The following is a 72,089-nucleotide window of genomic DNA, read 5'->3' as shown; positions in this document are numbered from 1 at the left end:
GGCGGATTCCTGAGAGACTTTTTTAACGCCATATAGATGTTGGCACTCACCGATAGGCCTATGGTCTTTATCAAAATGCAAAATTTGAAAACGATTGATTAAGCCGTCTAGGAGGAGTTTGCGTATTACGAAACGCATAAGAGACGGCGTATAAGAGCTTCGCTCAATAAATAATAGACAAATTTAAATACCCCCGCCGCAGCATACCTGCAGACTAAGCGAATTTCAACTTGTCTGATTACTTTTTTACTCAAATATTTCCATAAATAAGACATATTTATTCCCTATTTAAATAACATTAGATTTAACGAGTGCTTAGGTTTGCTGCTACGGGGAAGGTAAAAAATGTTTTTTGACCATACGTGAATAGTATGGGATGAAATAAATAAATTTGCCAAATTTTATCAATATATATCCATAAACAAGTAAACTACAACAATTTTTATTTTCTCCATCAGAAAACATGAGAATTTTAAATTAAACTATTTTTGAATTTTCTCCGTGACCGTTAGGCATACAAGCGCTTCAATATACTAAATTATTTCTTTTTTTAAGCTCTACAAAACGGTTTTGAAAGAAATTGAAAAATTTTTTGTTTTTAGGTTAAAAAATGGGAAAAACACATTTTTACCCCATAAAACCCCCCATAAACCCCTGTTCCCATGGTCCGATTATGCTAGATCGCGAACTCGTTAGAATAAACGTAGGTTTACACGTTTGTACCAAATTTCATCAAAATCTGATCATTTTTGCTCGAGTTATTGCGCTAACGGACACATATATATATATATATAAATATATATATATATGAATTTGAACGGATGGTGTTTTTGGCCTCTAGGGACCTCAAAATGAAAAAAAAAATCGGTCCCGCGTCCAGGTCTTACCATGAGTTCTACTGTAATAGCTTATTCCCTATATGGGAAATTCGCTAAAAATCACTTTCTTAAAAAAATTCATTATTTCCCTGCCATATCCCCTTAAAGTACCTCCCAGATAGGGAGGAATGATGATGGAACAGTGGCTCAGTGATGTGAACTACGTTCACCTTGTGCATTGTCCTCACCAAGAACGACGTCAGAGGAGTGACTGTCGTGTAATTCATGCATGTTGAGTCTCGATATTGTGCGAATTATAAATGAAAATGACAAAGGTAGGCCTAGAAATGTGGCGAATTGTCAGAAATGTGGACAGGAAATGTTTTATCAATTGCAAAACATTAACTTGGCCTAACTTATCTCCGGGACAACTGTGTAACCGTCATCTGAAGAATCAGAAGCTTAAAACCTTACTAGCTTACGAGGTAGTTAGGCCTATTGAGTATAAGTAACTTAGCCTATCTTTGTGCAAATGATTTATTTTGGAAAATTAAAATTTGCCTAGAGGTCTGTAGGCCTACACATCCACACACACACTAGACATCACTTTGAAAACCAACAAATCACTAATTTTGACAAAAACAATACTTCTTTTATGTCCTACTTTACCTACACACTCAGATAACTTAACACCTAAATTAGTTTGTATTATGCATTGCGTTATAGACCACAGAAACTTCTAAAAATAAAAATGGTGACCATATTTTATCTAGTAGAAAACCGGAAGTTTTGGACAAATTTGCCCTCCCCTCTGAAATCTTACCTAACCATAAAACACCAAATTAGTAATCTAGAAACAGAAGCATATTGCCAAATAATTTTGCCTTTAAATCATTTTTGCTAAATGCATTACCAGATTGTGTGGCCAATGTTAGCTATCATATGCATATACAGGGTGTCCCGTAACTCTCTGGACACATGTATATAGCGTTATTGCTTAGGTCAAGACAAACACATTTCGCCATAGGAACATGGGTCTGTGGTGCCTAGTTTACCAACTGTCGGTATTTATGTGTTTTTTACAAAAATATTAATAACTCCTAAACAGTTTGGAATACAGCGTTGAGATTTTGCAAAACTGTTTATCGTATTAAGACTTATCTTTGTTTAAAATTATACTAAAAAATCATTAACTGTTTCAAAATGGCAGCAATTTAAAATATTTGATGCAAAATTTCACAAAAACCATTAACTTAACGAAAAAGTTGCAAGTAACCAAAAATTTTGTAAATTTCATGTAGTTTTTAATGATACCTTATTTGTTAAGAACGGATAAATAGTAACAAAGAAATGCCTTCTTTTCCAAATGCATGACCACTTTTCTCCATTTAAACAATGCTAAACATCGTAATAGGAGTATTAGCATTGTTTAAATGGAGAAAAGTGGTCATGCATTTGGAAAAGAAGGCATTTCTTTGTTATTATATATCCGTTCTTAACAAATAAGGTATCATTGAAAACTACATAAAATTTACTAAATTTTTTGTCTCTTGCAATTTTTTTGTTAAGTAAACGGTTTTTGTGAAATTTGGCATAAAATATTTTAAAGTGCTGCCATTTTGAAACGGCATTGTACGTACTGCGCTTGTGATTAACTAAAAATAATGGTGAAAGAACAACGAAACCAAGGTCTTCTGGTTAAAGACGTTATTATAGTGTTTGCGAAAAAACGTCGTACAGTAGACTCTCTCTTATCCAGATACCTTTTAACCGGACATCGGATTAACCGGACTACACCCGGTGGAAATGACATCTGTTTAACCGGACAATTTTTATCAGCACATTGGTTTAACCGGACTAGATCGGCAGGAAGTGGGCAGTACTGAAACAACTGTTTTCGTGGGAAAGATTTGAGACCAGTGACAACGTGTCTAAATACAATGCTCTCCTAAATTTAAGTCAAATATCACAGTAAACAGTCCGTTTTAAAGAGTTTTTGGGGACGTCGGTTTAACCGGAAAACCCGTTATCTGGACTGGCCTCGGTCCCGAGGAGTACGGATAAGAGGAAGTCTACTGTATGGAAAAATTTTCACCTTTAACATATCAAAAGTAAGATGTAAATGTTAACTGTCCTGTCGGGCAGTATTGTGTACTCTGTTAAAACCTTTACAGTATTAAGTATTGACTTTTGATTTATTTTGTGGTGACAATGTAAAATTGTATTTAAATTATTAAAATGACATTGAAATGTAGTTAATATTATTAACTGGAAACATCTAGTTACTACTGATTAGACATTGACATACTTTATTTGCACAAAACATTCCATATAGGTATGCCATAACATTTAGAATAGGTGCATTGTCAAAATTAAATCCATACATAAAATTGTTCATCTGCTCAGAAATTAAACAATTTTCAGTAGGCTATAATCTTTGTAATGGTTTTGGCTATACCACATCTTCCAGCTTCTAGGCAAAGAATAAGAACTATACTGTATTGTAAATAAGATCTCTCTTTTATTAAGGTGATCTAACTCCGTATTGTGTTTCCAGATAAAGGAGAAGGCCTACCAGATGTAAAAGAGGAAGTTGATAGTTTACAAATGAATAGTAAAAATGCAGCATCAGGAAAAAATAAGTTGTCAGAGGTGAACGAACTTAAAGAAATTGAAGACGAGTTATCAGAAGAGCTAAAAGAAATGGAAGAAGAAATGGAACTTCTAGAACTAAGTGCAAGTAATTTTCAAGATGAGGCAACATTTATTGAAAGCAATGATAAAAAAACCAATAGAAGATATAGTTTGCGCCCTCAGAGGAAGTTACAATCAACTCATTGTGATAAGTTTTCATCAAATGCAAAAAAAAGGGCAACCCCTACACTGCCAAAAAATGGTACTTTGGAAACAATTTTTGAAAATCCAGTGTTTACTCGAAAAAATGGATCATTATCGTTGATGGGAAAAACTAGGTTGAAACGGTACTTGTCATTTGATGATTTTGTAAATAAAACTAAACAAAGACACAGAAAATTAAAAGTGAAAAGATTAAGAAGAGGAAAAAAGCAATCCAAATGTTTGAAAGTATCAGTTGAAGATGTTAAATTGAAATTACAATCTCTTGATGAAGAGGTTGCTTGGATGTCTGATGATGGTACGAAGTGATGTAGGTAACATACTAATGAGCTGACTTTTAATTTTACTGGTACGCCGAAAGTGGGAATCTCCTTTAAGCCTACTTAAAGATGGTAAAATTTACACATTATTTAAAAGACTGATTTTTGTACACCTTTAATATCGTATTTTTAACTTTTATATTTGCTTAAGCATTCTGACTGTGTATTTACCTTTGCAATAAAATAACAATATCAAATTTTGTATGCATTTATCTTCCTTTTGGGATTTGATTTGAAACAGTAGGCTACAGTGCATATTAATTCACATTTTAACAAGTCTGACCTGTAGCTATGATGTAAGATTACCTAAAAATATTGTTGTTGGGAAGTAGTAGGACATTGTGTAACGGTACGTATTCCTCTTGGAATACCCACTGTTACTTTGGGTGACATAGCTCAGGAATGAAACTCAGCACTCGCTTACAAAACCCAACTTTATTAATTACTGTACAATACAATATTTGACCCTCCTATTACAATTGAGACTAACAGACTAGTATGATTTTTCTTTAACTCAAAGAGTTTAATTGAAAAATGTTCATAAATAAAGATTTTTGTTGTTGAATGGCAACTTCACTGGTAACTTTAAACATGAACAATTGAACAAACATACATAAAACAAGGTGACATTTAATTGTGGATGTAGCCTCCGGATTGCCAAATAATATTAAAAAGGTTTAAATACCTGCTATCAAGCAATCCAATTTAATTGCAGTTGCAACTAGTTTCGACTCCTATGTGGAGTCATCATCAGGCGGTACAAGGACTTCTTCTTTCTCCATATGAAGAGTGTCATATTTAACACGTAAAAATAAATAAACATTTACACACGACACAAAACACGTTACGGACACGAAACATTTACTGATCAGTTAGCGTCGTCTGTTGTCGTAACTGATCAGTAAATGTTTTGTGTCCGTAACGTGTTTTGTGTCGAGTGTAAATGTTTATTTATTTTTACGTGTTAAATATGACGCTCTTCATATGAAGAAAGAAGAAGTCCTTGTACCGCCTGATGATGGCTTGATAGCAGGTATTTAAACCTTTTTAATAGGTGACATCTATATATTTAACTAGCTGTACCCGCGGGCTTTGCCCCTTTTTACTTCATAAGTGAGCTCGTTCGCATGGCTCAATCACGTCCTGGTTGAAGTTCGTTCGCTACGCTCACTCACCTTTTGGTTGCAAATTGGCTGTTGTCATAAATTTAAAAAAATAATAGCGCTGCACCCTGTTGGTAATCCTTGTAACTTTAATGCTATTGCATATCATAGAACAGAACCAACTTGTTTAATTGAAACAGCAAACATCTGTTTGCCTAAATCTGGATTCATTAATTCCATTTAAATATGAGTACTCATAAGGTTAACATGGGAAACTCCAGAGCCACTGGGGTGAAGCCAGAGGGTCCGATCAGAATAAAAACAACTTAGTTTATCTATTTAATGCCTAAATAATCAGTGTACCAAATTTCAGCCTCCTAGGTAAATGGGAAGTGGGAAAATTAGTGATGAGTGAGTGAGTCAGTCAGTGAGGGCTTTGCCTTTTATATATATAGATACGCTAGGCATATTTTTGTCATAATTGTTTTAAAGCTGCTATGCATCCGATCACCAAGTTTGAGGTGTCGTTGGATAGGGTGTGGCACGTAGATTTGCCATCTATCAAAAAATCTTCTAAATTCTATCAGGGCTCTGCCCCAGTGGCCTTTAAAGTTCCCATGTTATCCTTATGGAGAAAATGTTTGTTTAAATTTGAACAGATGAATACTTTGAAATTTACACTAATATTTGAAACAGCTGGTTATACTCAAATTGAAATTAATGGAAACATGACAAAGATTTTGAGGAGATAAAAATGTACACTGTTTTCTTTTTTTTGTTTTTCACTGCAAAACACTTTATTAGGGTTCAGTGAATTTTAAAGTGAACTGACAGTACAGCAGTTACACGTATAATTTTTAAGATCTTTGTTTTACTGAAACTAAATAAAAGGTTATATTTAATGAGTGAAGAATATCAATATTCTAGGAACAATATATTTTATGTATCAAATCAAATCAATCTTTATTCATAATGTGTACATGAGTAATCATACAGCGGAATAGTGTCATTTCCTTATAGCTAACAGGGCTTATAGCGTATAATACATATTTACAACTGGTTATACTCCTCAATTGAATAAATAGGATTTGATGTAATATAATTTTTTAACTTAATTTTAAATTTATTAACATTATTTTCTTTTTTTATTTCTTTAGGTAACGTTCTAAAAAACTTTGCTCCTGCATATGATGGTTTTTTTGTATAGAGTTGCAATCTATGATGAGTGGGTATGATTTCCGATTTATTTCTGGTATTGTATGGGTGAGTTGGATGGTTTATTAATAGCTTACTTGAATTCAAAGTTTTGTAAATCATAATTGTATCAAAAATATATTGTCCATAAACTGTAATAATTTGAAGATTTTTGAAATGCTCTCTACAGGATACTTCTTAATGAAGATTTTTAATGATCCAAATTGCTTTTTTTTGTAATTTTTGAATTTTATCAAGATTTACTTGTTTGGTGGAGCCATAAAGACAGATGCCAAATGATATATGGGAATGTATATAGGAATGGTATATTAGTTTGAGTGTTGATTGACTACATCAATCTGCCATTTTTCTCAAGGCACATAAACCGAGAAATTTTGTGCTAAGAATTTGTTCAATCGGTTCGGAATCAATCATAACAACTGGTTCTGCTGTGGTTTTTGACTGAGCTGTTTTAAATGATATATAATTTGTTTTTTCAACATTTAGCTGTAAATTATGATTTTTGAAAAATTGAACAATATTTCCTAATTCTAGGAAAGACAAAATTTATATTTGTTCTATTGTTTTATCTGAGATTTTTAGGTTAGTATCATCGGCGTATAAACATATACTGCTTTTCTCAGGGTTTGATAGTGAAGTTGATATATTTTTTAGATAGCATATGTAATTGTAGGCTATCTATTGTAAGAGATGGCATATTCATTCTTCTGTATTTATGATAGAATAAATGTAGGCCTACTAGAATAATAATATGAAGTTATTGATATTATTGTCAGGACCACATAAGTTTGCAGTTGAGGGAGGAGCCTATTTACCATATGGTTTTGAATGAACCAATGAGAACCATGTGGTGTTGCCAAATCTAATAATACCAGCTGATTTGAAAATATTGCTTAGTGTTTTAATAAGTGTTGTCAATGGGCAATGTGGCAACGAAGCACTAGCCTTGTCTTGTGATTGGCTGCCACCAACTGCAAACTTACGTGGCCCCGACAATAGTTACAAACATGTTTTTCACCTCCAAAAAGAATATTTTGTTACATCAGAAGTTAGGAAGGGTGGGTCCCAAAGATTCTGGAAAACACCATTATTGTGTTAAACAGGATCTTGATAAGTCGCCGGCTTGATTAAGGATGGTAAAAATATAAATTTTAAAAACATGTGGAGGAAATGTATAAAAAAATGAAAGGAGTCTTCATGAAATTATCAGGACATGCCAGAGAAAATAGAAGCATGACTGGGAAGCATTTTTTGATGACGTTGTACAAAGCTAGCAATGCTTTACGGATGTAAGTTTTAGGGCAAGGATGTTAGGACTGAAAGATTTTAAAGTAAACATTTGAGTACGGTATGCAAAGAAGAGTTTTCACGCCAAATAAGTCCCAGACATCAGCCAGGGGTGGTGGTGGGAACGAGAGGGTTTGGTTTATCATTTAGGCCTAGGTTATAATCTATTAATCAATAGAGAATCTTTTACTGACTTTCACAAAATAAACTGCAAAAACGGCAGGTAAACTGTGAACTCAATTAGGCCTTTTACCATCACCAGCCTTAGCAATAAAACTAAGAAAAGAGAAAATGCCAAAAAAAAAAATCAATACAAATCCTTCTTCTCCTTTGTCTAAATTGCGCACGATTTTGTGCGCCAGGTTCTCTAGTTTAAATTGTATTTTATATCTGTTATAAGTAAAAAAAAAAACAACTTTCATTAGGGGAAGCCGGGGTAATAAGACCAAAAAATAAACAAAATATATATAGGTAAAATATATATATATATATATATATATATACATGTATAACCACTCATCCTACACTCATCTCCATTCATACTTGGCTTAAAATACCTACTATGTATGGTCGCCATTTCATTCAACAATATTAACAGTATAAAAAAAGTGTAATAAAAACGTATGAAAAAAGTTTTAGTAGTTTGAAAGATGACTTTTAAATAAAGCAGAAATTTTTTTACTCCAATGTTTATGTTTAGTCATCAACATATAAGGTAAAAAAAAGCTTACGTCTGATTTAGTATTTTGAGTTGGGTAAGCCTCTTAAATATATATACAGAGTGGAACGCAGTTAGTGTTAACAAATTTCATGTGTTAAACTATTAAGTAGTATTGGAGTGAAAATTTAAAAACGTACGTTTTCAGGAAGAGCACTTTTAAATTTTTTTTCCGTTTTTTGAAACTTTTTTTATTTTTTTTATTTTATTGACATTTGAAGTTTCATAAAATGTCCATGGTAACGCAATATCTTTGGTGATTTTTTATAAATAGAGCATCTTTGATGGAAAAACACAAAATTTTGTCACGACCATCACAGGCATAAAACTGAATATTAAAAATAGTTAATATTATTTTTATAACTATGTTTTGCTATAAATGAATTTACTTTTATGGCCATTATACAATAAGCAGCTCACTAAGCTTTTGGTATATTTAATCTTTCAAAAAAAATATAAAAAAATAAAAAAGAAGAAAAAAAGCCAATAAAATCTTTTAAGTTTGTATAACTCCGAAAACACTTACCTGAGACCTGAAAAATCTTTATGTTTTTATAGAGGTGTGCTTCTTTTGTGTATAAATCATTGAAATATGTTGATATTTTAGTTTTTTACATTTTTATGATAGAAATCGTCAACGTGATGGTCAGGGACAAGCGGTATGGTCGTGAATTGTCTGGAATAATCTAAATCTTTCTAAACAATCCTTCAATTATACTGTTAGTTATAATAAAAATATGTGTTTCAATTGAACTAAACTGTTCAATTTACAATGATATTTAAGTTATTGTCACGACCAAATACAGTATATAATCCATAAGGCTGGATTGGTCGTGAAAAAACCCGCGATGGTCGTGAATCTTCGGACGTGACATTACGTGTTATTTGGCTCTGTTCTGGCGGTAGCCCTGCACCTCATGTTCGAGGATACAAAGTGGACTTCTAGGTTAATGTAGCAATTGAAATATCATATCAACAAAAATTAAAACCACGTCTACTTCATCAAATGACTACGTACGGTCATGGACACACCAAAATTACAAAAAAACACAAACTTACCTTTATTAATCTTGTAACTACTTCTTTCAACACAAAACGACCGGCACAACAAACTTGACGTACACCCCGAACTAGTCTCTAAAACGAACTGACGCAATCGACGCCAACCTTGCCACTGTCGTGCTCCAAAGTTGCAAATTTTTCCCAAATGGTCGTGACGCCAAATCGAGGGACAGACTTATTTTGTCATGGTAGTCAGTTTGCAATGACAATAAAATTATAATATGCTCCTTTTTTGTAAGTTTAATAATTATTGATGACATACAAATAGGTTTATGGCTTTATATATTTCGGCATGAATAATTAGTCTAAAAACAGCGTGAAAGTTGGAAAATGTACCCTAGGGACACGTCATGGTCGTGAATTTCGAGACTTTAAAAATGCGACAAAAATACCTAGAACCTATTTAAAACCAAATAAATGTGTGTAACATGTTGCCCCCGTCCCAAAAAATATTAAAACTCATAATAATAAACTACAAATCCAGTATCTACGAAGTAAAAGGCCAGGGACATAAAAAAGGAACGTTTTTAAATTTTCACTCATCGACAAAATGGCACCAATGTAGGTTTCCATACCCTCACAGGTAGGTTATGGTTTATGCCTTATTAAAAGGCAAATTAAGATTTTTTCCAAAACATTTGTATTTGCTTAGATGAAATGACCATAAGTGCTCTAAATAGTTATTTGTATAACTAGTGGGCAAAGTGGCACTTTGCTGCACACGAGAACAATGTTTACGATCGAGCTGCAGGCGAGTGCGGAATGATCTCGAGTGCAGCAAAGGCCTTTTGCACTCGTGTTACACATTATATTTTTCCTACAGTCACTATAAAGCATATAAATAATTAGTCTTTCAAACACCACACTACACGTTTTTAGGTTCAGCTGGCAACACAAATAGGTGCCCTAGAGAATGTAGTACCCGGTCCGTATCACTCCGCTATTTTTCCTCAGCAAGAAATGTGCTCCGCGTTTTGAGAATATAGTTCCGTATGTTTTTGTAATTTGAAGTGGTTTCCGCGCCTAAAAAAAATGCTTTAAATGTATTTTCTTGTTTATTAAGATCGTAGGAATGTTTTAAAAACGTTTAAAAGAAAAGTTCAGAAATACCGAAACTATAAACACGAAATGACAGGTTAAATGTAGTTATAATAGTCAATCAGCTGCTCATAGTATTATTATCTTTAAGTGTTGCCAACCTATTTCCAAGCGTACACGGATTACGTGCATAATAGAACCAAGCTGTTTTGTGTTGTTTTGTTGGAATCCTGATGTGCGGCAAAGTATAAACCGTACGACAAAGTATAAACCGTACGGCAAAGTATAAATATGCAGCAATTAGCAGCTTTCTGTACTATAAACAGTACAAGGAAGCCAACTTTGTCGGGTGACTGTAGGAAAAATTAGTTTTAGCGAATTTCCCATATAGGGAATAAGCTATTACCGTAGTACTCATGGTAAGACCTGGACCCGGGACCGATTTATTTTTTCATTATGAGGTCCCTAGAGGCCAAAAACACCATCCGTTCAAATTCATATATATATATATATATATATATTTATATATTTATATATATATATATATATATATGTGTGTCCGTCAGCACGATAACTCAAGCAAAAATGATCCGATTTTGATGAAATTTGGTACAAACGTGTAAACCTACATTTATTCGAACGAGTTCGCGAACCAGCATGATCGGACTATGGGAACGGGGGTTTATGGGGGGTTTTATGGGGTAAAAATAGGTTTTTCCCATTTTTGACCCTAAAAACACAAAATTTGACACTTTATTTCCAAACCATTTTGAAGAGCTTAAAAAAACAAATAATTTAGTATATTGAAGCGTTATTGTGCGCCTAATAGTTACAGAGAAAATTCCAAAAAATTGTCAATTTAAAATCCCTATGTTATTCTTATGGAGAATAAGTCAACTGTTGTAGTTTACTTGTTTATGAACATATTTTGATCGAATTTGGAAAATACATTCATTTCTTACTAAACTATTAACATAAAAAAACACCTTTTTACCCTCCTTGTTGCAGCAAACCTAAGTACTCGTTAAACTAATTCTATTTAAATAGGGAATAAATATGATATTTTTAAGGAGGCATTTTAATGTGAAATCCTATCAGGCTAATGGAAATTCGCTTAGTCTGCAGGTTTGCTGCGGCGGGGGTATTTTGTCATACTGCAGCTAAAACAGCCGTTTTTAATGCATGCGTTGTGGATCCAAATAAGCATTTTAAAATCATTTTTAGTCTCTAGGGAGTAAAAATCAGCCGTTGTAAACTTCGATTGTGGCAATCGTATCGATCAAAATTATTTATCGATTGATTTATAAGGTAAGGTTTCTATTGTTGTTGATCGCTCGACATATCGATGCCATGGTATGTCAATATTATTATACACTGTAACAATTGTAATAGACAAAATGATTGAAATACTAAACAGCTGCTTATCAAAATTAAAAGCAAGCTAGAAGTCGTTTTGAGAGGCTATCTTTACATAAACATAATTTTGTTTTCTAGCTTTGTTAATTAATAATGCAAGATGAAGAAAAATATAGTTCATCACATGGGTAAAAAGTTACTTTAACCCTCGCACATTTTCCACCCTTGGGTTAGAAAGAGTCTCTTTAGGCCCTAGTGATGAAATATATACTATTTTATACAATCCATTGCCATTTCCAGATTCCTCATTAAATTTCTAATAAAAATGGTACACATTCATTGGGATAAAGTATATGTATAATTTCTTACTCAAAGTTTAAATTTGTGATTTTTTTTATTTCAATAACTTTTACTTTACTCGATATTTTCTGTGCTGAACTGGACTGTAAAGAGTGTCAAATATCATTAAAAATTTCTTTAGTTTAAATAACCATTGAAATGATTTTCTGTGCTGAACTGGACTGTAAAGAGTGTCAAATATCATTAAAAATTTCTTTAGCTAATAACCATTGAAATGATGTATAAAAACTTACTATTCCTTTGATTTTTCAATCTACAATTATTCAAGACTAGCTGGCCCGACAACGTCGCCCTGTCCTAATGTGGTTTTATGTCAAATGTTCGTTCATTTTCAAGATGAGCTTGTTCGCATCGCTCAATCACATCCTGGTTGAAGTTTGTTTGTTACGCTTACTCACCTTTAGGTTGGAGCTCGTTTGCTGCGCTCTCTTGCCTTTAGGTTCAGCTTGTTCGCTACGCTAACTCGCCTCTAGTTGAAGTTCGTTTGCTACGCTCACTCACCTTATGGTTGCAGATTAGTTGTTGTCATAAAAAAAAATAATAATAGTGCTGTACCCTGTTGGTAAACTTATTAACTTTTTAATGCTATTGAACATCACAGAATCAAATTGTTTAGTTGAACCATAGACAAAAAGAATTAAATACCTATAGACCGTCAGCTGTGCTGCGGTTACCATAGGTTCTGGCGCACACCGCTTGGAGCACCACGGTAGTTACGGCGTACGCGCTACGTAAACTACAGCGGTGTGCGCCGGAACCTATGGTAACCATGGCAACCGCAGCACGGCAGTCTATATTTCATTCTTTTTGTATATGGTTGAACCAGCTGTTAAGATTCTTTAATTCCATTTAAATATAAGTACTCATAAGATTAACATGGGAAACTCCAGAGCCACTGGGGCGGAGCCTTTTTGACAGATCTGCACCAAAATTCACACAAACCTTCCCTGGGGTGTATATAACAACATCCCAAATTTGCATCATGATCGGATGGTCGGTTTGGTAACGCATAAAGGACAAACAAACAGACAAGCATACATTGGATTTTATATAGATTTACTGTTGAAAAACACGCAACGGCTGAAATTGCATTTATTGTAAAATAATATGTGTTTCCTTAAAAATATGACAATTGCTGCATTGAAAACAATGTTGGTATGGGTTTTACTGTAATCTTTGGGATCCTTGTGAAAACCCAAATTAGAATATTAAGGAAATATTTGTAAAAATTAAATGAATATCGTTCACTATGTTCAATACTCATGATATGTAGCAAGTTTGGGCTCCAGAAAATCCAAGAGCAAGGAGAGAATCGTCCTTCCAACTTCAATTCAGTATTCATGTTTGGGCAGGAATAATTGGAGATAAATTCATAGGACCACACATCTTTGAGGGAAGTTTGAATGGCCCCATGTACTAGGCCTAGAATGCTTCTGGAAGCAGTAATAGATAGAAGGGGAATTATTTTTTTACATAATGGAGCCCCTCTTCACTTTTCAAATGATGTGTGAGATGGCTCAATGCTAATTACACAACTTGGATAGGTCGTAATGGTGTAATGCGTTGGCCCGCCAGGTTGCCGGACCTTAGTCCACTGGACTTTTTTTGTGGCAATATATGAAGAGCTTGGTCTACTCATCTCCAGAGGACAGTGAGAAGGAACTTCACAACCGGACTGTGTATAAGGGAAAATGGAGGGTATTTTGAAAAGATTTTTTTAAGTTAAGGTTTTGAATTGTGTGTACCAACTGTTATTTTTTAGCGGTAGATAATTAAAACTAAGGATTACTAGGATGGTGATGATTTTTTTTAGATGATTTGGCTGAGTAATTTTTCATCAGCATGGGTTTAACCCCAAGAAAAATTGGTAAACTTTAGTTTAATAAATTTTGGGGTTCTGGTCAAGAATTTGGCAGCATTTAAAGTGTTGTATCTTATAATTTTAAAGATAATTCTATTTGAAGTATTTATATATAATTTAAATGTCATAGAACTAACTCCGTAAACGATATATGAGTGAAAATTTAAAAACGTACGTTTTCATGTCCCTGGCCTTTTACTTCGTAGATACTGGATTTGTAGTTTATTATTATGTGTTTTAATATTTTTTGGGACGGGGGCAACATGTTACACACATTTATTTGGTTTTAAATAGGTTCTAGGTATTTTTTTCGTATTTTTAAAGTCTCGAAATTCACGACCATGACGTGTCCTTAGGGTACATTTTCCAACTTTCACGCTGTTTTTAGACTAATTATTCATGCCGAAATATATAAAGCCATATTTTTATGTCATCAATGGTTATTAAATTTACATAAAAGGAGCATATTATAATTTTATTGTCATTTCAAACTGACTACCATGACAAAATAAGTCTGTCCCTCGATTTGGCGTCACAACCATTTGGGAAAAATTTTCAACTTTGGAGCACGACAGTGGCAAGCCTGGCGTCGATGGAGTCAGTTGGTTTTAGAGACTAGTTCGGGGTGTATGTCAAGATTGTAGTGCCGGTCGTTTCGAGTTGAAAGGAGGAATAACAAGATTAATAAAGGAAAGATTGTGTTTTTTGTAATTTTGGTGTGTCCATGACCGTACGTAGCCATTCGATGAAGTAGACATGGTGTTAATTTTTGTTTATTAGATATTTCAATTGCTAGATTAACCTAGAAGTCCACTTTGTATCCTCGAACATGATGTGCAGGGCTACCGCCAGAACAGAGCCAAATAACACGTAATTTCACGACCAAAGTTTCACGACCATCGCAGGTTTTTTCACGACCAATCCAGCCTTATGGATTATAGTGTGTTTGGTCGTGACAATAACTTTAATATAATTGTAAATTGAACAGTTTAGTTCAATTGAAACACATATTTTTATTATAACTAACAGTATAATTTAAGATTGTTTAGAAAGATTTAGATTATTCCAGACAATTCACGACCGTACCGCTTGTCCCTGACCGTCACGTTTATGATTTCTATCATAAAAATTTCAAAAATTAAAATATCGTAATTTTTTAATGTTTTATACACAAAAGAAGCACACCTCTATACAAACATAACGATTTTTCGGGTCTCAGGTAAGTTTTTTCGGAGTTATACAAACTTAAAAAGATTTTATTGGCTTATTTTCAATTCTTTGAGTTTTTTAATTTTTTTGTAGAAAGACCAAATATACCAAAAGCTCAGGGACCTTTTTATTGTATAATGATCATAAAAGTAAATTAGTTTATAGCAAAACATAGTTATAAAAATAATATTAACCATTTTTAATATTTATTTAAACGCCCGTTATGGTCGTGACAGGATTTTGTGTTTTTCCACTAAAGATGCTCTTTAAAAAAAAAACTACCAAAGATATTGCGTTACCATGGACATTTTATGAAACTTCAAATGTTAATAAAATAAAAAAAATAATAAAAGTTTTGAAAAAAGGGAAAAAAAATTGCAAAGTGCTTTTCCTGAAAACGTACGTTTTTAAATTTTCACTCATATAAGTTTTTACAAAACTAAATATAAACAATAATTTAATTTTTATCTCAAAACATACTTCATAAGGTTGTCAATCCCAATATTTCCTTAATATTCCCATTCAGTTTTTCACAAAGATTCCAAAAATAACAATAAAACCCATTCCAACATTGTTTAGTCCAGCATAGGGGGTTTAGTATGCACAGAAAGTGTAGGGTGTACAGGGGTAATTGAAATCTCGGGGTAATTGGGATCAGGGGATGTAAAAATTTAATTTTTTTTAAAAACAATTAAAACCAAGTGATTTTAGAAAGCTTAAAACTTTCTCTTTCTATATATATAATTGTTTGAAATGTAAAAAATGTATTAATATTTTTCATGAATTTTTGAAATTTGGCCTGTAAATCAACTTTTTTATCAAATTGATGGGTAATTATACTTTCCCCCCCCCCTATACCATAGTATATGGAGAAAGTATTGTTTTCGTCAAAATTTTCGAGTTTGAGTTTTGAGAGGATAAATTCGTTTTGGGTCCCCCTGGACCCAAATAAGTGGTTTTCGAAGTGATGTCTGTGTGTGTGTGTGCATGTGTGTGTCTGTGTGTCTGGATGTGTACAGAGTTAGGGACTACACCTGTGGTTAGATTTCGATGAAATTTGGTATGTAGGTTCTAATCCATGGTATCTCCAGGAGTTTTTTAATTTTTTTGAAATTTTGATTTTTATTAAGGATTTCCCCATAAAAACCCATAAAAAACCGGAAAAATCAGATTTTCTCAAAAATGGCCCGAACGATTTTGATAAAATTTAGTATGTTGTAGCCCTTTAAATTCTAAACAAAATGGTACAAACCCTATTTCTGTAAAAATTATGGTTCAAAAGTTATTGTAAATTATGTTATTTTCCCATAAAACCCCATAATATAACAAAAAATAGGATTTTAGAAAAAAATCTGGTTTTGATTTAACATCGTATGTTATGGTCCTTACAATTTTGATAGTTTTTTTCATTTTTTTGAAATTTTGATTTTTAATGGAGATTTTCCCATAAAACCCCATAAAATAACGGAAAAATGGGATTTTCCCCAAAATGGCCCAAACCATTTTGATAAAAATTTTGTATGTTATAGTCCTTTATATTCTGAACAAAATGGTACAAATCCCATTTCTATAAAAATTATGGTTTAAAAGTTATTGTAAATTATGTTGTTTTCCCATAAAAACCCCATAAAATAACGGAAAAATTGGATTTTCCCAAAAATGGCCTGAACGATTTTGATAAAAATTGAGTATGTTATAGGCCTAGTCCTATACTCTGAACAAAATTGTACAAAACCCATTTCTGTATATTTACTCTCACCGCTTACAAAGGTTGTTGACAAACTTATGGGAGAAAGTATATGTCAGAATGCTGATACCGTTTATTTTTCTTTTTTTTCTAGATTGCTGCCAGTTTTTGAAAAAGTTAAATGAGAATTGGAGTTTTTATGAACCTTTCACGGAGAATCTAAATTTGGAAACCAAATTGCTCTAGGACTTAAGAAGAAAACGTTACATCTGTGATCTAGGTTTAGTATTTATGACCTTAACAATTATTTGCTCTGAACCTTAATATTTGAAATTTCTCATTAATTACCAAACAAAGCAGATAGTACACGATCCCTTGTTACAACTAAAATCCATGACATCCATTTGTTTATCTCTGAATAAATCTCGGAAAATAATTTTCATATGCTTTTCCTTTGAAGAGTCGTGGACAGAGCCTCGACTTGTATATGGCAAAGGGCTTCCTTATCTCTATTGTATTCTTAATCCCTACCAATATTACTTATTTCCTATAATCAATGACTAAATTAAATAACCTCTTAGTTCCATAGAATGTTTTTATATCTATCCAGCTGTTAGTTCAAACACATTATATTGCCTTAAAACAAACCCAAAAGTTTAAAGAATGCTCTAAAAAATAAATTAGATTATAAAGTATTTACAATGTAGGCCTATATTAAACTGTACAATGTACAAATGTATGTTAACTGTCATTCCCTTACCAAATAAATGAATGTATAAATTATTAAACCATTACACATAGGTAGTATAAATAATTCAATCCTACGAATGTTATTTCATTTCTATCCAAATGCTGAATTTGTGTCACAAACTCTTAATGTTTAAGCAAATGGTTTTATGCAAAAAGCCAATCTAGAATGTTAGCGTCGGCTGTTAGACTTAAAAAAAATTTAAACTTAATTTCTAAAAAACTGGGACTCTAAACTAAAATTATGGCTTCGACATTCCCTAGTTCTCAAAATTATCTTTCTTTCAACACAAAAATCATGAAATCCATCAAGTGGTTGATTCAGAATCGTAAAATAAAAAAACCCTGTTACGTTTTAATATTATAGATCTAACAAAAAACCACTAAGTGGTAACACTTTCCCCACCAAGTCAGCAATCCAAAAAAGATAATAAATCATTACTTTTTCCGCCAAGAAAAACAATGTAATGTATGTAAGTTTGGCAGCTTGGCGGCAGACTTTTGCTTGCTTTTTTTTCATTGAAGTTACGTTCGTGGATAATTTCACAAATCAACTTCTCTAATTAATTAGTCCAACTAAGTATAATAATTTCGAGCTAATCAGTAAATATAAAACCATCACTATTACGAGTTTATGAAATGTGGCACAAATAAGGCAAAATTTGTAAAATAAGCTCTCACCTAGCAATGTACTAATGGGAGAGATACTTGCTCAATGCAACTAGTTTTATGGTATTTTTTAAAGTGATCAAGCAAAAGTCTGCCGCCAATAAGTTGCCAAACTTACATACATTACATTGTTTTTCTTGGCGTACAAAGTAATTATTTATTATCTTTTTTTGGATTGCTGACTTGGCGGGGAAAGTGTTACCACTTAGTGGTTTTTTGTTAGATTTTATTTATTTTTTTAGAAAATTAACAGTTAAAATAAAAATCCTCCTTTCTCTGATATATAGGCCACGGCACAACTACATCAAATTTAATTTCAATAATATTGTTTGTGTAGAACTAAATTCTACATTTTTGGTCTTATCTGCTTTAAGCCGATTAAAAATGTTTTGACACACGTACCAAAATTACTATTTAACAAACCCCCTGGGCTTAAACTCAGTTTCAAATTTCATCAATGGTCATCTTGAACAACATGAAATGCGTTGGTGTTACATAAGTGGTCTGATAATTAAACCCGTACATCTAAAGACTAGTGTAAATTGAGCCCTTATTAGAGAAGTAAAAATGTAATCAAACAGATTAAGTTTGTTAGAAATAGCATAAACAAAACAAATAATAAAAAACTCATCTATCCTAAATTTACATATCACTTTTTAATTTCATGTTGTATGTTGTTTTTCTGAATCACTGAGATATAATATATATATGAGGTTACATTACATTAATTAAACTTTTTAATTGCTTGTTTAACATACGTAGAGTGATTTTCCCGATTGTTTTATTTGTTTTAGTGTATCAAAACATAAAACAAACCTTAGTACTAGTACTAAGTTTCAAGTTCATAGGTTTCATATGTTTTAATAAGTAGTATTAAACTGTTAAAAATGACGAGCTGCTGTACCAGTGTACCATCGGTACACTTTATTTTTCAATGGAAAGTATCGGGGAATATCACTGCTCTAAGTAATTTTATATAGTAAGGCCCCTATTACACGAGGTAGCCTGGCGACGTCGCCAGGGACCAAACTGGCTACTCAGCTTGTCATGGGGCATTGATTCTTATGGATGTTATTACACGAGGGTAGCCAGCGACGCAGCCACACTTTGGCGACCGACTGGCTACCGAGCCCCGTCGCCACTGTGGTAGCCACTGGCTACCCATATTGGCGACGCTGCGTTGTAGCATATGGAGCTTATTACACTAGGTCTCCAGTATCACGTCGCCACTCGGTCAGTTCATATCACGGGGGTACTTGCACACTGTTGTGTTGCGTTCTGTTGTGTTGTGAGTGTGTGAATTGTTCACTTCAGTTGATAAAATGTCTATATCATCCTTTATGACTCGAATAATCTGGATTGTGACATACGAAAATAATTGAAACATTTTTTATTGTCCGCACAGAGCTCATCAAAAAGGGTGTAATATAACCTTTTGATTCTCTTGCACTAAGCATTGGATGAACGTACATTTTTCTCTTCCTTTGCCTCCTTTTCTTCAGAAGTAACAGAAGGAGAAGATACTTATAATCACTCATTATTCACTGTAAACACCGCTCATAACAAGTACAAGTGCAAGACAAGCACTCACAACAACGGCGCCACGGCGGTAAAATTCTGGCTACTCAACTGGCTACTCAACTGGTTATAGGTTTGGTGGCCAGTGCGTCGCCAGCTACTGCCGCTGGCGACGTCGCCAGGCTACCTCGTGTAATAGGGGCCTAAGTATTTCAAATCATTCGGTATACCTGAAAAAATACTTTATAAAAAAGTTTTAAAATAATTTTCAGCTGTTCCTATGAATTTCTCTAACATTTAAATTAAATGAGATTTAATCGCAACTGGTCCTTCTTTTGTTTTTATTTTAATCCCGTGTTATTTAAATGGGCCAAAATCGTACTTTGAGGGCTTGCCAAGGGTTTATGGGTCAACACACCGACTTGAGACCCTCAAAAGGCACATCTACACATTAAGGGCTTTCAAACAACATAAAAAACATTAAAGTTGAGCCAGTGGTTTGGGCTGTAGGTCCGTCAACATTCAAGGAGAAGAAGGAGAACACGGACAATTTGTGAATTTTCAAACTAGTTTTTCTGGCTCAAACACAACAGTTTTTTAATTTTTTTTTATTTTGCTGAGAATGAGTGCCCCTATCCAGTAGATGAATAATTATTTTAATAGCTTTTGTTTCTTCAGAGCTATAGACGAGTAAAAAAGCCACTTTGTCACGTCATGTATATATACACTGCAGCAGCTGTGTACCGCTGGGGGACTTGGCGGGGCGGAACGCTGCCACGTTCCTTAATGTTTTTTTTTTTTTTTTTTTTAATTCAGGAATCTATATATATAAAATCTAATGTATGTTTGTTTGTATGTATGTATGTTTGTTTGTCCTTTATGGACTCCGAAACCGCTCGACAGATTGTAATGAAACTTTCAGGCATTATTAAGCATTATTCAAGGATGGTTTGTGTGAAGTTTGGTGAAGATCCGTCAAAAGGGCTCCGCCCCAGTGGCTCTGGAGTTTCCCATGTTAACCTTATGAGTACTCATATTTTAATGGAATTAAAGAATCTTAACAGCTGGTTCAACTAAACAATTTGATTTTGTGATGTTTAATAGCATTAAAAAGTTAATAGGTTTACCAACAGGGTACAGCTCTATTATTTTTTTTAATTTATGACAATTGCTAATTTGCAAGCAAAAGGTGAGTGAGCGTAGCAAACGGACTTCAACCTGGAGGTGAGTTAGCGTAGCAAACGAGCTAACCTGAAGGCAAGTGAGCGCAGCAAACGAGCTCCAACCTAAAGGTGAGTGAGCGTAGAGGACGAACTTCGACCAGGACGTGATTGAGCCATGCGAACGAGCTCATCTTGAAAATGAACGAGCATTTGACATAAAACCACATAGGACAGGACGATGTCTGTCGGGCCAGCAAGTTATAAATAAGATATGAAAAAGTCTTTAATTCAAGATTAAATGAAGAACTTTTGCTTTCTTTTGATTTCAAAACAACTGCATTGTTTTTATTTCAAAACATATGTTACAGTTTTCTTACACACACTTTTGTAAATCTATAATATTAAAACGAAACAGTGTTTTTTTATTTCACGATTCTGAATCAACCACTCGACGGATTTTCATGATTTTTGTGTTGAAAGACAGATAATTTTGAGAACTAGGGAATGTCGAAGCCATAATTTTAGTTTAGGGTCCCAGTTTTTTTAGAAATTAAGTTTTAATTTTGAATTGAGCGGAGCGAAGCGAAGCGAGCGAAGCGAGCGAAGCTCTTATACTACACTCCTGCTTTTGTTTTACAAATACTCCTCCTGAACGGCTGAAGCGATCTGCACCAAATTTAGCACAACCATAGTAACCAACCATGGGAAGGTATAAATCTGAAATGGTACAAATCGGACCACAGGGCATTTCTCTACGTGAATTCAAACTTTTGGAAATTTAACATGGGCCTTATGGGTTAATTGGTTGCCATGACATTATTTGCGAGATAACAATAAAAAGGTAAACAAGAGTCGCAACATATGTTAGTCAACGAATCATCCAAATAGCATATTACAAATACCGTACAGAGAAAAAGGGAAGATAAATCGGATTAATATCATTGAGTATAATTTACTACAAAATGAAATACCAATAATTATGGTCGGCGGAATAAGGCTGATGCACCATAATCCAAATAGCCATTCGATTTATGTGAACCAAATCTAGGCCTACATACAATTGAGTTTGGATACTGCAAGTAGACATTCCATTGACGTGAACCAGGCGTACCATTGACATTGGATACTGCAAATAGACACTCCATTTATGTGAATCAAATGAACCACTGCTTTGGATCCTGCAAGTAGACAATTCATTTACATGAACCAAATGCAACATTGAGCTTGGATACTCCAAGTAAACAATTCGTTTACGTGAACCCGACGTATCATTGACTTTGGATACTGCAAGTAAACAATTTGTATCATTAACTTGGAATACTGCAAATAGACATTCCATTTATGTAAACCGTCAATGCGTACCATTGAATTTAGATAATGCAAATAGGCATTTTATTTATCCGAACCAAATGTATCATTGGCATTGGATACTGTAATTAGACATTTAATATATGAGAACCATATGAAACATAAACTTTGGTTCCTGCAAGTAGACAATTCATTTGCGTGAACCAGACTTATAATTGACTTAGAATACTGCAAATAGACATTCCATTTAAGTGAACCAAATATACCATTGACATTGGATCTGCAAGTATCTCATTTGCGAGGAACAGATGTAAAATTGACTTTAGATAAGTATTGGATTAATATGCTAGCTCCGCTCAATATTGCAAGCATACAACTGCATTGCACACCTAGTTTACTAATATTTATATTTGAGATTTATTGTAGAGTTTAATCAATATTTTGTATGAAGTTGAATAACCTCTTGGAAAACAATTTTGGAATAATGATGAAATGGGGGTTCATACAGTTATTCGTTTATTAAGGAAGTACAATGACAAGTTCCAATGGGCGGAAAAAACAACTGTTTAGAGGAGACTAACCAAGTACAGGTTCAAATAATATAGCATAGCATGCACGGTAGTAAAGGGAGCACCAACGTATAACAGTAAAACCTAGAGGTAATTTTCGTTTCTTAAAACTAACCAAAAATATGTGTGTCGTGATTAAATTCAATAACTGGGTAATGGAACCATAACCAGTCGCAAAATAGTTAGTAACCAGACGTTGATTAGGCCCTTTTTTGATAGGATATGTAAAGTCAATATCACCTTTCAAGATGATTACCACCACATATACTAAGTAAGTCTTATACTAGGCTAATAGTAGTTTTTTAATGTTGATCAGAAACAAATTTAGGGCAAAGTTCTGTCAACGTGGTGCCTTTACTTTACACTAATTTTGTCAAACCTTTACAAAATGAGCATAAACATAGAAATAATAACCGATTCGGAGTGCTAATTTAGCGGTTTTGACCAAGAACTAAAAGAACTAAGTTTATCTCAACACACATTTTTTTGTCTTTTCATATTTGACGAAGACAATTTCCAATATTTCAATCAGGGAAGCCTTTTTCATCATTAACCAAAAGACCAAAGTTACCTTAGTAAACCAATATTTATTCACAAACAGGTTTGCTGCCTTAAGCAGAGTTAAACCTCTTGAGTTGTTCAAATTATTTATTGAAAACATCAACAAAAGCAAACAAAGATGAACAACAAACTGTTTTATTTTTATTTTTACAATATAAGTTGTACTGGAATATCTATCCTGACTCATAGATAATTTGATTCTGAGTTTGTTTCAAGATTACAATAATTTGTTTTAGATTTGAGCTTTTTAGGGACTTACGTCCTTACAAGCCACTAGTTATTATTTAAATTTGTAGTTCGTAGTGTATCTGAAAACTTATACTGTATCATTGACTTTATAAAGTCAATGACTGTATATTCAAGCAGTTAGATAAAATGGTGCTGATGGATTAACTTTTAAGCTTGGGAATAAGGAGTTGTATAAATGTGACAAACGAAAAGAACTGTAAAGCTGTCACAAAATTTGATCGTGTTCTTCAAAATAAATATACACATAACAAACGATGAAGATGGCAAAAATCTGGACAAAATACATATGTAAACATACAAGAATATTTTCAAATGGTTTTAAATAAAGCTATTCGAACAGCCCTATCCCAAATTGTTTTGGATAATCGACTCCAGTAATTTTCAATCAATTAAATAGTTAAAATTTCATCTGTTAACCAATTAAATCTTTAAAATGTTGTCTGTTCACTTGAAATATTTTAAAATATTAGGCCTACATATTTGTAATAAAAAATTTGTTATTTACCAACCTATGTCAAATAAAATTGATTAGAAATTCCTAATTTAGGGATACAATTTGGGACAATATGTTGGCCACTATAATAGGAAAAAATTCCTACCATTCAAAGAATTCTTACTTATTCTTCTAACTATCTTACTAGGTGGTAATTACATGAATTACAAAAACAACACTGGTATAAAATATACTATCACAGACTGCTTAATGGACGGACCTGTGTATTTAATACAATTAAAGACACCTGAAGCTTTAACAACTAAAGACAAAGATTAACTGTCTCTTTAGAGGCAGTAAAGCTTTCTATTTGCTTTTCTTTAACTGAAAAACTTAAAGGTTAAAACAGCAATACAACCTGTATTTAGTCAGGGGATGACCCCTTGCAGCTGATTTGAATACAGTCTAACCTTGATATAACGAACCTCGATACAACGAATTCCTTGATATAACGAATTTTTTTAAATCCCCTAGAACTCTCTATAAGACACAATGTATATTTGACCTCTACATAACGAACAAACCATAACAACGACCTTGATTTAACGAATTTTTCGTGATTTCGGCTAAAATTAGACACCTCAATATAGCGAATTTATCATTGTCAGAACCTCTACATTGCGAATTTAACCTCTGCATAACGAATTGTCTACGTCTTTCCCTCGATATAACAAATCCCCCACCCCATTATTGTTTTTGAAAAATCTGTTTCTTTATCAAATGAAATGGAAAGGTGACGTCATCGCTTGCGCTAACATTCGTCTGCTCCGTTTTACACATCTCTGTCTGCTGTCGCTGCGCGCGCTATGTTGCAATTGCAACTGAGAACTGATTTCATTCACTGAGGACTGATGACGACGTAATGTTTAGTAAGCTGTGACCATTTACCATTTACCATTTACCATCCGGTGTCTTCTCCACAATCCAGGGATCGGGGAATCGTCAAACTTCTTCCTGATCAAACTTCAGGGGAATGATGGGTTTGTAGGCCTATTCACGTCTCAGGTGTTGGAAAGTGTGCTCCACAATAAATTCGAAGACTGTGTAGTATGGCCTATCTGTTAAGTATTGTTTTAGTTTACTATTGAAGGTGACAGGTTTTTTGATGGTTTTGTGGTGGTAATAAATTGAAGAAGTAAGAGCCAGAGTAGTGAGGACTATTGTTGAATTTCTGCAATCGATGTTGTGGCAGGTCTATGTTATGTGTGTTGCGGAGGTTGTATGAATGTTGTTCTGATCTCAGGGTAGGTGTCGATTGTTTTGCAAGTGTGATGGATTCCAACAGGTACAGGGATATAACTGTAAGGATTTTATGTTCTCTGAAGATCGGCTTGCAGTGTTCATGATTTGGCAGTTGAAAGATTGTCCTTATGGTCTTCTTTTGGATGGTGAGGATGCGTTCCATGTTCCTGTCCGCTGTGGATCCCCATGCAGCAATCCCATAACGCAAATGTGAACAAAAGAGGGAGTGGTAGGCTATTAATGCTGTAGTTTCATTGGCGATGGCTCTAATTCTTCGAACAACGTGGTGTGCAGAAGATAGTTTTCCACAGAGGTAGTCAACGTGGTCCTGCCAGCTGAGATGCTGATCGACATATATTCCGAGGAACTTTGTTGAGCGCGATAGGGGTATGCTGAGGTCATGCCAATTGCCACCAGATTCGTTTTTGTTGTTAGGAGTGATTGGGCGATATGGGATAACTATGGTGAATTGTACAATTTTTGGATAAAGAGAAACCTAAGAAAGAATATAAAAACAAAACCAAAGAGAAAGAATAGCAACATCGTTATTTTAACATTCCTTTTACGAGTATTTTTATTATCTCTAAGTTGGCTATGATTATACCTTTTATAATGACTTATCTAATAATTTATTGTTTTCAATACGATTTGTTTCAACTAGCAACACCAATGCTATAGTTAGTGATTATTATTGACATTCCTCTGTTGTGATAAATCAGTAATTTACTGTACTGTAAGTAGCCTACCGGCCTATCGCGAGCAGTAGCTTACAAAACTTTCAACTGTTTTGTTTTGTTCTTTACATGGTTTATGACTACGCAATACAGTGTTTGGCTAGGTTTTAGGAGGGTTAGAACAAGCTGTGATTTTAAACTTACAGTTTTTAACCTGTACCAAGGTCAATGCCATTTTCATGATTGCGCAATATTCAAGATCCCTCCCCTTTATTATGCCGCATAATTTAGGTTCTACTGTACAATGTAAACACTGTACTGTAAAGTATTGTAGCCTATGCTACTTTAATTGTGTTTTAATGATGTCTAATCCCGACCTATATTGACCGAGACTGGTTCTGAACCTCGACTTAGCGAAATTCCTGTAAACATAACCTCTATATAACGAACCTCATTTTAACGAAATCCTTGATATAACGAATGTTCAGTTCGGTCCCTTCAGATTCGTTATACTGAGGTTGGACTGTAGTATGTAAATCAGAAAAGGGTCTCCTTGTGCCTTTCTGACAGTGTTACACGCTGTTACAATTCCGCTCCTTACACACTATACGGTTTGCCGCCCAGTGAGAAGCCTCTACTATGTCTATGTTTCTATCACACTATGGTTTTTGACCGTTATGGCGAGATAAATGTGTAAGCGAATTTCAGTTCGCCAAAAGCAGGGCCGGATTCAGCATTTTTGCGCCCCTAGGCCCAAATAATTTTCCGCCCCCTAGTCTGGTCACAGTTAATTTCCTTCAAACCTTTATTAAAAACTATATCATGCCCATAGGCCTAAGTTAATTGCTTGAATACCACTCCTCGTCGTAATCATTGCAAGTTTTTTTTTTACAGCCTTAACAAAATGCCGATTTAAACACTTTTTGCAATTTTATGCCTTTAATAAATGCTCACGTTCGTGGCCGTGGGACTGAAACAAAAAACTCAACCCACCGAGCATTCCTGCAAAAAAAACATTGAATTGATTCCAATTCCAGGCTCAAAAACATGAACTCCATACAGTACGTGATACCATAGATTAAACATACTGCTTTAGTTGATTTGTCATCGTTTTGGATTAGCCTAGCTGAAAACAATTCTTGTTATTTAAGGAGTATGTTTTATGTATTTTATTTGAACCTAGTTTATCCAAAATAAAACAATCTAATCATTAACAATGAATAGGTCGTCTCCTGTTTATATTACAAGAAATTAAAACACACATCATAGAACTAACATTAAAATAACAAAAACAAAAATTCGTCAAAACTGACGTCCAGTGTCACCAAAATTAACTAGACATGAACAAAATTTGAATTAACAATGCCATAATAAGTCGACTTGTGTTATATCTTTGACTATTAATACAATAGTATTATAGACTTCTGTATCCAATAGTCAATGGTTATATTTAATCTATGGTTGTACTGCATCTAGGTTATATTTCCAAAGCAAAACAGAATATTCCGGCCAGCCATACCGATCCTTAGGTCTGAGGAGAAAATTACAGCATTTATGGTGCTTTGGAGGATATTGATTTTTTCTAATATCTAATGCAAACTGAGATTAATATTTTTTTGTAAATTTTAAAGGTAAATTCATCGTTGTTTTAACATTCACAACGTAATATATTAAATTTAATATTGCTATTATATATTTTAACTTGATCCTGCAGATTGTTGTAAACTAATCAAAAGATTAGTTAATAACTGTTTTGTGAGGTGAGGGTGTTAACAATGTCTAGCACGCATGCGCCCCTAATCACTGTAATCGGTAGTACCGAGTGGCAGTGCAGTGGCAATACGATGCGTACCCCTTGGGCGCTCGTCAACGTCAACATCCCTGCAGCTTACTCCCGTTTAACCAAGGTTCGTTACCAATTGTGTAACGAAATGATGCGTTATTCTGAAAAATAGTTTAAATTTCCTAACGATTATTTCTTTTTATGAACTTCAGAATCACAACTCTGTATTAAGCATATTTTTTATCAACTAAGACTATTTATTTTTATTTTTAGATATATAAAAAAAATCCTCTCAGCCGTGCGCTCTCTGGGACCTTGCGCCCATAGGCCCGGGCCTACCGGGCCTATTGGGAAATCCGGCCCTGGCCAAAAGCAATGTTTACAAGTTTACAACTTTTGGCATTGTGGCAATTTCTTCGACATGGTAAAAACTATGTGAGGGATCATCTTTAATGGGTGCATACAATAAACTCTAAGAGAGAAGAATTTGGCAGTTTTAAAATGAGTAAATCTCGTCAGATGTTCTTTTTAAAATCTTATCTTTGTAAGAAGTTTTATACACTGGTTTGAATTTATTTAGGTTAATAACAAGCATCTGTTATTATTAAACAGCTAATAATATCAAAATGTGAAAATGATGAACTGATACACACAACACACAAAAACATGAACAAAGCCAATTGACAAGGGCTGGCAGGCTCCTGCCAAGGCCCCACTAGAAAAAACAGGCCATGCTGCAGGATCCATGACGTCACACTAGTGGATAGATTTCATTGATAAATTCATTGCCATCGCCATTCCCATATATATTAGGTAAATAAACAAGCTGTTTGTTTTAAGATTTTAATGGTAAGAGTTTAGTACAACTATCCACCACTGTGACGTAGTGTTGCGCTGCCCGTACTGCAGCATGTTTTTCTAGTGGGGCCTGGCTCCTGCCCGAATAAAAACACCGAACAGTGTAAAGGCACTCATGCCACTACATCCATGGACACATTGCGACAACCTTCCGGTTCAGTGGAAATGGACGGCTGCAAGACTTCCAGCATGGTCCTCTGCCTTCGCAGAGCCATGTACTGCGAAAGCTCTCATGCTCTTCATAACAGTACTAATAAAATTCCCGTTACAATTTTTAACCGGACTGCGAAAAATGTATAGTGTGAAAGGAGCGTAAAAAGGTAAAATACCCTTGCCGCAGCAAACCTGCAGACTTTGAATTTCCATTTGTCTGAATTAATTTTCAATTAAATGGATTTAAATAACATTTGTTTTAACGAGTAAATAGGTTTGCTGCTACAAGGAAACTAATAAAATGTGTTTTTTAGTAAAATATTAATAGCTCAGTACAGTATAAAATAAATCAATTTGCCAAGTTTGATCAAAATATATCCATAAACAAGCAAACTACAAGATTTTACAATATTCTCCATAAGAATAATATGGGAATTTCAAATTAACAATTTTTGGAATTTCATCCGTTACCAAAAACCATACAAAAACACTTTGATATACTAAATTATTTGTCTTTTTAAGCTCTTTAAAATGGTCAAGAGAGAAATTTGAAAACTTTTTTTTATGGTCAAAAATGAGAAAACCCAATTTTTACCCTATAAAACCCCCCGTAAAACTCCGTTTCCATGGTCCGATCATGCTGGTTCGCAAACTCATTCAAGTTTATCCCGCCTTACACCTTGAAACCAAATTTCATCAAAATCGGACAAACATTACACAAGTTATCGTGTTCACGACTCTCCCCTTTTTTCCGTGGGTTGATACAGCATGGTCTTTAAGCTTACAAAGCTATTAATAAAACTAAGAATTATTCAATCTAGTTGTGTAAGAACTAAACAAATTAGTCTGCATCCACAAAACAACTGCTAGATTTAGGATGACAGTCCTCGTATTCTTCGATGTTCTTTGATCTGACTTTCCCTGTTTCAGGTGATATAACTTGAGGAAGATCAGCATTGTTAACGCAAGCACATCGATAAGAACTGCCTCCAGGTTCATAAAACTTTCTTGGTACACCAATCCAGTCTCGCTCTATTCCACCACTGTAAAATAATACCTTAATTATTTACTACTCTGCTGCTTTGTTAACATAATATGAAAACAAATATATTAAATACACGGCACGCATTTCTGCGCCTAACAACTATTATTTTAAATGGTAATTTGTTCTTTGCGATGAATAATACAAGTGTATACCAAAAATAAAAATAAAATATTTTACTTAATTGCCAGTGGATAAACAATGTTTTTTTGTTTTTTCATTAGGTGTATAAATATATAAGTTTTTAGGCGTACCTACTACCACGTGTACACTACATACAGCTGTTCCTGTGAAAAGCATGCATTTTCTAAATTTAAACCAACAATAGTCAGGGATTGCCCTAGTGCCTTATAATGGTGATTGCAAAAGCAAGATACAAAGGAAATTGTAGTTAAGGGTAATTCGGACGAAATCATCACTATTCTTGGGATTAAGACTATTTCTCCTTTAAACTTTCCACTGATAATTTTTGCTTCAATCAATTTTGGTGTCATTTTTTTAATCGTCAGTCTGGTAACGTTGCACATCTTCGGTGGATTTAAGTTTCGCATTAGTATTATTTGAGTTCTTTCTTTTAACGACAGTAATGTGGTAGGTTAATGACAAATTGAGAGGCATTTGAATACCCGAGATAGCACGCACGATTATTATTCACTAATAATTTATGTTAGATTGTGTGGGTATAGAACAAAAGATAAAAATATTAAGGCATTGCCACCCCTTTTATTGTTTATAATACTTTGATAAAGGTTTTTATGTTCACATATTTAACATTGGAGAATTTAAATGTTGTTGAGATTAAAAGAAAATATTTTTCTGTGCTGCACTCTGTGGAAACATTGTGACACTATTTCAAATCATGACAAATACAGAATGTTGTGATTATTCAAACCTACCAAAAAGTTGGTGAAAGTAAACATCAGCTTTTAAATTATATTTGTTTGTTAACATTGTAGTTCAAAAAGTCGGACACTGGCCCACTTAAAACCCTCTGGGGCGGAGCCCTTTTGACGGATCTGCACCAAACTTCACACAAACTATGCTTGAAAGATGCTTGATAATGCCTGAAAGAATTATTACAAACTGTCAATCTGAGCGGTTTTGGAGACCATAACGTACATATATATATATATATATATATATATATATATATATAAGGTATATATATATAAGGTATATATATATATATATATATATATATATATATATATATATATATATATATAGTTCCTCTTTTATAGGTATAGATATTAGTTGGTACATGGTCTAATGTCATCGATCTAACTGAGCGCGAAGTTATTTATACTTTGTAGCGCGGACCCAGCCTAACTGAAACATTCGGTTTCAAGACTGATTTGCCACATATAACGATCGGTTACAAGCTAACATTACCTAGATGAAAATCTGGTGGAAATATTACCCTGAATGGTGGATCACTTGGCTCGTTGGTCGATGAAAAACGCAGCTAAACGCGCGTTGACGTGTGAACTGCATGACACATGATCATCGACAATTCGAACGCACATTGCGGCCCTGGGATTCTATTCCAAGGGCCTCGCCTGGAATAGAATCCAGGTCGGCCAGTTGGTTTTATTTTTAGTGCTGACCCTGTTTGTCAAAGTTTAACACCCATAGTCTAATAGTTTTCGTATCAGGAACACTCTCACGTCGGCCAAGGTCGAATCGAATCCGAAACGCTTGTTGAGTAGAAATCACAGAAACGCCATTTTTAATAAACTCCTCCACAACAATCGCCTGATGCTTCTTGAATTATTCTTTTAAGTGGAGGTGTTTAAGGATAATCTAAGTATAACTACAACGAAAAACGAATTTAAACTATAAAAATAAGCAAATGTATTTCTCAACAATCTTTGCAAGGAACAAAATTTTGGACAAACAAAAAACAGACAGCTGATAGTAAAAACAACATTTACATCATATGAAGTATGACTATTACAAATAAATAAAAAAAGGCAGGCATTTTCAACACTTTCCCTTATTAGCATAGTCATGCCGAGAGTCCAAGATTTTCTCGTAGAACTTGAAGTCTTGGTCGAGGTATAGGCTTACTTAGTATATCTGCTAGTTGAGATTCCAAAATGATGTGCTTTACAGTCAGCATACCTATATTTATCCTTTCTCGAATGAAAAGGTACTTCCGCTGAATATGTTTTGTACGAAAGTGAAACTCAGGGTTTTCACAGAGTTTTCTTGCTGATTCTTTGTCAACTTTCAGTTAGGAACAGCAGACAAACCTATAAGTTCGAACAAACGAGAAATCCAGATTGTTTATTTTGAACCAAGATTAGCTGCAATGATTTCAGCTTCACAAGTTGAGTCTGCAACTAACTCCTGACGATGAGTAAGCCAAGTGATAGCTGCACCCGCATATTTAATAATAACTCTACTTGGTGAACGCATTGTAGTTGGACATTTCCATTTCCATTTTGTTTTGTCGAAAGAGCCGAAGCCCCTCAACTACAACCCGGTACCTCTAATTAAATATACCCGGGCCCCATGGTGTAGGCCGGAACATACGCACCAACCTTGGCACACCATGGACGGATGACTTAAGGTCATCAGGGTTGCCCCTCAATCCTAACCAGGGATACTGGCTACTTGGTTAAGCGTCACTCCACCTGGAACCAGCAGGTACAAAACCTGAAGGCCCATAATGAAATGCCCTGACACATTTAGTGCAAGCAACACTCGGGACCTATCCAATCCCTGACAGGCCAAAACCCGCCATCAAAACCAGGAGGAAGGGGACCCCAACCCCCCATTTCCACCACTACCCGATCGAGGCCATCCCATTGCTGGGAAACCAGTGATACCCAGGGCGATGGATCCCCAGTTACCCCTAGCGGGCTTGATCCCAACACCCGATCTACTTCGTTTGCCCATCAAACCCAACATCACTGCCAGGCCCTCGGGGTTTCCCAAAAGGAGGCGGGTTTAGAAGTGGGACTCACCCGGATGAACCTATCCACCAAAGGTGGCGACACCCTTAACTCAATTGAGGTTCCAGAGAAAACCCCCCACACTCTAGATAACCATACCTTCCGACCTCAGAGACAGGGATTGGCTAATGGAGTGCGCCCAGCCGTTACCCTCACACTGCGGAAAGTTACGTTCCCCTAGAGTGTCCCCGTGAGCTTACGGGTACTTGCCCGATTTCACCTCCAAGAAAGGCTACTTCTAAAGTCGAGGATTTGCCCCACAGAATGCTGGTCGCACAGAGCAAGCAGGCTGAAGCCCAAAGAACCATAGTCACAGGTAGATGGGAGATTGATGGCGCACTTCCACCTCTCCGAGAGCTAAACACCCCACCAACCTGGATGGAGGAGTGTCACTGGAGGCTCCCCCTAAGGGGCTGGCGCTTACCAGACATCCATGACTATGGCCTACTTGAAATGCCGATTCCAACACCGGACGGTTACCTCCCCTTCAGTGGGGGCTTACTTGCCCGACTTTCACCTCCCAGGAAGAGGCTACTTCCAGAGCCGAGGATATTCCACACATAATGTTAGTCATACACATCAGGCAGGACTAATCCCAAGAACCACAGCCACAGGCAGATGAGGAGAGGCGGCAAAAAGCGGCATCACTGAGAGCTGAACACCCCACCAACCTGGATGATGGAATGTCACTGGGGGCTTCCCCGAAGGGGCTGGCACATCCAGTCGTCCATAACTGTGGTCTACCTGAGCGCTGGTTCCAACACCGGACAGTTACCTCCCCTCTGGGGGTCAAGAGCTAGGGTTGGCGTGGTCGCCAGGTCACGTACTCACGCAAGCATGGGCCCCCTGCGGGAATTTTTTGTAGTTGGACAACCAGCAAAGTCCGCGTCACAATAGCATTCCAGTAGACGTGTTTTAGGTTTAGATTGGTACACTAGCTTCTGGTCCACAGTGCCGGCCAAATAGCGTATAACACGCTTTGCTTGTGTGACATCATCTTGTGTAGGATTTTCTAAGTGACGTGATAGAACACTTACACTAAATACAACAAAACGAGTACCACGAGCAACATTGATGATTGATTTAGCAACATAAAGTAGGGCTCCAACTGCCGACCGGTATGGAAAATCGGAGGCTTTCCCTGGTGTTTGAGCAGTGAGCTTCTCTATGGGAGTAAGTACTGGCTTGCATCCATCCATGTTGAATCGAGAAATGATCTTCTTGATATACGCTGATTGGCAGACCAATATATCACCATCACTTTGAGAAATTTTGAGTTCGAGAAAGTATGACACTCCTTTAGCAACAATTTCAAATTGTGAACGAAGCTGCCAAATATATAAGTCTATTTCAGTCTGACTAGTCGCTGCGACTAATCTGTCATCAACATAAGAGTGCAACGATGATTTTTCCAGCAGGGGTAGGACAAATTTAGACACAGGGATTTTCAAGGCTCTGTCGAAATCTTAAGCCTTTCATGAAGTCGTCAAACTGTTTATTCCAGCATCGAGGTGCCTGTTTCAGGCCATATAAGCTGCGTTTGAGACAACAAACACGATTTGTCCTATCTGAATATCTTTCAGGTGTCTTCATAAAATCTCTTCTTCAACGTCTCCGTACAAGAACGCAGTTGAGACGTCAAACTGCCATAGAACCATCTTCTCAACAGCTGCAATGGACAATATTGATCGAACGACCTCCAGACGAGCAACCGGGCTGAAGGTTTCAGCATAATCAATATCAGGTCTTTGCGCACATCCTTTGATGACCAATTTTGCTTGATATTTGTCAACACTTCCATCAGAATTGCGCTTTATTCGGTAGACCCACTTGTTGACAGTCTTTTTTCCCGGAAGGAGTTCGGTCAATTCCCATGCACCGTGTGTATGCATGGATGCCACATCTTTGGCCATTGCTGTTTTCCATTCAGCACTATCCTCTGAACTGATGGCTTCAGTGTAAGACTTAGGTTCATCGTCAACAAGAAGAACTCCGGCAAAGTTAGACACTTGGGTTGCCTTCTTTCCTGAGTCGAGTGCCGGGTTGCAGGATTGTTGGATAACTCTGCATCTTCACTATCACTGCTACTTGACAGGCTCATCATCACCCTTCACTGGAGAACTAGGCTTGTCAATAGTCTCTTCAACTTCTTGCCAATCTTCTTCGACGTCATTGGTTTTCTCAATCTTGATAGGCCACTCAACTTTCTTGTCACAGTCTCCAACAATTTCTTGAAAAACTACGTCACGAGCAACTACAATATCTCTTCTCTCTGGAACATAGATTCGATATCGTTCTTTGCCATCATATCCAACCAAGTAAACAACCACAGCTTTCCTGTCCATTTTTGCCTCCTCTGAACAGGAACATGGACGTAGCACTTTGAACTGACCACTCGCAGATGTTTGATCCTCGGCTTTTGACCAAACCAGAGCTCAAAAGGTGATTAGTTGGCAACTGCTGACTTTCCCACTCAGTTCAAAACGTAGCCGGCAGTGATGACAAGTTCCGCCCAGATCGCTGCAGAAAATGTTACATTTGGATTGGTGTACTTGAAAGTCCGGGCCATTTCGACGATTGTTATGTTCTCTCTCTCCACAGCACCATTTTGTTTGGGTGTATATGGCGCTGTCATATGTTGGTTTACACCATATTCTCTGAGAATTTGACAAACTTCAGCGTTGTCAAACTCACCACCGTTGTTGCTGAGAAACTCTCTGACGTGATGACTAATTGTGCGTGCTTTAGCCAACACTTCGCGCAACGCTTCCTTCACAGCAGATTTTTTCCTTGCGACAAAACAGTATCGGTACCTTGAAAAGTGGTCTTTTTTGATGATCAAGTATCGGCGACCTCCAAAGAATGGGTCAAATGGGCCGCAAACATCACCGGATAACAACTCACCGGGGGCTGAGGGGCGTTCTCGTGTTCCGAATGGTAGACAGTGTGCCTTTCCGAACTGACACAGTTTGCAGATCTCGTAGTTGCCTGGCACTTTGATACCCATTTCGGATTCGAGCTTCGATCGGAAATAGCGTTTATCCATGTGACCCCAGCGCTCATGATATAACTGCAGAATGTGATTGTCTTCTGCTGCATTAGCGCAAACCTCAGACGGTTGAACTGTGTGAAATGAGGCACGATACAAAGTTCCACCACAGTTTGGAGTACCTTTGAATACAGTTTGTTCGTTAATAGTGAACCGACACACAGCATTAGTCGATTAAAACCTCCTATTAGGGTTTCGATCATGAGCTGCGAGTATGGACACCAAGTTCCGAGAAACGTCAGGAACATACCTGACATGGTTGAGTATGAACGCTCTGCAAGTTTCTTGCTCTCGTTTAAGTAAGTAGCTAGACTTGAACGATTCAAAACGCTCGGCAAAATGTGTAACACCTTTGACACACAAAGGAGCTCAAGAAAATCTTCGACTGTTTGGATGTTATGCGTTTTGAGGCCAGCTGCAAATTCCCGGTTTTGATTCTTCAATCTTGAAAGCACGGTTGGGGCATCCTTGGTATCATCCAATTCCATACTGAAGAAATTTGAACACTGACGAAACAACTGGTCTTAGGCCTTGTTATCGAACTGCTCGACCAAAGTGCCCCACACTTCCTTAGCTGATAATCTTACAGAAATACGTTGATGTAGATCATCGCTAACGCACTGAGAAATTACTATTTTGCCTGAGTCATGGATTTGTTGAATTCTAAAGCTCTTCCTTTTCGGCTTTAGTCGGAGGCTCAGAGAGGGTAGGCTATTCTCTCTTTCCCTCGACGATATCAACAGCGTCTAACAACTCTAGAACGCCCAACACTCGATCTTTCCACATCGGCCAATCTTCTGCTCCTTTCAATGGTTTTATACCTTTCACGTATTCCATTTGTAGAGCTGGACGAACTTGATCGAAAGATATTCCAAAAAAATACTCATGAGACAGAAAATTGTGTTAGAATAAATTGTTCTTACCATGTACAAAGTAGACTAGATTTCCCAACACTGTTATGTACATAAAACGATGCTGGCGACCATAACCTCTTGAATTATTCTCCCAAGTGGAGGTGTTTAAGGGTAATCTGAGTATAACTACGACAAAAAACGAATTTAAACTATAAAAATAAGAAAATTTATTTCTCAAAATCTTTACAAGGAACAAAATTTTGAACAAACAAAAAACAGACAGCTGATAGTAAAAACAACATTCACATCATCTGAAGTATGACTATTACAAATAAATAAATAAAAGGCAGGCGTTTCCTTCAATGCTCATCGAGCCAAGCCATGGCAAACACTGAAGAAAATGGCACGTACGCCGCTACGGCGTACTCACGTGGTGGCTTGCTCAAACCGGGGAGGTTTTTTTGCCGGACCCTGTATTTTACTTATTTTGTATAAGTAAGAAACTGGGGGTTTGGGTCAAAATATAAAAGGTGTGCAAACACATTTTAATACAAACATTTACTTTTACGTTTTTAAAGACCATACACACCCAGACATTAAATTTTAGGTATCAAATGAATCAGGGTGTCTAGTTTATTTCCATTCTAAAATTCAAGACTAATTCCAGACTTTTCAAGACTAATTCCAGATTATTCAAGACTAGTTTTTTCAACAATTAGTGGGTGTTGATACTGAAATGTATCGATTCTCGATTCTTGATACCGATACCAATTTTTAAAGCTTAACAAAATTGTCTGAATAATACTACACCAACCCCTGTCTTTGTCATAAAGTAGTATTATGACAATGTGGTGTTTTCAAGTAAAGAAATAATGCAGCAATCAAAAGTTCTAACTAGCAAATTTGGTTTTTTTTATCATGAAATCTTCCACGTACTGTACGTTGAGACATCATCATTGACTGCAGCGGTTACAGAAACGTGATCGACGTCGTCCGCGATCACGGCAAAATCATAAACATTTCCCGCGGCCTTGTAGACATCAATGACATCATCGTCGTCTCCCGAGGTCTCAGAAACGTCATCGTCATCGTCCGCGATCGCGGAAAAATCATAAACCTTTCCCACGGTCGTGTAGACATCATCGTCGTCTCCCGCGGTCACGGAAACGTCATCGTCATCTCACGCGGTTACGGAAACGTCATCGTCATCTCCCGCGGTCACGGAAACGTCATCGTCGTCGTCCGCGATCGCAACAAAATCATGAACATTTCCCGCGGCCGAGCAGATATCATCGTCGTCTCCCGCGGTCACGGAAACGTCATCGTCGTCTCCCGCGGTCACGGAAACGTCATCGTCATCTCCCTCGATCGCGGCAAAATCAATAACATTTCCCGCGGCCGAACAGATATCATCGTCGTCTCCCGCGGTCACGGAAACGTCATCGTCGTCGTCCGCGATCGCGGCAAAAGCATGAACATTTCCCGCGGCTGTTCAGACATCACCGTCATCTCCCGCGGTCACGGAAATGTTATCGTCATCGTCCGCGATCACGGCAAAATCATTGACATTTCCCGCGGCCGTGTAGACATCATCGTCATCTCCCGCGGTCACAGAAACGTCATCGTCATCTCCCACGGTCACGGAAACGTCATCGTCGTCGTCCGCGATCGTGACAAAATCATAAACATTTCCCGTGGCCAAAGCAGATATCATCGTCGTCTCCTGCGGTCACGGAAACGTCATCGTCGTCGTCCGCGATCGCGGCAAAATCATGAACATTTCCCGCGGCTGTTTAGACATCACCGTCATCTCCCGCGGTCGCGGAAACGTTATCGTAATCGTCCGCGATCACGGCAAAATCATGAACATTTCCGGCGGCCGTGTAGACATCATCGTCGTCTCCCGCGGTAACGGAAACGTCATCGTCATCTCCCGCGGTCACGGAATGTCATCGTCGTCGTCCGCGATCGTGACAAAATCATGAACATTTCCCACGGCCGAGCAGATATCATCGTCGTCTCCCGCGGTCACGGAAACGTCATCGTCGTCTCCCGCAGTCACGGAAACGCCATCGTCGTCGTCCGCGATCGCGGCAAAATCATGAACATTTCCCGCGGCTGTTTGGACATCACCGTCATCTCCCACGGTCACGGAAACGTTATCGTCGTCGTCCGCGATCACGGCAAAATCATGAACCTTTCCCGCGGCCGTGTAGGCATCATTGTCGTCTCTCGCGGGCACGGAAACGTCATCGTCGTCTCCCGCGGTCACGGAAACGTCATCGTAGTCTCCCGCTGTCACAGAAACGTCATCGTCGTCTCCCGCTGTCACAGAAACGTCATCGTCGTCTCTCGTGGTTTCGGAAAACGTCATCGTCGTCGTCCACTATCGCGGAAAAATCGTGAACATTTCCCGAGGCCGTGTAGACATCATCATTGGCTTTTGCGGTTACGTAAACGCAAGACGACGATCGCGGCAAAATCATGAAAATTCCCGACTTTGAAATCAAATTTAAGACTAAATCCCGACTTTTCAAGACCATTTTGAAATTCAATACTAATTCCCGGCAAATGGTACTTTGTTATGTACAAACTTAGACATTGGATTTAATATTTGTTAACTAGTTACAACTACTCAAATTTTCAAAGACTCCACACAAAAATAGGTACATTTTAAATTTAATACAAAATATAAACCTCAAAACTGAATGCATTAATTAAAACGTTTTAACTTGGCATTCAACAAGTATTAAATTTTCATAGAATAGTCATGGGTTTGAAACATTCAAGTAAGCCTCATACTTTCAGTTACTATTTAGAGCTGTCCTGCCCTCGAACACGGTGTTGACGCGCTCTTGGTCAGCGAACAGTACCAGTACCGGGACAGGGACCCATCTTTTTGGTTCCCCGATACGCTTGGTACTGCTGCGTTCTGGGTTCGTAATACAGCTAAAGTGCAAGTGAGAAGTCACGCGAAGAGCCGAGGATTCGTTTGGGCCCGGTGCGGGGATGTCACTTACTTTAGTGTATACCTCACCCCCATCCGTGACTTTCGTGGAAAGATAGACCGCCTGGAAGAGAGCGTGCGCGAACCACCGGGTACGTTGTCGTAGCGGGGATTTCAATGCTAGGGCTGTCGAGTGGGGAATGACTCTCACTAATTCCCGGGGGAAGTACATCCTGGACTTTGCTGCCAGGGCTGGACTTGTCATAAACGAGGGCAACACGCCAACTTTCCAGTGTCCCGGAATGAGGGGAACGATCCCAGACATCACTCTTGCATCTGAGTCCCTCTTGCCGAGGATACGAGCCTGGAGAGTCCTGAACATTATACGGCCAGTGACCACCAGTACATCATTTTTGATGTCCTGGATAGTCATCAGAGACAAGCTACCGTGTTTCGGCAGGTGCCCGTTCGGTGGAACACCAAAAAACTGGACGTGGCCAAATTCACCGAAGTTATACTACGGGGAGAGCCAGTGGTACCTGCTGCATCTGGCGTGGCTCACGCAGAGACATCAGTTACATCATTGATGAGGCTGATAGTCTCGGCCTGCGATGAGTCAATGCCTTGCAGAAGATCCCGGTGCGATAAGCGACCTGTGTACTGGTGGACAACCGAGATTGCAGAATTGCGACGGGCAGCATTGAGAGCCAGACGTCTTGCTACCAGGGCCAGAGAACCTGAAGATAGACGTCTTAAGTCTGACGCTTACAAGGTGGCTAGGAAGTCTCTTCGCTGGGCCATTAACCGTAAAACTTATTTGTATGCAGATGATACAACATTTTTAAATATTAATCCCGATCTTAAACAACTTCAAGAGTTAGCTCAAAACTCAATCAATGAAGCTTCTATTTGGTTTGAATCTAATGGCTTCCTCTTAAACAAAGATAAAACTCAAAAAATTATTTTTAGCCTTAGACCCTGTGAATTATTTCTTGGTATTTATAAGAAGCTTTCTTGGAGAGATCATATAGATTACATAAGTTCTAAGCTGTCAAGGGTGATTTGTCTTATAACTAAACTAATACATTGTAGAGATCAAAATTATATTAAAACAGCCTACTTTGCTTATTTCCAATCCATTTTCAGATACAATATTATCTTTTACGGAAATTGCAGTAGGATAGAGGACATTTTAGTCTTACAAAAGAAGTTAGTTAGAATCATATCTTGTGAACCCCTACAGGATCACTGCAAACCCCTGTTCATTCAGCTACAAATTCCAACAGTAATTAACATTTATATATTTGACTCTGTATCATATATTTAAAAAAATCCTGACCTTATCAAACAAAATTCTCATGTTCATAATACAAGGAATAAAAACGTTGCTAACATAGATTTTTTTAGACTGTCTAAAACTCTTAAAAGTCATATTGTAATCTCACTAAAAATATACAACAAGCTAATACATTTAATAACAAAATATCCTAAACAAACTTTTAAATCTAAATTCTACAAATGGCTTTTGAACAACCCTTTTTATTCTCTAAAAGATTTTTTTGGAATGCCTTTTATTAACTTTTAAGTAGAGCAAGCAAGTTTACCAAATTACTGTTGGATTTAGTTGGTTATGGGGTTTAATAACTTCCATTATTCCAAACGCCTTAAATTTTTCTTAACAATAAGATTATTTGGTTGTAATATTAAAGTATGTATTGTAACATGTCTCCTTGTGTGTAGTATTCTTGTAAATATTGTATATTGTATTAATTAACTGACTATGCTAGTTTTAGCAGTTTTTGGACAATGTCAATAATTTGTATAAACTCACAAGACAATAAACACATTTCATTTCATTTCATTTCATTAGCCTATTTGTTGTGCCTCGACTGAAATGTAACATTACTTTTAGAAACTTGAGACACTATTTTTAGCCTTTTTTGTTAACTTCATTGACTATGTTTACCAACAACGAATATCGCGGGTGTGACTTTATCACTTTAATCATATTTATTAGTTGTATATTTGTACATATTCAGTTTGTAAACAGTTTTATGTGGATGAACTTACTTAATTTGATGTCTGGGACATTACATTTAGTAGGTTTATGAAACATTTCGTCATAATGAACAAATGATTTGATCGCCAAATGAAAAAGGCACAGCAGCATTTTTTAGAAAAAAACTATAATTTATTTATGTATATTTGCCTTTATAACTATGTATATTCATTTAGGGGAATACGTTTCCTTTCATTTTATATAGTTGGTATGTGGGGTTTATATGTTTTAAAAATAATATACATGCGTGAATAACAAATTTTTTTTCTAGACAAATATAAACATTTATTAAAGGTCATAAACATTTATTGAAATGATAATTTTACATGTACAACTCTTACTTCATTTGATCTCTAATATTATTGCCTACAAATTTTACTTTTACTTTATCTCTTGATAATACATTTATTTGGTTTTTGTTTTAAATTTGTAGTGCAAAATCGTGAAACTTGTCATTTTATTGTTTTTTGGCCATTACTTTGTATGAAGGGTAATTGGAATCTTTTTACATTTCCTTATAGAGAAATTAATTCCAAACAATTTTTATATCTTGAAGTTTACATGAAACATTTTTGGTTCATACAGCAATTTTTTTATCTACTGTAAATATTTTCTACAATATTTTAAATATTCATTTTGTTGCCATTTTCAAATTCTTCATTTCATTACGAACACTTCAAAGTATATATACGTTCAATAGGTTTGGTCTGTTGGTTTAGTTTATATGAATTTTCGAAAATATGACTGCAAAATCGCCAAAAATGCCTTGCCACTACAGAGTTTGCCCATTGCAAGTTGGAGGGCTAATGAAACCACGCTTTAAAAATCACATTATAAAACTACATGATTATAAACACAATAATTATCAAAATGTACGTAGATGCCGGGCGACATCATCGAAGTATAGTTATTTATATATACTTCGATGGGCAACATATGCTATGCACTGCCCTGCTAGGCTACCGTCGCCGCTCGCACCGATGTACCAGCGCAACGTCACTGAGGAGGGGCGGGGGAGGGGAAGTAGGATCAGGCGGCGACCGCTAACATCAAAGGAGTGAGCCAGCCCTTGTATATCTCTAGCCCTGACGGCCACAGGGGTTAATCAGATTTTTTGCTGCAATCACGGAAGACAACGATATTGTCTACATGACCAAGGTCGATATCCCTGATTTTGCCAAGATCTCACGAGACGACGATGACGTTTCCGTGACCGCGGGGATTGGATGATGATGTATACACGGCGGCGGGAGTTGATCAGATTGTTGCTGCAATCTCGGAAGACAATGATAATGTCTACATGACTGCGGAAGATGTTCATGATTTTTCCTCGATCGCGCAAGATGACGATGACGTTTCCGTGACAGCGGGAGTGAATGATGATGTTTACACGGCCACGGGATTTAAACAGATTTTTACCGTGCTTTCAGTAGACAACGATAATGTCTACATACCCACGGGAGATGTTCATGATTTTGACACTATAGCGCAAGACGATAATGACGTTTCTGTGACCGCGGGAATGGATAATGATGTTTACGCGGCCACGGGAGTTGATCAGATTTTTGCTGCGATCGCCCAAGACGACGTTGACGTTTCCGTGACCGCGGAAGTGAAAGATGATAACGGTAATGTATAAATGCCCGCGGGAAGTGTTCATGATTTTGCCGCGATCGCGCAAGACGACGATGACGTTTCTGTCACCGCCGGAATGGATAAAATGTTTACACGGCCACCGGAGTTGATCAGATTTTTGCTGCAATCGTGGAAGACAACGATAATGTCTAAATAACCGCAGTAAATGTTCCTGATTTTGCAGCAATCGCGCGAGACGACGATGACGTTTCCATGACCACAGGAATGAATGATAATGTTTACACGGTTGCGGGAGTTGATCATATTTTTGCTGTGATCGCCAAAGACAACGATAATGTCTACATGACCGCGGGAGATTTTCATGATTTTGCCACAATCGCGGAAGACCTCACCTGTCAAAAGTGCCGGATTAGAGAGGATTACTGGAGTTGATTTTTGTCCGAGAGCAGACACACATAAATCAATTTTTGTCCAACACCGTATTGACAGTAATCAGGATATGAATGACATTAACACGGGTCTGCAAGTCCTACATTACTGTCAAAATGGAAATAAAATGGACGTCTTGGAGCAATTTTAAATGTATAAATCAATAAAAATCTGGATTTCAACAACCATATCCTGAATGACAAACTCTAGTTTAACTTGAATATAATTTTTAACACTATACTACAACAAGGAAACATATCTGATCAGCTGACCACAACAGATAATGAAGATAATTCATTCAGATAGCGCTGACTTGAACCCTCCACCAACAGTCTGTTCCCGCTCGTGTACCGGCAATGTTGCATACACGTGATAGGCCTATCAAACTAAAGGTAATTATTTATATATTGTGCGTGTCGTGTGTAAATGTTATTTGATGTACCTACCTATATTATATGTGTAATGAGAACGAAGCTATATAAGTGGAATTAATATATATTCATGTAATGAAGTGTTTGACTATGACAGCTCGCCGAAACATGTTACACGTTGACGAAGGTTTTTTGGATCTGATTAAAGGTAACGGGGCTACAACAATGAATTTTAATAGACGTATTGGCGGTGCAACGATGGCAGTACAATAGCGTTGAGTAGAAACCGAAAGTGAACATTGGAAAATTGAGTTTAGGAGCATCTGTAAACCTCTGTTAGGATCACAACAAAATCATAACGATCTTCCGAGATGGCTGCAACATCAGCGATCAAACTTCTGTTGTGATTTTTTACTTCACACAACAGTCATCGAAGCGCTGTGAATGAGTGGAAACCATGTTTTTTAAGCTATTGGCGACAATAATTTTAAAAATTTAAGTTTCTCAGGCATATACAAAACTGATTCAGAGTCTTTTTTCTGGTTATCAAAACTTAAGTACAATTTACACACACACAGAATCTCCGGTTAACGACCTGAATAATGCTTAGAAATTTAATTTTATTTACAGTTACACATTATTGCACTTGCGATTAATTAAATCCGTTATATAAGGCACAACGTTTTTAATCTCACTTGGTTTTGTATTTTTTCTTACAAAACGTGATCGGAAATGGTTGCAGTATTTGTAAACAACATTTCAATAGTCAATTAAGTAAGTTCAATTAATGTAAACATATCAGTGACAGTTAGAAAAAATAATCAAACAACTGTTCTTTATTTCATCGATGTCGTATTTTCCAAACAGATGGTTAGTATTTCATAAATGACGCATGTGGTAAACATTAAGAGAAAACTTGAAAAAATCACACAAAATTGGATTTTTGAACACCTGTTATTTTATTACAAAAGTAGTGAGGCCATATTTTAATGGCTAAAGACACCCTCGCCAATCCAGTGACAACAAAAAGACTATTAGTATTTGAATCCCGATCAATTCTCTTGATTTTCAGGAGAAGGCCGAGTAAAATGCCTTTTGGGCCATGACAAACAGACAGACAGAAATTGAGATAAGACTTGTTTCGGCTTCTTTAATGTATAAAACGTAAAATTACCAAAAAATATAATTCTGAGCAATATACGGACAAAAACTCTAATTTTATTTATATATGTAGATATAACAATCAGAGAGTATAAATAAAGAAACCTGACCAACCTTTATTATAGCATGCATGTTCATATAAAAAATTCATAGTTAAAAAAAATATAATAGCATTGTGAAACGTATAACTCTCAACTAATAAGAATGAACTAGTTCCTTAAGCAATACAGAAGGTCAAACACTATGTTCACAGTACCTCCGTTTAGAGCACCACACTCGACTGCCCTCCTCGGGAGTCCACTCTACGTTGCAAGGCGGATACATCAGCTTGTATTTATTCTTATCTTTCTCATCCCGATCTGCTTCTTCTAGTTTCAGCTGTAGTTTGTGAAGATAGCCTGTCGGATTCCCAGTTTTGTCATAATACCTTCCAACAAGCTTTCCTGAAATAAAATATGAGTATATATGAAAGCAGGATAGGTCAATCTATACTTATTTAATACGCAAGCAGGATTTTTGTGACAATTACTCCTCCGAAACTACTGAACTGATTGACATGTTTTTGGTGTCATTGGAAAGAGTGTAACGTGAAGTTGTGCAGGAAACTTTCTTTTAGCGAATTTCCCATATAGGGAATAAGCTATTACCGTAGTACTCATGGTAAGACCTGGACCCGAGACCGATTTAATTTTTCATTTTGAGGTCCCTAGAGGCCAAAAACACCATCCGTTCAAATTCATATATATATATATATATGTGTCCGTTAGCGCGATAACTCGAGCAAATACCCCCGCCGCAGCAAACCTGCCGTCTAAGCGAATTTCCATTTGTCCGAATTGATTTTCAATTGATCTATTTAAATAACATTATTAGGTTTAACGAGTACCTAGGTTTGCTGCTACAAGGAAACTAATAAAGTAGTGTGTTTTTAGTAAAATATTGATAGCTTACTATAAAATAAATAAATTTGCCAACTTTGATCAAAATATATCCATAAACAAGCAAACTACAACATTTTACAATATTCTCCATAAGAATAACATGGGAATTTTAAATTTACCATTTTTTTAGTTTTCTCCGTAACCAATAACCGTACAAAAACACTTTGATATACTGAATTGTTTGTTTTTTTAAGCTCTTTAAGAAGGTTTAGAGAAAAATTGGGAAATTTTGTGTTTTGAGGGTAAAAAGTGAGAAAAACCCATTTTTACCCCATAAAACCCCCCATAAAACCCTGTTCCCATGGTCCGATCATGCTGGATCGCGAACTCATTCAAGTTTATCCCGCCTTACACCTTCAAACCAAATGTCATCAAAATCGGATAAAAATTACTCAAGTTATCGTGTTCACGGACACATATATATATATATAAATCTATATATATACCTATATATATATATATATATATATACATATATAAAAATTTGAACGAATGGTGTTTTTGGCCTCTGGGGACATTAAAATGAAAAAGTAAATCGGTCCCGGGCCTAAGTCTTACCATGAGACCTACGGTAATAGCTACTTCCCTATAGGGAAATTCGCTAAAATGATCTGATTATGATGAAATTTGGTACAAACGTGTAAACCTACATTTATTCGAACGAGTTCGCGATCCAGCATAATCGGACCATGGGAACGGGGGTTTATGGGGGGTTTTATGGGGTAAAAATGGGGTTTTCCCATTTTTGAACCTAAAAACAAAAAATTTTGCGATTTCTTTCTAAACCGTTTTGTAGAGCTTAAAAAAAGAAATAATTTAGTATATTGAAGCCCTGTTGTATGCCTAACGGTCACGGAGAAAATTCAAAAATAGTGTAATTAAAAATTCCCATGTTATTCTTATGGAGAAAATGAAAATGTTGTAGTTTACTTGTTTATGGGTATATATTTATAAAATTTGGCAAATTTATTTATTTCATCCTATACTATTGACGTATGGTCAAAAAACACTTTTTACCTTCCCCGTAGCAGCAAACTTAAGCACTCGTTAAATCTAATGTTATTTAAATAGGGAATAATAAGTCTTATTTATGGAAATATTTTAGTAAAAATGTAATCAGACGAGTTGAAATTCGCTTAGTCTGCAGGTTTGCTGCGGCGGGGGTATTTAGAGAAATTATTAGAGAGTGAGGCTCTGGGGCCCTTTAAAGTTTCGTATTTCTCCATAAGATTAACTTGGGAAACAAACATTGTTTTGAAACTCCAGCTGTTGTCAGAAATTAAATATTAATAATTGGTTTCCATGGAAGCATTAGAAAATTCACAATGTTTACATTTGCTTTGACATTTAAATGTTTAACCAGAACTGTCAAATGCCTATTTCACAATTTCGGACAGCTGATCCAAAAAAATTTTCCCGTTGCGAAGAAAAAATTAATAGTGAGAAGAAGAACATATGTTAATTGTAAACAGTCAATGTGTAAATTATCTATGTTGCATTAAAAATGTGTATAGTTTTGGATGTTGGTTTATGTTTGATGATATAAGTTATTAAATTCTTATTTTAAGGATTTGGCATATGAGTAAGCCTATGATAAATAACCACCATTTCAGAGTTCTGCCAGTTTTTGTCTAACTCTGTCCTGTAGAGTTTAAAGTAGCCTACACCTTATTGTCTACAAATTGGCTAAATAACTTAGGTACGGTACTTTATAAAAGCTGACAGCCTTTTTACGTTGACTTAAATTGTAAGCTTACCTTTTCCCGTCCATGGACAGTTTGGTTGTTAAAAATTAACCCTTTAAAACGGAATAGGACTGTTATGTAAATTGTGAGTATTTCCATTGGTTAATAATGTTGTAGTTGACTCTTTTAAAATCACCGAAAATTATGACGGTTATTAGTTTTTAAACAAGTTATTTGTTTATAAATAACTCCTGTACTTCTTTGCAATTGCTCGATTTCGAGCAACATGTACACTAGTAATTTTTAAAGGAACAAAAATATGTTGATATGTACTTTAAATTAAAGGTCTTGTTAAACTAAAAACAATGCTGCAACCCGGACTTCAAATGGACAACCGAAATGGCAGCTTCCCTGTGGCTTAGTGACAATTACCTAACTTGTCAAATTCTTGTACTAATTCATTATTCATTAGGCCCTAATACTATTAGTTTATACAAAAAATTACATAAAAGTTATTTGGCTTGGTCATTTCATAGCTGAAATCTCTCAATAAACTTATAAGTTAAAAAGAGTTGAAACTGCCATTTTGAATCTTTAATCGGCTGCAATTTTGCACTTAGTAGTTCTTTTTAGCTCCACTTTTTTTTAGAAAAAAAAACTCTCTTAAGAATTTTATTCCAGAACTACAATGTTAAGGCAAACCAGTACACCACTGGTGATTTTGGTGATTTTGATGGTGTTTTTGACCTCTGGGGACATCAAAACAAAAAAGTAAATTGGTCCCGGGTCCAGGTTTTACCATGAGACCTACGGTAATTGCTTATTCCCTATATGAGAAATTCACTAAAAGAAGTACTAGCATAGAATAAATAAACACCAGAGAAGAGCAGCGGCGGCTTAAACTTCATGCGATATTTATTCGGGCTGCCCGAGTTAGTTGGGGCGGATCGAGTTCAGAGCACGCTAGCGTAGTCGTCATGTCGGTAATGCAGTTCTGTAATACACAGTATGTTGTTGATGTCCACACCTGTGGTTTAATCCTTCTAGGTCTACACCAACACTTAGCAGCTCGTTGACCTTAAGTGTGTGCTAATGTTATGGAATAATAATCTTACTTAATATTATAAATGTGAAAGTTTGTGTGTTTGTTTGTTTGAAGTTCAATCACGCTTTAACTACTGGCTGGATTGGGCTGAAATTTGGTATGATGATAGCTCACATTCCCGATTAACATATAGACATATTCGTATCTCAAAAATCCTTTTGGGCTCCGCCCCAGTGGCTCTGGAGTTTCCCATGTTAACCTTATGAGTATTCATATTTAAAAGGGATTTTTGTCAGCTGTTTCAATTACACAAGTTGTTCCATGATATGTTTTATCTATGATGATATTCAATATTATTAAAAGTTATAAGGTTCCCCAACAGGGTGCAGCACTTATACATTTTTTTCATTTATAACGATAGCTAATTTGAAGCTGTGGAACACAATGAGAACTGTTAAAGTAGGATTGTTTACAGTTAAGCTTATGTTTTTAATTTATAAATGATGTTTTAATATTGTGCGAATATTCGATAATTAACTTTTTTATTGTTTAGGTGTAGTGGTAGAACATTATGGCTATGGTATATGTGCTATAGTATAGCCACAAACAACATTAAAAGTATTATATTGTCTGTGCTATAGCTTCCGTAAATTAAAAGAACCATATTTTCTCAAGCCGTGTCCTCTTCCATTGCAAACACAAAGCATGAGTATAACTGCAATACCCATTTTATACTTATATGCCAACCCCCGTACGAAGAACGGGTATTCAGCTAGTACAGTACATATATGTAATTTGTAAGGGTAAAAACATAGTGGAGCGGCGAGGCTAGACGGTAGCGGAGAGCGTAGCCGAGCGGGTTTTGACCCCCAATGGTAGTGGCGCTTCACATGCACATAGTGGAGCGGAGAGCTTAGCGTGGCGAGCCATGAGGCTTGACTCTTCAGTCTGCAAAATGTCGTCAGACAGTGATGACGATTATTTGTTATTTGACAGCAGTGCGCTCAAAATGATTACTGTTTTGGGCGGTATAAGAAGTTGCGCGGTTCATCCAGTAAATAGGGAGCGTAAAGAGTTTGGAGAGTACCACCACCTGTTTCCACAATTGAAGCAATATCCGGATCGCTTTTTCCAATACACTAGGATGGATTAAAGCACTTTTGAATATATATTGAACCTGATCTTTCCTCATATATCGGTGAAATATAACAATTTTGTAAAGCAGCCGATTGAATGTGAAGAGAAGCTACTTATTACACTGAGGTATGTTTTATTATAGTATACTTGTAAAAAATCAAAAGCCAAAGTGCACAGTGGTATATTTGGTATTTGCATAAACATGTATGGTCGTTTCATACGTAACAATAGACCACTTAATTAAGGCAGTAATTAAAATACAATATAATACAAATCAAAACAAGTTAATTTATTGAGTGAATTTAAAATGTCATATTGCCACTCCAAACTTCCTGAACACCAGACTCGGCACCTGAGATTTCATCAAGGTTTGTTAAAGTGAATGGGCTTTCACTGAGTGGGGTTTGCGTACGGGACTCGTGAAACGAATCTTGAACAGAAGCAGGAGTAGAATGTGATGATGAATTTACCTCCTTATTGAAATATGCATATTTCATTACCAAATTTTGTACATAATTTCAAAACATTAATTTGTTTATTCCAGTGATTAACTTGAGATGGGGCTTGAGACTTTCAAAAAACATAAAATCTTCGTCTTCAGTATTCTTATTTAGTTCCTTTTCTTTTTTAGTTTTTCTTTCTTCTAGCATTGCAACTTTTTTTTCTTCAAGCTGAACTAACTTTTGAATGTTATCTTGCCTAAATTTTTTTTTAGAAAATTCATTGGGATGAATGAACGCGGTTTCGTTTTGTACACTAGTACTTGCCGCTGCAGGAATACTTTCATACAATGTCTTGCCAGTTCCACTGATCTCGTCGTGCCCGATATCAGGCGAATCAGGATTATTATCACTCACCTCTGTTGTTCCGGATGGATCTGCTTTCCTCTTTACACTTACAGATATGTTTCCACTTGAGGGTCTTGCCTGAAACTGTTCCCTTAAAAAGTCCAAGGTCATGAAGAAAGGCCAATTTGGTTTATATACAGTATCTGCTCCTTGCCCTGATCTCTCTTTTTGTGTTTTTCGGAACTCACTTCTGTAGTAATCACAAAGTCCTTTTTTAATTTGTCTTGCCCTTCTTTAACTGAAAAAAAGCGGATTTCAGAATACAGTACATAATATATTATAAATGATTTATGATATTGTCCATAAATAGTCCAGGGGACTATAAATCCAATATAAAATTTGCTCATGATAAAAGATTACTTAGTACTTTTATGGTGTGGTTGTTTTCAGATACCTGGCTACTGGCGCATCTTTCAAAAGTCTATCGTTCGCTTTTAGAATTGGAGCTTCAACAATAAGCAAAATTGTCAGTGAAACTGTGAAAGAACTATGGAATGTTTTGCAGCCAATTCACATGCCTGTACCTACGACAGACACGTTCCTTCGTACTAGCCGTGAGTACTTCGAACTTTGGAATTTCCCAAATTGTATTGGATGCATAGATGTAAAACATGTTAGAATCATTTTCCCTCCACACTCTGGGACGATGTTTTACAACTATAAAAAGTTTTATTCAATAACCTTACAAGGTGTCTGTGACGCTCAATATAGATTTGCTATCATCGATATATTTGGAAAGCAGATCGATGGAGCTACATTTGCAGCTTCAGATATGTACTTACAGATGAAAAGTAACCAGTTAAATACTCCAGATGATAGTTACTTACCAGGAACACAAGTTAAAGCACCTATGGTTTTTCTTGGTGACGAGGCTTATCCTCTATCAGGTAATTTATTAATACCCTACCCAGCTGACAATTTAACAATGGACAAAATTGCATACAATTTTAGGCACTCAAGGGCAAGAAAAACTATCGAGTGCTCATTTGGAATTTTGTATTCTAAATGGAGAATACTATCAAAGAGTATTGAAACGAAACACGAAACTGCTGATCACATAATTAAGGCTGTATGTGTCCTTCAAAATACAATCATTGAGAAAGAAGGATTTGAAAGGCATTTGACCGAGGTATTACCCGGTGACAAGGCTCATGTAGATCCCCAACCGGCACGACGACCAAGACAAAGAGGCCGACCGCCATCCGCAGCAATGCTTATACGTGATACACTTAATGCATATATTTAGGAAAATCCTATTAAATTGAAGAAATATGACAAGCAGTGATTTAAAATGTTTTGTTTTTGGTGTGCTGTTTAGTGTATGCTAATAAATAAAACTTTATCTTACCTGAACAGCTGTTCTCCTTGCTTATTTCCTTCCATAGTCGGTCGAGAACATAACGATTATGGTGCTCAGATATTTGCTGGTCCCAAGCAGGACGACGTTCAAGAATAGACAAAATAAAACTTTCGACGTCCATCTCGTACAACCAGCACTGCTCGACTGAACCCTAGAGGTAAAGAAATCGGGGGTGAATTCACGAGCACAGAGGCTAGCGTGTTGACGCGGGAACCAGCGCCGCTCCCCGCTCCACAATGCTTTAGCGCGTCCAACTACGTGTATTCTTTTAAACCCGCTCGGCTACGCTCTCCACTACCGTCTAGCCTCGCCGCTCCACTATGTTTTTACCCTAACACGGCGTAATATATTATTGCAGTAACGGGGCCGATCAGTGCTCGGTTATGGTTAATTGGGCTAATAATAAATAAAACAATATCACAAGGAGACACATTATATAATTTATGAAAAATGCTTTTATTACCGACCATAAACATTTAATCACTGAAAAAATTACAACCATCTATCTATGTTAATACGCTAAATGAAACTTTGTAAACAATATAGGCCAGTCAATAACAGCATTCAACATCGCAAACACGCATGTATCTACGATTTTTTTATATGTTGTTAGGTCCCTTAAGAGTAGTTTATACCCAAGTTTGCAACCCTGAAAACCCTGTGCTACTCCCATGATACTTGAAAAACTGTAAAATTCTGGATCTTTTTTGTTTTATTGAAAAAAAAACTAAGTGAATGAAGCGTTTATCAGGTATATGTGTCCTATACTTTTTTAAAGTTAACTACATTTGCAACAATTGGAACCCATTTTGAGCCCTTTAAGCCCATTTCTTTCGGATATACAGTTAGTAAAAATAGGAATATTTTTTCAAACATTGAAAGATTATCGGTAGGCTCATTTACCAAGATGCGTACCGGCTGAAGTAATGGTCATAGAGAAAAGTCTTTAGGCAAGATTTTGTAGAAAATTTAATAAGCTTTAATTTAATTCCAAAGTGGTGTGTCTAGGCCTTACAGTTTCACAAAAGTTTTAAAATATAAAAATACCATATTTTGCGTAAATGTTGTATTTTGGGTTGTATTTCTTAAAAAGATTTGGACTCTACCTTCAATACATGCTTGGCCTAAAAAAGCACATGAAGTCAGACGAGTATCGCACATTCAAGGGGATCCTTCACAGATTTGACCATGGAACAGTTGCGAGAGACACTGCAGACACCAGACACAAAAAAAATAAAGATCTGGTTCAAAACCCACTCTCCATTCCCAGTCAGTGATCGCCTATTTTTCATCCACAGTGGTATCGTCAGAAGTCCTGACAACTCACTCAACTGCCACTTAGCTTAAGAACTGGGAGCAGGAGGAGTGAAACAAAATGTTGGTAACAACTTTGGTAAAGTGACTTTTAAACGAAAGGACAAGGTTTGAAGACGTCACACCTTGTCACCGTGTCACACGTGACACCTTGACGTCAGGCACCAGGTCTGTAAAAGTATTCAACAAGAGAGTTGATGTTGATCTCCTTACCATATTCCAGAGGGTCTGCGTCACAAAACAATCAGATGAACAATTGAAGCAGCATTTCACGTATGAGCTAGCACCGTATCCACTCGCCTTATACACTGAAGAAGGAATGCGCAAGTGCACAAAATCTTCCTTGTATTCAGCATTTACACCGCTCACTGAAAACATCATCCCAGGAAACGAAGCGTTCATAGTAACCACTTTAAACCACTTTGGTAAAAACTTTGCTGTGGTATTTGATGGATACCTTCAAGATGCAGCTATGAAGAGCACTAAATCAGCTGAACGCCTGTAACGCTCTACTTCTCTCTCATGCAGTGACATTTTGTTTGATGCAACACCCATCAAAGTGTCCCAAAGCAAAAATGCTCTCAAATGAATCTGACCGATTGATCACCATGTAGTGTACTGAATTTGAGATGCATGGTATTTAAATACATCAATCTCAAGAGGACGCCGATGCTGATATAATGAGGACTGCCCTCTCCAAGAGTTCGTCGTGCAATCAGGTTTTTATCATTGGGGAGGATGTCGTCTTACTGGTGCTCCTCAACGGATTAAGCTCTGGACAGACGAACGTGTACTTCAGAAAGGTGGGAGAGGTGGATCAGAGTGTAAATTCTTTCACATGTGGAGAAATGCATGTTCCACGGGAGATGGTTTTGTTCCTGCATGCTATTTGTAGGTGTGACACCACATCTGCCCTTTTATGGCAAAGCAAGATGAAGGGGTGTAACGTCCTAAAAAAACCCCCGAATGGATAGACCTTGACAGCATTTTCTTTGACCAAAACGCCAACCAGGAAGAAGTAGGAAATGCTAGGAAGAAGATTTTAACGAACCTCTATGGAGAGTACAAGGGAACGCTGAACACTCTGAGATATACAGAATTTGTAAAATCGGCAGCAACGGCAAAAGTCAACCTTGCCCGCCTCCCCCTCCCCTCACAGAGGCTGCAAGATATCATTCTTTGAGTACCTACCATCAGGTGAAAAAATGGTTATGGGTTGATAAAAAACCGTGTGACTGGGAATGGGCCACCACCATTGAGCAAGGTTTAAGGCCCGTCACAATGTGCGTAGAGCCCGCTCCTCACATCCTGCTTTGAAATGGTAGCTTGCAAATGCAAAAAAGGCTGCGAAGGGTCGTGCACTTGCAGAAAGGCTGGGCTCAAGTGTTCTATTCTATGCCTCTTTTGCCAAGGACAAAATTGCAACAACATCACTCCTATCGTACTAGATGAGGATGTAGACCTTCCCCATTTGACAACCCAACTCAACCTCCACCCCTTCCTCAACCTGTGTTAAATCTATAAAATGTCAATTTCACATTCTTGCAATCTTTAAAAAAATAAATAATAACAGTAGTCAGTACCTACATTGATGACATCATTAAAGCAAAGTCTATTTTAATATTTATTTTTTTTTAGGAAGCTATCGGGCCTAGACACACCAATTTGGAATTAAATTAAAGCTTTTTAAATTCTCTACAAAATCTTACCTAAAGACTTTTCTCTATGACCATTACTTCAGCCGGTACGCATCTTGGTAAATGAGCCTACCGATAATCTTTCAATGTTTTAAAAAATATTCCTATTTTTTACTAACTGTATATCCGCAAGAAATGGACTTAAAGGGCTCAAACTGGGTTCAAATTGTTGCAAATTTAGTTAACTTTAAAAAAGTATAGGGCACATATACCTGATAAACTCTTCCTTCACTTAGTTTTTATCAATAAAACAAAAAAAGAGCCGGAATTTTACAGTTTTTTTAAGTATCATGGGAGTAGCACAGGGTTTTCAGGGTTGCAAACTTGGTATAAACTACTCTTAGGGGACCTAACAACATATACAAAAATCGTAGATACATGCGCGTTTGCGATGTTTGCCTTTTTTCGTGTAGATATTGACTGGCCTAATAAGGCTTTTTTGTTTTAAGATTTCACCTCAAACCAAAATGTTTGTCTAGGTTTGAAGATTTGCAATTAAGTTTTTCAAAATGTCCTTTGGGCTCTGCCCCAGTGGCTTTTAAAGTTCCCATGTTATCCTTATGTAGAGCATATTTGTTTACATTATAATCAGCTGGATAATTTAATTGCTAATAATCTTTACTTATTTAATTATTGGCGCACCCTGGTTTGTATCCAACACTAAAATTAGGAATGACTTCAAAATTAAATCAGTGAAAGAAGAAATTACAGACCTTAGCAAAAATTATCAAGAAAAATTAGAATATCATCCGAACAGTCTTGCTGTTAATCTGCTGGACAATAGTCAGTGCATTACCAGATTAAAAAGTGTTATGCATGTGCTGGACCTAAGCTACAGATTTCTGTAAATACTTCAATGATTGATCCAATTTTTGGCAAGACTTGTTGATGAACATGTGCTTGCTTCCTGACATTGTTTTGATATATGTTTTACCATAGACTAACCAACACAAGTAGACTTGTCATCCCATTGTAAATTTTGAAGCACGTTTTTCGTGTCTAGTTCATGTACGGTGACACTGGGCGCTAGTGTCGACAAAATTTTGTTTCTATCATTTTAGGGTTAATTTCTTGATTTGTGCTTTACTGTTTGGTTATATAACTAGGAGACAAGTTATTATTTATGATTAGATCGTATTATTTGGCTAAACAAGGTTTTAAATCACTGTAATAACTAGAAACAAATTGTAAACAAAACACAACCTCTACAAACCGTACAGAACTAACAATAAAATTGTCTTCAGCTGTTGCATAAGGATGATAAATCTACTTGGGGTAGTATGTTTTATCTATGGTTTTACTTATTGTTCTCATATTTGAACAGATTGTAAAATAAATTCTGATAAAAAAAAACTTATTTAATACGCAAGCAGGATTTTTGTGACAATTACTCCTCCGAAAATACTGAACCGATTGACATGTTTTTGGTGTCATTGGAAAGAGCGGAACGTTAAGTTGTGCAGGAAACTTTCTTTTTAGGTGAATAATTAGAGAGTGAGACCCTGGGGCCCTTTAAAGTTTCGTATTTCTCCATAAGGATAACATGGGAGATAATTTTTATTTACAGAAAGATATGTTTGCTTGGCCTACTTGAAAATAGTCAAAGTCTACTACATAATAATTGCTGTGTATCAGAATCAGAATCAGAATCAGAAAAGCTTTATTCAAGATTTATACATTATATACCTACATGAAATATATGCATAAATACAGAATGGCGTCAAAACAGCTTATTACTAATTAAAAATACTTTGTTAAACTAAATAAAACAGGAAAATTTAATTAATGTAATTACATGTTGTAAAACTCTTCAAATGAGTAAAATGCTCTATCAATTAGTAACAATTTAAGTTTTTTTTTAAAAGACCTAATGTTTTTTATATCAAATATTTCTTTTGGTAGATGGTACAAAAACCTAATACCTGCAGCTGTTGGTTTCTTGTTATAAAACTCCAGTTTGTGTTGTGTTACGGATGGATAATTTTTATGCCTAGTATTATATCTATGATTATCCCCCAGCAGTGGCACCTTGTCTTCAGAAGCCCTCACATGCATAATAGTGTGCAATATATATGAGCTGTAAACGGTTAGAATTTTTAATTTAGGAAAATATTTTTTGGCCGATTCTTCATCATCCAGATTTAACATGATTCTTATTGCCCTTTTTTGAAGGATTAGAATACTTTGTAAATTTTGATTACTTGTAGCTCCATATAACTCAATACCAAATGTAATGTGTGAGTTGATATGTGCATGGTAAACCTTAAGCAATATCTCAAGGGAACAAAATTTTGACAGATTTCTTAAGGCAAATAAACCCGAGGAAATTTTATGTAACAATTTATCCGTATGGAGTGACCATGATAAATTTTCATCAAGCAATAAACCCAAAAATCTTGTTACCTTTACCTGAGTAATTTGGAGATCATTTACTTTAATACAGAATTCTGGATTTTTCTTTTGTGCTGTACTGAATGACATAAAATTGGTTTTATTAAAATTGAGAAATAATTTATTGAAGTTTAAGTAGTTTTTTATAGATAACAGATTGTTTTGGGCCGACTCTTGTATTTTATTAAAACATTTACCAGAAACCAACAAATTTGCATCATCAGCATATAGACACAATTTTGCCATATTATCTGTTAATGCTGTTGGCAGACCTTTAATATAACAAAGAAATAAAATGGGACCAAGAATCGAACCTTGAGGTACACCATATTTGATACACCTCAAAGAGGATTTTACATTTCTTAATTGGTTGAAGTTATTTATATGATTAATTTCCACATATTGTAATCTGTTTTCAAGGTAAGATTGAAACCAATTTAAAGCATTGTTAGCAAAACCAAAATTTTTTAAAATTGAAATTAATGTTGAATGGCAGACACTATCAAAGGCTTTACTAATATCCATAAACACCCCGACAGTGCTCTCACCCTTATCAATAGCATCAATTATAGTTTCTATCAAATCAATTGTTGCAGTGACAACAGATTTACCGGGCCTGAATCCATGTTGCTCAGTATCAAATAAGCTATTATTTTCTAAGAAATTCATTAATCGTGAATGCATGGCACGCTCATAGATTTTTGATAAGCATGGCAAAATAGATAATGGTCTGTAATTAGAAGGGTCCTTATTGCTACCAGATTTATGTAATGTTTTAATTTTAGAGATTTTTAATTTACTTGGAAATATTCCTGAAATGAAAGAAGAGTTGATTAAATGAGCCAATGGTTTAGCTAAAACATCTTTAGCACTTTTTAAAACAGGCATAGGAATTTCATCAAAACCACAGGTAAACTTGTTTTCAAAAGAAGAAAGAATCTTGTCTACTTCAGCTTCATCAACAGGCTTTAAATAAAATTTTACTGAATTTACAGGATTTGAGATTGCACCAAGAGCTCCCGAAGACAAGTCCCCAATCCTATCTACCAAACTTACAAAATGATCATTAAATATTTCACATATATCATCAGGTTCAGTGTATTCAAAGTTACCAATTTTTAATTGGATTTCATTTTCACGAACTCGGTTTCTGTTTAGTTCCCTATTAATAATATTCCAAGTAGTTTTTGAGACATTACTGGCATTTCTTATATTGCTTTCGATATAATGTCGTTTAGTACTATTTAATTGGGCTGCGTAGCTTCTTTTCAGGTCTTTTAGCTTTTTTATTAAAAACTTATCCTTATTTACCCTAATTTCTCGGCTTAATAGTATTATTTCATCTTTAGCTAACTTAAGTTCCGGAGTAATCCAATTTTTTGATTTTGAACAGGCACGAGACTTTAACTTAGGAAAGCAACTATCAAAATAAAACATAAGGATATTATCAAATCCTTGTATTATAATATGTATTACAAATGTACGATGTACATCGATGTACATACGATGTACAAATGTATACAAATGTATTATGACTCTTAATGTATACTACATTTTAATCAAGAATTGTGTAGCTTAAAGTTTACCCATAATGGATCTTACTACTTTATTTTAATGCTGGGAATAGTAAAATTTAGTTGAGCATAAGTTACCATGATCCAGAAAACTTTACTATAATAATTTATGTATTTAAAATCACAAATCTTTGACATTATTAATTCATTTGGAACTAAACAGTGAAACTACTTCATGTGAATAATGTTATTACACAAAAATAGTTTTTTTTTTACCAATAAAAAGACTTAACTGGAACAAGTGAGTGGGGACATATTTTGATTTTGAGGATAAAAATGTGCCCGTCTGAAACAAACTTACCTTTTAAAATGAAAAGATGCTAATTTCTGTTATCTTATTCATGGCATTTGCAGCACAAGCACTTTAATTAAAGAGCAGCATGGTTCTACCCAGACCAATTTCAGTCGTGGGCAACTATATTATATGTTGTTTTAAGCAAAGCTACATCTTTTAATAGGATACACATATACGTTGGAAAACTCTGACCAGGGTAATCTTCCTGAAGGTAACTTTAAGACTAAAATCATAGTATTCATGGAAGTGCTTTTGTGATAAAAGTATTGTTTTTTTAGTGTTTATTTTTAAAAGTGTGTTTTTTTCAAGCAGCATTTTTATGACCCTCAAAATATGCTACATAGGCCTATTGGTTTGATATAATAAAATGTTTTGTTAAATGTGTTTTAAAAATCTTTAAAAAATAACTACCCTATAACCTTGCTCGCTGCTTATAACATACTTGAACTTGAACACTTACATTAATTTACTAAATATAATATACATACAGCTAGAAAATGGCTGGGCTGCTTCCCTTAAGGCTTTATTATTACTGTATTTAATTTTCGACGTTGAGTCAATATATAACACGATGAATTTGTTTCCTAAATTCCTATGTTATTTTGCGGGGCATTGAGCCGCACAGGTTCACTAGTATCTATATAATAATTACGTAAACCGATTCTTTGCGTCAAAATTGTGGGCGATTGGGAAGTCGTAGAATGACGGGAGAGGAAATAAAAGGTCTCGATCCAGTGACGGCGGGAAAATTTTAATACAAAATTAGATATAACGTAAAATGCTCTCCATAAGAATACCATTAAAAGCCATTTACTGCTGATTTTTGTTTACTTCAATACAGCTGATCGCGATTTATCACCAAGCCAGTAAGCAATATTACATTTGAATTACTCATTTGCCAGTCAATTCTGCAATGTACTGTAGTATACTATTTAAAACCAGGTATAACGTTACCTGTAATAATTCAGACTTTAGTTACCTCTTACAAAGTTGAAATCAAATGAATTATTGTGAAATTGCAAACTAGTGTATTTTAAACTAAATTTGTTAAGGATATGGGTTATGATAAGTAGTAGAATCATTGAAGATGGCTCAAATCAATGAAATTGAACTTAGTATTGCTGAAAAAATACTGAAGCTTTTCTTCTAATTTGAAGGTTATTGTTGTATTGAAGGATTGTTTACATTGAATAAATAATAAACAATTCAAGATTAAATGCAAAACTTCTGCTTTGTTTTGATTTCAAAACATATGTTAGTTTTATAGCAAGTTTTAATGGGCCGAAAAAAATATTGTTTGGAGGAGATTTTAACCCAAGTACTGCCTGTTGCCCCAACCAAAAAAAGTTCAAATAACATAGTCTAGCATACATGGTACTAAATGTAGCAACCATATATAACAGTAAAACCTAGAGGTAGTTTCCGTTTCTTAAAACCAACCAACATGCATTTTGAAGATGTTGACGAAAAGTAGTTTCGTGGTTGGTTTCGATAACTGGGTACTGTACCCTAACCAGTCGCAAAATAGTAAGTAATCAGCCGTTGATTAGGCCCTTTTTTGATAGAATATGTAATCAATCGCACCTTTAGGAGGAATACCAACACATAATCTTGCACTAGGCTAATAGTAGCTTTTTCAAGTTAATAAATTTATCTCAACACACCTTTATTTGCCTTTTCATATTTGACGAAGACAATTTAAAACATTTCAATCAGGGAAGCCTTTTCATCATCATTAACCAAAAGAACAAAAGCTACCGTAGTAAACCAATATTTATTCACAAACATGTTTGCTGCCTTTAGCAGAGTTAAACCTATGGAGTAATCTAAATGATTTATCGAAAATAACATCATCAAAAGCAAAGACAAACAAAAAACTGATTTTTACACAAAAGATATGTTGTACTGGGATATCAATCCTGACACAGAGATAATTTTTATTCTCAGTTTGTTAAATATTACAATAATTTGTTTTACATTTGAGCTTTCTAGGGACTTATGTACCTACAAGCCACTAGTTTTAGTTGAAATTTAAGGAAACATGTGCTAAAAACATTTACTTACTTGGTTGAAATGAAATATTTACTATTTAAATTTGTTTTGGCGTAAATATTACAATGGAGAAAAGCGAGAAAGCCTGGGCAATTTGATATACTAAAAAGAAAACTTAATTAACACTGTGCTGCGTTTCTTGATCAATCATTGAAAGAGCCGATTTGCAAACTATGGAAACATAGGAAAGTCATATAACACCCCTAAGTAGAAGAAATAGAGATAATGTTTTATTAAACGAGATAAAGGAAAGATAAATTAAAGAAAATGCAAGCATAAAAAATTGTATTTAAATAATATCAATCAAGACTAAATTATGTAACAAGTTGGACACTACGATGTAATACGTTATTATTTATTTACCTATTTTACGTTAACTATATTGTTTACTTTGAAATGGCCCTAATGTGAAAACCTAGTCAGTATTTCAGTAAATAATTTTAATTTTATGCTTACAAGAGTACTCAGTTTATTAATGTCCAAACTCACTTTATACAGGGTGTATTAAGTCCCGCGCCGGCTTAATATTTTCTAAACGACAACAGATAAATCGATAAGATTTGGTACATCAACACCACACCTAAAAACCTATTCTTTTAAGGAACTATCAATTTTCTCTCATATCATGGGGACGTCCCGCAAGGAGTCAGAAGGAAATCTTAAATAGAAGCATAGGTTGATATGGACATCAAATTAAAGACCTTTAATAGCAGAATATAATATAATGCCGCAAATTTGAATCCAATGACCGAGTTAAAAGTGGCAGCCGTTCAAAGATTTCTTAAATCTGCCATTTTAAATCTTTGAACGACTGCCATTTCTTACTCGAGTCGTTCTTTTGACAAAGACCTTTAATTTGATGTGCATATCGACCTAATGCTTACTTTCACGATTTTCTTCCGATTCCTAGGGCTGTGCCCCCTGAGGAGTTAGCGTATAATAGCAATTAATGTAAATTAAATGAATCTTTGAACATCTGTCATTCTTGGCTCGTTTGTCCGTTTGAGTTCAAATTTGCAGCATTATATTCTGCTGGTAAAGGCCTAGTATACACATTTTAATGTATAAAGGCCTGTATACACAACATTATATACACTCTGTATATAGTTGCTCTGTTTTTCATAATTTAAAAAAATATTCCAAACAAATGTTTTGCATAATTAATTATCAAACCCTTAAAATATACAAATATGTTACACAAAAATATTTTCAATTTAAATTATATACTAATAAAAGTAGTCTAATGAACATCTTTGAAAAATATTAAAAGTGTAGAGTCTTGTAGGCCTATACATAACCATTAGATTAATACATACAGTATATGAATATTGCTGTATTTCAAATTTTTTTAAGTGATTGCTACAGCAATTACATGTGTTGAACTTGTTTGAGCTTATCTTGGTACGATGAACACTGTAAGCATCTTGGCTTGGGTATTCTAAGGTCTTTTGAAATCCACAAAACAGTTTTCATTAGTTTTAATCGCACCAAAAAACTTAAAATAAACTGACGATGGATAAGGCATGCGTTATCATTGTTCAAAGAAAGCCATCCTCCCTCAATTTATTTCGAGGCTAAATCAATTTGTGACGCAAAATTCTAGAGGGGAATAAACTAGTATTCACCTAAGTCAGGCCAGGCCTACCCTAGAACCGGCCACACTCAAATTTCTTCCCCGGAGTGCTCAGAAGGAGCCGAGAAAAATCCAGGGGTCGATACGAAGTTGTCACGGCTTTGACTGATCAATTTATTTAAATTTAAGCGAAGGCTCAGAGCTCTAGAAGCGCTCAGGAAATCCTTCAGACGCTCAGTTGGAACTATATCATCCCAGCCTTCGTAAAAGTGTTTTGGGGAATTTTGCCTAACCTTTGGAATGACTCTGTAGGGCCGACGAGTATCCAATCTTAGGCCAATGTGATTTAAATACTCGTAATAAACTGTAAACTATCTGGCTAAAGACTGTGGTAGATAATAAAATCGAATCTAATGTAAAAAGCAATTCCTACAGAGTCGTCGGGCCTAATTAATATAATCGAATGGAGAATTTATCGTGGGATGATTTAAAATAGATTTAATATTAATATTCGTAGCTGTTTGATTGTTCTAATCAGCTGCTCCCAAGACTTGATTCTTTCACCCGCCAAAGCAAAGACGGGGTTTAGAACTTAGACGACAAGTCTCGGGGTATTAAAACAGCGAAAACGAGATATACGGTAATTTAGACGTGATAAGTAGTTGTTAAGCGAACTAGCTAACCTTCGTAATAATATCGTAGTGTCGTGGTATTCGTAACTCGTGCGAGCTAGTCGGTGGTCAAACAGCGAATAATCTTGTCCGGCTCAAATCATGATTTCCTCGGTCGAGACTTAATCGCTCTGGTGGTGAGTTTGAGAACTAGCCAACAGCTGATCGGAAATTCACCTGTTGAGCCGGTCTAGTTGTCGTCTGTCGTTGGTCAACAAACACCATTTCGAGGTTAAGTGATGTTGTCATCGGCGTTAAATATTCGTAAAATCGGTCGTTTTAACTTTATTATGTGAAACGAAGTGCTATTATGAATAAATATATCGTTGTGGGTGTGTTTGCGTACTTCACTGTTATTAAAAGTAGGCCTACGTTCTTTGGTCCATAGCCCAAGCTATGGCCAACACATAGGCCTAGGAGTAAGATGTTGTGGATAAAAATCGGGTAAGCTACGGTGTTTGTTGACTAGCAATACGTTTTTACCCCCCTTAAAATTTGGTACCTCACAAATTAGTCCACTCTTTAACACTACACTTAAAAATTATTGTTAAAAATTGTTTCTGGAACGACAAGAGTATTGCCCAAGTAACAAACCAGAGTAAAATTCAAAGAACTACAATCTTTATGAACTCACATTCTTTTGTAAACATAATAATTATGGGTCAATAGACCTATCACAATACAAGATAACGAAAATTTAAATAAAGGCTCTGTTTATGGGCCCATCCTGGGTACAAAATTAACTTGGGCAACATATATCCATAAGCAAAGAAACTACGACAGTTTACTTAATTTACATAAGAATGGCATTGGAATTTTAAATTTAAAATTTTTGGAATTGAAAATCATTTAAGTTTCTCACGCCCTAAACCTTCAACCCAAGATTCAGGAAAATGGGACCAAAATTAATCGCGTCATCGTGTTGACTGACACACATATGCATATAACAATTTGAACCAATAGTGTTTTTAGCCTCTGTGGACATCAAAATTAAAAAGTAAATCGGTCCCGGGCCTATAACCATGCCACGGTAATAGCTACTTCCCTGTAGGGAAATTTGCTAAAAATCTAGATTTGTTTGGGTGGAAATAAAAATAAACCAGCTGGGCATTCTGAGTTTTTAACTTGAAAAGTAAACAAAGTTTTTTTGCGTTTTAACCAAGTAAATGATTGAATGTTGAAGTATAACAAATCAATTAAATTGTAGTTACCGGTAACCTTTTATATTAGCTAAATAAATGTATAAAGGTCACGCGTGCTACAAATATTGCATACTAAATCAGTTTAAATTAGGCCTAATATGAAAATAATTCTTCATTGACATAATATCCACTAGTAAAGGTATTACTGTACATGTTGATTTTAATATAAATGGAGTAATTGCAATTTTTATGCTAACTCGCACATCTGTGACATTAAAAAAATCAAGCAGCAGACACAGTAAACTTAATCCATGAACCGGCAACCGGGCGCTCGAAGTTGCGTACTGAATGGGAAACAAAGCCATTGTTTGCGCTTCCGTTGGTAACGCAGATTTTTAGGGCTCGATATTGCCGCTAGGAGCAGCACACTACTAGGCTAAAAATATCCCACGCTAAACTCCATATGGCTGCCTATCTCTTTATATTGCTTCATCTATGGTACTAGTCTATATGTTACTACGGTACTATGTCTCTATGGTACTAGTATTATATATGTTAAGATTTCTGTAAAACTATTTGTAGCCTATGTATTGAATGTATTGACTCTATTCTGTATGTACATACAGAACGAATAAAGATTATTGATTCTGATTCTGATTAGTCTGTTTACGTTTGCAATGCAGCAACAACACAGATTGGTAAAATGTAATCTCCTGATTCCACAGTTGAAAAAAGTAGACCAATGGAAAATTCATATGCAAACCTTTGTAAGTATATTCTTTGAAATAAAATTTCACCCAATCATTTAAACTGCGAAGTTCTTGTAAAGTCAATCCTTCAACATCATCAGTGAGACCACTCTCAGTGAAATCTCCTGTGACAAAGGCACGACTTCCATCCCGACCTGTAAAACAAACTTTACTGAATTTTCATAACTAAGATACCTTAAGCTTAAGAATAAAGACATGTAATAGCTTTCGGGAGAATTAATAAGTTCAATTAAATTGGGGCTTGTTTGTTTTAAGATCTATTGTTATTCATATTGCTTTGTTTAGTTTACATTTCATTGCTTGTTAACAATATGGATAAAGAGGGCAATGCATTTGTGGATAGTAGTGGAGGTTGGTTATTAGCAGTAGGTATGCCTACTGAATTACTTGGTGAACCAAAGAAGAAAGGAAACGTCTCAGATGAGGAAAACCCAAGAAATACTACACAGAACAGAGTGATTTTTTTGCGGCTGCCACCCAGTGGCTGCAATCTAGTGAGAAGGCGGCCTAAAAAGAACAATAAATTGAGGGAAAACAGCGTATTCAATCTTGCATTAGGAGCTGTGTTATTATTGTATCACCATTTATTTTTTAGCCTATTAAGCTTTAAAGTCTACCCTAGAATAAAAAGGGTCTGACTTATGGGACCTAATAATTCGTAATATTTATTTCATTAGTTTTGCCAACAGTGTCATTTGAAGGCTTCTGATTGGCTTCTGATCCATGACGTCATACTTAATTATAAAATTAAGAAAAATTATAAAATTAATCTTATAATTTTTTAATTATAAAATTAAACCGTCATAGCCTAACCAAACTTGCTAATAATGAAAAAAAATCAAATGAAAACTACTCAAAAAACTACTAATCAATAAAACTACTAATCATTTACTAATAAAAAAATAGGGTAATTTCCTGTTAAAGGGAACATTCATTATTATCGATGATTTTTTCTCGATATACCTATCGATATTTTTGTTTTCCGATTGTCACAAGTTAACAACTGATGTTGTTTAGGCTAAAATAGTCTATTATATGGATTAAGAAATGAAACTGTTCTAAGCTAACCTAACATAACAACCAAACTTGCTGTACCAATTAAAAAAGATAAGTGTAAAATGCTTTTTGTAGTTTGTAATGGGAATGATGTAGCCTATTAGTAAAAGTTATTATTTTGTCAATTATTCCCACAATACAAAATAAATTATATTTGCCTCGGATAAACCACAGAGAAGGTTCGATCCTTATAGTAACCTTAAATTTTACCTGGTATAAAGGAAATATATCAGGTGTTGAAAATATTAGCCACATCTAATAATCAATCGATATTTATTGTGTAACTACTCAACCTATGGCAATACATACATCGATATATGGTTAACGAGCCTTAATCACAGCGGTTTACAGTTTATCGAAACGTGCTCCTTTCTCGCGCCAAACTACACATACGAACTTCACACCTCATGGACGAATCATAGCACTTTAGTAGCCTAAATGTATTGCAATATCTCAAGTTATCAGATACATAATGAATCGGTACATTTACAGAATGAACGATAAACTGGATATCGTGGGTAATGAGACAGATGCCCCTCCCGATATTCAATAAAATCATATTTACAAATTACGTCGCACTAGACAAATGCCCCTTACGACTTGATATGTGAATTAATCTGAAGGCGGGTATAATTAATATGATATAATATTACTGACGTGCGAGACATGTGCCTCACGCGGCTTACCAAGTAAAAAATACCCAAAAGTACACCCCACTTCAAAAACAAAACACAGAGGAAAATTAGCTTGAACTCACAACTAAACGCCTATCAAGATGATTTTCTTAAAACAGTTATGCTCAAACGTACGGTGATATCGCCATGCGAGATACCTACCGCACACGGAATATTACTCGTAACGTAACATTTTATCTACACTCTTCGTAGGACTTTAAAATACAAATATGAGATCACAATTTAAAAGGGGGTTTTAAATTGGAGAATAAACTATAAGATAACACTCTCTGTAAATGTATCACCATGCGAGATATGTACCCCACACGGAATATAATGTAGATTTTTCAATGTATAATTTTATTAGACTTAATGACAAATCACCTGTCAAGAGAATTGATGTAATGTGATGATGTTAAATAAATAAATAAATAAAAATAAATAAATACTACACACAACATAATATATTATCTACACACTGTGTAAGACTTTAAAATACAAGGGATAAAACTCAAAACGGGAATTTAAGTTGGAGAATAAGCGATAAACTAACACTCTCTGAAAATAAAACATATTTAATCTTCCCATGACCAACAGAACAACAAAATGGAACACTCCAAAATAAAATTTTACTAACTTTTCACTTTATAAAAACTCAACCAAAATGATTTATTACTTGAAATTAAGAGGGCCTTTTTATAATCGAACCGACGAGACAGATGCCTCCGTTCGATTATATGGTGTAAAATTTCTAAAGGGATTTTGAGCCTCGAGGTGAGAGACATTTGCCTCTAACCGAGAGTGAGAACGTTCGATACTTTAAGAACTCGATGCTGGAAAATTAAAATCGAGACAAACTTTGAAAAAATTGAGATTAAAATCTGAAATTTTTTAAGAATTAACAACTTTCGACTTTTGGAGGGACACTTACCCATTTGGAAGTATGCCCCGATCGGTAATCAGCGACACTGCACTAACTTACACCATAAACGAAAATTCATAACTTGATAGCTTGACGGTACGGCACTGAATGTCTTGGTCACTTATTAGAGAAGTCCGTGCCCCTCCGACTTGTGGCGGGGGAGAGGGAGGGTAGCGATATCACAGTGACGCTTGCTTGACTCCAATTTACTTATCTGGCGGGATATTTGAAATCCACTGTTACAAGTGTTACTCAAGCTTTGCGTTTGCAATGGGGGAGGACACGATTTGAAAAAATTCGCTTCTTTAAATTTACAGTATACTATTTAGTATTACACATCTACCATAGCCATAATATTCTACCACTCCACCTAAACAATATAGAGAAAAATAAATTTCATTTTTCATTTTTATTTTCCATGGCAATGCCATTTACAAAATACAATCAGTTAAGATTATAATAAGATTAGGCCTATATAAATACAAAACATTAAATTACGACAAAACAACATTTCATCAGCAATAGCATCGATACAATCAATCAACAATAACAGCTATAAAGTATGACATAACAATAACAATGCAGAATGACCATGAATAACAATAACAAGGCATAAGAATAATAATAACGATAACAATGATAATAAAATGTATGTCTGAATCGTATGGTAGGATGTCTGAGTTTAAACTGTTGTAGGCCTATTCTAATGTAAGTGGTATAGTTCCTCAAGTCTGGTGTATATCTGTATTTGGATGTGAAGTGTAATTAGGTGTGAATTAATTAATCGTGTGGAATTTTATGTTTAAGGGAGGCTAGACTGTCTAGGCTAGAATTTGTTTCCTAGTCGTTGGAGTCGGATCATCGGACTATTACCCAGGTAGTTAGTCCTGTACTGCGCCCTGAAGAAAACATCTGCAGACCTGGTACTGCCTGGAACTCGAAATAACAGCTTTTCCAACAGCTGAGGAGAGTCAATTTTACCATTGATCAGTTTTAACAAGAAAGCCAGATCCGCAACATCTCTTCTCTTGGCCAGAGTATGAAGGTTCAGCAGGCACTCAAGTTCTTCAACTGGGACGTCTCTATAGTTGTAGCCACATCTAACTCCCATCATTCTGGCAAATCTTCTCTGAATTCGCTGTAACCGAGAAACGTAGATGTCATGGTAAGGTTTCCAAACCACCGACGCATATTCCAAAATCGGGCGTAGGAGTGTCTTGTAAAGGGTAGTTACGAGTTTTTATTGAAAATCCATTTCTTGACACTCTGAAGATCAGACCGAGGATTCCACAAGCTTTCCTGCAGATTTCATTTACGTGGTGCTCAGGCGTAAGGGAAGAATTCCAATAGACTCCGAGGTCTTTAATTACGTGGCACCGGCTCAGGGGAGTACCATCCAACCGATAATCTATATGTACAATAGTTTCACGTCTTGTAAAGGATATTACATTGCATTTAGATACATTGAGATACATCAAATTCTGCTTGCACCAAGACTCGATGCCAGCGAGAGTTCTCTGCAGAGATTCACCATCACTAACATTTCTGATCGTTTTAAATAATTTTATATCATCGGCAAATAACAGGTATTCGGACTCAATTACTTCCCCTATATCATTTATAAAGATGTTAAACAGACAAGGCCCCAAGAGAGATCCCTGGGGAACCCCTGACAAAACTTTCATGGGTAGAGACTCAGCATTTGCAAATCTGACTATCGAGTGTCTATCCTCAGGTAATTGTCAATCCACAATAGAAGTTCCGTTTGCCAATAATACCATAGGCCTTCAGTTTAGCAATAAGATGATCGTGGCTCACTTTATCGAAAGCCTTACTAAAGTCGAGAAACAAGGCATCAACTTGGGCTCTATTATCAAAGTTTGATGAATATATGTACTGCTCAAAGGTGATTAGATTTGTTACTGTAGACCTTCCCATAAAAATTGTTAAAGATTCGCAAAATATCACAAATGATTCATGAAATTAAAAACATAAAAGTAACTGTAAACAATCCTATTTCGATAGTTCTCGTTGCATATCATAGTTTTACTTTCTCCCCCTCCACCATAGTAGTATATGGAGAAAGTAGGCCTATTGTTTTCATCAAAATTTTCGAGTTTGAGTTTTGAGTGGATAAGTTATATTCGTTTTGGGTCCCCCTGGACCAAAAAAAGTTGTTTTCGAAGTGATGTCTGTGTGTCTGGATGTGAATGGGGACTAACTTACACCCGTGGTCCGATTTCTATGAAATTTTATATGTAGGTTTTAATCCATGGTATCTCCAGGCATTTTTTCATTTTTTTGAAATTTTGATTTTTAATGGTGATTTTCCCATAAAAACTCATAAAATAACGGATAAATTGGATATCCTTGACCATTCCTAACACCAATGGTTCAATATTAGGGTAGGCCATCATCTTAATGTGGAAGACACAACTCAAGTCACCTAAAAATTAGTGAGCACAAAAAAATGAGTCAATCCATAGCCGTCTCTAGTATACTAGGGATGGCTATGGTCAATCGCTAGCCTAATTGAGACTTTAGTGTAGCATACCTAATAATGAATAAATATTGGAACAATTAGCCTACCTGTAAATGCATTGTACGTCTCACCAGGCCCATAATATTTGGCAGCTTTTGAAACGTCGAATACGTTGCCTAATATTGCGAGGTAAAGTCGTTTATCTTTACTGATTCCGTTAAACTGTTTAATTTCTTCTTCCGTAAACAAAGAGTTAGAGGCACTATCAGTTTCCTCTGATTTTATTACACCAATGGCTGTGAAGTATGTGAAGATACCAGATGCTAATAATTGGTTAAAGGATTCAGAATTAACTACTGATACGCTGTCCAGGATTACTTTAGGAATAAAATTGAAGGATTTTGCATCTTTTAATATAATAAAGAGTGGAACTACTGAAACTGTCAGTGTAAACAATGTATATTTCAAAATCATAACTAAGCTTATTAATTCCAAACAAATAAAATATGTGAATAAATAACTTGGGCGTACTCCAGAGTAGGTAGGCTATATTTTAATTAATTCTGAGTTAGGTAACTTAATATTGGTTACCGGTATAGCCTACATAAAATAAATGTTTTTTGTCAAGAAAAGCAACAACAATAGAAAGAAAGAAACAATAAACTGTTACAAACAAAATGCAATATCAAATCATTAAAATGTACAACTCTATTATGATTGAATTTAAATGAGATAGGCTATTAATTTTATAAACACAAAGAAAAGAGGTTATGTTATGTTGGTATGTTTATGTCTGTCTGTGTGTTGTGCTGTTGTGCACCGTGTAGCGGAGGCACAATTTGTATTTCAGGATTAATTTTGCCAACAGTGTCAGAGGCTTCTGATTGACTAAAAACGAAGGTTTAGTAATTGAAAAATTATTTTTGTTCATAGAATAAAATTATAAATGCCTCAAATTAAATTTTATATTTTAGCGAATTTCCCTATAGGGAAGTAGCTATTACCGTAGGTGGCACGGTAAGACCTTGACCCGGGACCGATTTACTTTTTCATTTTGATGTCCCCAGAGGCCAAAAAAACCATTCGTCCAAATTTTTATATATGTATATATATAT

The 72,089-nt window shown here is 35.7% G+C and overlaps 2 protein-coding genes and 1 pseudogene across 3 annotated transcripts in view; 2 read left to right on the top strand and 1 right to left on the bottom strand.

The window, feature by feature from the left end:
* Window positions 1-4,191, top strand: part of LOC129004926 (uncharacterized) — a 13,184-nt gene extending 8,993 nt beyond the window's left edge. Inside the window, exon 2 of the mRNA XM_054433635.1 lies at window positions 3,376-4,191. Within this exon, the coding sequence (XP_054289610.1) occupies window positions 3,376-3,983 (608 nt within the window). The 3' untranslated portion in view covers window positions 3,984-4,191. The remainder of the gene's footprint in view (window positions 1-3,375) is intronic.
* A 22,395-nt stretch (window positions 4,192-26,586) lies between these two features.
* On the bottom strand, window positions 26,587-71,728 carry LOC129004925 (neuferricin-like). 2 transcript variants are annotated; one of them, XM_054433632.1, is made up of 4 exons: window positions 71,082-71,728; window positions 65,834-65,974; window positions 45,602-45,788; window positions 26,590-29,920 (listed from the first exon to the last, which is right to left on the bottom strand). In XM_054433632.1, the coding sequence occupies exons 1-4, from the start codon at window positions 71,446-71,448 to the stop codon at window positions 29,719-29,721; spliced, it is 897 nt and encodes a 298-aa protein (XP_054289607.1). In that variant the 5' UTR covers window positions 71,449-71,728; the 3' UTR covers window positions 26,590-29,718. The 2 variants fall into 2 exon arrangements, with proteins under 2 accessions (XP_054289609.1, XP_054289607.1); XM_054433634.1 differs by lacking the exon at window positions 65,834-65,974 and having other exon boundaries at window positions 26,587-29,920.
* On the top strand, window positions 31,337-31,492 carry LOC129004981 (5.8S ribosomal RNA; annotated as a pseudogene).
* Window positions 71,729-72,089: the final 361 nt, after the last annotated feature.

The sequence above is a fragment of the Macrosteles quadrilineatus genome, unplaced genomic scaffold, assembly GCF_028750875.1.
Source record: "Macrosteles quadrilineatus isolate MER2022 unplaced genomic scaffold, UCM_ALF_1.0 Scaffold_13__1_contigs__length_4303367, whole genome shotgun sequence".
NCBI classification, from domain to species: Eukaryota; Metazoa; Arthropoda; class Insecta; order Hemiptera; family Cicadellidae; genus Macrosteles; species Macrosteles quadrilineatus.
This window is presented reverse-complemented; position numbering and strand designations above follow the sequence as displayed.

Excerpts from the sequence above, each read along its gene's own strand:
- LOC129004925 (XM_054433632.1), bottom strand. The coding sequence starts at position 71,448 with ATGATTTTGAAATATACATTGTTTACACTGACAGTTTCAGTAGTTCCA. Across the intron at positions 65,975-71,081 it reads GACGTACAATGCATTTACAG|GTCGGGATGGAAGTCGTGCC; the intron begins GTAGGCTAATTG and ends TTTGTTTTACAG. Across the intron at positions 45,789-65,833 it reads CAAAGAATATACTTACAAAG|GAAAGCTTGTTGGAAGGTAT; the intron begins GTTTGCATATGA and ends ATTTTATTTCAG.